The sequence below is a fragment of the Teleopsis dalmanni genome, chromosome X (assembly GCF_002237135.1).
Source record: "Teleopsis dalmanni isolate 2A chromosome X, ASM223713v2, whole genome shotgun sequence".
NCBI classification, from domain to species: domain Eukaryota; kingdom Metazoa; phylum Arthropoda; class Insecta; order Diptera; family Diopsidae; genus Teleopsis; species Teleopsis dalmanni.
Window position 1 is genome coordinate 69,700,368 of NC_051848.1, and position 72,089 is coordinate 69,772,456.

The 72,089-nt window shown below is 25.9% G+C and overlaps 2 protein-coding genes across 8 annotated transcripts; one reads left to right on the forward strand and one right to left on the reverse strand.

Annotated features, from left to right (window-relative positions):
• Positions 1-7,825: 7,825 nt before the first annotated feature.
• Positions 7,826-50,154, reverse strand: LOC119662781 (protein FAM102B). Of its 7 annotated transcripts, XM_038072539.1 has the most exons (10): positions 37,526-37,709; positions 30,635-31,156; positions 30,249-30,560; positions 29,968-30,194; positions 27,831-28,210; positions 27,590-27,672; positions 19,644-21,041; positions 14,277-14,819; positions 9,644-9,840; positions 7,826-7,983 (listed from the first exon to the last, which is right to left on the reverse strand). In XM_038072539.1, the coding sequence occupies exons 2-10, from the start codon at positions 30,808-30,810 to the stop codon at positions 7,865-7,867; spliced, it is 3,435 nt and encodes a 1,144-aa protein (XP_037928467.1). In that variant the 5' UTR covers positions 30,811-31,156; positions 37,526-37,709; the 3' UTR covers positions 7,826-7,864. The 7 variants fall into 7 exon arrangements, with proteins under 7 accessions (XP_037928467.1, XP_037928462.1, XP_037928461.1 ...); XM_038072534.1 differs by lacking the exons at positions 14,277-14,819; positions 37,526-37,709 and adding an exon at positions 50,112-50,154 and having other exon boundaries at positions 9,644-9,849; positions 19,644-21,044; positions 27,756-28,210; XM_038072533.1 differs by lacking the exon at positions 14,277-14,819 and having other exon boundaries at positions 9,644-9,849; positions 19,644-21,044; positions 27,756-28,210; positions 37,526-37,707.
• LOC119662783 lies at positions 39,725-41,299 on the forward strand. The gene is made up of 3 exons (XM_038072540.1): positions 39,725-40,003; positions 40,076-40,690; positions 40,751-41,299. Exons 1-3 carry the CDS (start codon positions 39,968-39,970, stop codon positions 41,249-41,251), a joined length of 1,152 nt encoding a protein of 383 aa, XP_037928468.1. The 5' UTR covers positions 39,725-39,967; the 3' UTR covers positions 41,252-41,299.
• Positions 50,155-72,089: the final 21,935 nt, after the last annotated feature.

Here is a 72,089-nt window from a genome sequence, read left to right on the forward strand (position 1 = left end):
AATCGCTGGACCATTTAAAAATGTTGGTTTTTAATAATGACAGTCTTGTGTAAACCATATTAGCACTTTATAAATTTTAATCGAGTATTTTGTAGAATACAATTCGAATCTTAATCTTAATTCTGTTCATTCGAAAATATGCCTGATACTCTAAAATGATCTTACGAGTATGTGAGGACTATTAAAAGAAAAACATATAGTAGATTTTGTAACGAATACCTAAGATTGACCATTAACCGAGTATTGCAGTTAGTGATCCATTTTTGTTGATTAATGGTATTAGAAAAAAATATTCGTTATTTCTACAATTCTTTTAACAAACTATAAAAAGAAATATATTAGAGCCTGCAGCACAAATTGAGTGATGATGATTTTGTCACAATTTATTCACTTAATGATTCAGAGTTTCATATATATGTAACAGAAATCTCTAGAATGTCCTCCAGTTCATAATGAATTTTCACATCGCAGATGATATCGATAAGTGATTAAAAGCAACAAAACAGCATTATTTACCAATCTAAAGAAATTCTGCAGTCAAAAGAGTTTTGTTTCTTGATTAACATATGATGTGAAGTTTCTATCAACCTCGATCATTAATAAAATTCAAATATTCAGGTATTACACATATATCTATATAAGTCTATATCAGTTAGTACGGATATGGTTGTAAGAACGAATGTCCATAAACATTTGTGGATCATAATTCTGCAACAAGTAATGAGTAAACAAATTATTAGATGAAAATAGAGTTAGATGGGGCACATATCAAGAAAGCTTATGAATGTGATTTCTAAAGAAAATAGAAAACGAGAACCGACACTTGACTGGATTCCTAATGAAAATAGACAACGAGAACCGACAAAAATCTTAATTAAACAATTAAGAAAAATGATCGGGTATTGAGAAATAAATCACACCTATGTTCAAGTCAATATAAAATTTTTCGGGTCTTAGGCTTAGCGGTATTGAAACAGCTGCTGAGAAATAAATTTTTAATGTGGCTTTTTTAAAAGAGAATGATTAGTTATTGTCTTCATTCTCTATTGTGTCTTCAACACAATATAAAATTTCTTTGTTCTTTGTCGAAATTAGTAAAAAATTGATTAGGAGCATAAGTTGATATACGTGAGAGAAATCTCTTTTATAAAAGAAAGAGCTTTTAATATATATTGAAGACATTTTAGCTTTACTTTGTATATATGATTCAGTTATTTTTGGATCAATAGAGAAACAAGAACGTCATTTAATGAACTGATAGCACATAAAAAGAATTATTGAAAATAAGCTGTGTTGCTTTCAATAATTTTTGAGCAGTAATTGTTGTATGTCATACTAATAAAAATAATAATAATAATAAAATAAGGCTCTATATTAAATGTAATCCTGTCACAATAATGACAACCTAATTTAGAGAAAATTTTATTATAGAGGTATTTTGTAGAGAGGTATTATAGAGGTAGGGTACAGAATACCCTATGATATATAGACATATTTAACCTCTTAAACAAGGTCATAATATTTTCTGAAATGATACATTTTTTTATTCTATAATTTACTATTAAGTGAAAATGATTGAGTATGAGGAAAATTCTTGATTTGAAATGCTTTAAAATATTCGTGTGATGTACTATTGTGGATATGATATTTGCATATTCAGCGCTAACTTCCATATTTTAGCACAGTTGCAACAATAAAATAATTACCCAAGAAGTTTAAACGAATAACAACTCCTCTGGTACAAATGTCTGCTCCAACCCCATTTTTGTTTGTACATCTAAATATTTATGAGGTGGCAGCAGAAAATTAAGTGCAAACAATATTCCAAGCTTATGTTCTGGTTACCGGTACATGTGTATCCCCCAACTTCCAGGTTGTTGAATAAACTTTTCTGCTTGTTTTGCAAAAAAATAATTATCAATAATATTCAGGAATCATTATTAATTAAGCAGAAACCGATGGTTTCATTTACACATGGGCATAATTATTGCAATTTAGTAATGAACATAGGCAGTCTAACTTCAGTATTACGCAAATAAATTTTTTTTTCATTTGATTATTTAAAAATAGTTTATAAAAATATGTTTATATGTTTATAAGTGGAACTGATGTTATATGTAAAAAATTTTAGTGAATATCCTAACTGAAATATTTAGTTTTTATTTTCATAAAAGTATTATCAATGTAATTTATGTCTCTTAGACTCCAGATAAAACTATTTTTACTTCCAATAATAAGGCAATAGTACTTATCATCAGTCACCTAATCAGAACCTTGTGATGAGACAATACTTAACACAGCTAGTAGAATTAATAAAAAAAGTTATATCTCACTTATGATAATTTTGCAGTTACTACACCCATTTAATTATATTTTGTTTCAGTACTAGTTCCAAGAATAATTTAAAGGATCAATTTCGCCGAACTTTGAACAATTGACCGCCACAGATCTAATGAAAGCAGAATAGTAATATCACGTGCTGATCCAATTTTTGAATTTAACGGCTTTAATACAATCCCCATCACGTTTTCGCTCAAGAGTTTTGCTGTATGAACAGTAATAACACAAATTGATTCTTTTCTGTATTGAGTTAAATTAATCTTCCTTATTAATATATATAGTTCTGATAGTGAAAAATATTAAATAAAAACAATCACCCACGCTTTAAATTTATTAGCCCCTTTTCAGAGGAACTCCACTCCCATATAACCTATTTGTTTAGTTACTACAATATTCGGAAAATAAAACATAATTTCATTAAAATATTTTCTTCTGATGACCCAACGATACTTACTTATAAACTCAAACACTTTGGAATTATATTCTGTACTAATCACAAATTTCTTCCTTATGTTAATCAAATTTGTAATATAATGTAGCGAACTTAACCTAAGTTAAGTTACCATTTATTTACGGATAGATATCCAATCTGGTTTGGTGTACGCTGAGCACATATAGAGCATTTTTATCTGCTAGAAAGGAAAATCGTTCGTAATTGCTTAAATTATAATTGTAATGGGTTATCAAAAACAACTTATCTCTTTTTAAATTAAAATTTAATGAAATAAAGTAAAATTTAACAAAAAATATTGTTTAAAAATTTATTTAAACATAATGTCACAATGAGTAACAATCAATGAGTAATTGGACAGTTTTCGTTGGAGAAAGTGCCATCCAATATTCGTATCTGCTTTTTAATATAAATATATATTTTGTAAATGGAAACATTAAGGCAGTTCAATCTTTCATCATTAAATCAAAACCAGTAAGAGAGTGTTAAGTAGAAATCAACAGACTAAATCAAGTCGCGACTCATATAGATGTCTGATCATAAAAACATTGAAGTGAATAAAAAAGCCAACAGCTTAGCCAGCTTTTACATTCCTATAAAAATCTCCCTAGGGGTACCGGTATCTGTTTCCCTAGACCCCGTTTAGAGAGCCACATATCTTCTCGTTTTGCAGCTTGTTAATAATAAGTGGCAGTAACTCACAGTATATAAAATCTCCGAATCGACTTAGCCTACATACAATAACATAAGGTTTATCAAACTTATTAATAGGGACCGAGCCAATATTGTCAGACTAATTGCAATCCTTTCAAATCGCTGGTCACTGTAGGATTCTACCCATAAAAACTGCAAAACTCACAGAAACTCGCATAAAAAATAGACAATTACACACTTTCTCTGTGATTAACTAGCTTCAGCTAACAGACAAATAGGTTCTTAAACAAGTATTTTCTAGACAGTCTGTCAAACTATTCAACAGTAAGAACAAAGGATCTCTTTAACTAAAAGACAAGAGTTTTTTGAGAGGAATATGATATTAAAATGGCAAATACTTTATAATTATGTGAGGCGGAAGGACATCAGCTGATTAGCCACTATAACCAACCAACCAGTGTTAAAAACAAAAGTTTTTACTCGCTGAGATGTACGCTTCTTTCTATTTTAAGGGAAATACATATAATAGAGATGCCCAAATTTCAAACATAGATTAAAAAACTATCAAATTGATGTATTAATAACAATAAGATTATTTTGAAATTAGCTTATACACAGGAATAATAAAATTAATTTGGATAGGGGTCTGTACATGTCACTATCATGAACAGAAACGATAACGAGTCAAAGTTGAAGTTAAATGAGGTTTATACCAAAAAAATGGGACAATAAAATGTCTTATTAGCAAAAATATATTTACACAAATATCAACACTTATCTGCAGAAGCAGTCAGGAGTAGTCTGTGCAAAAACCTCCGGTTCTATCCAGACAAAATGTTTACTCTTTGGAAGTTTCTACTTTCAAGACTTGACAGACCTTGGTAAATTTAATCTAATAAAAATGTTGAGTTTGGTAATGGAAACGAAGTGGTTTACTAGAAGTGGTTGTAATGATAAGGTGTTATTACTATTTTTAAAGGCCACAATACACTGCCACAAGAAAAGGTATATTCTTCATTGGTTTACAACTCTGTAATTAGACTTTATATAAATAAAACCAATTTTTAAATCAATTAATAACGAGTGTTTTGTACATGCATAAGTGTATTCTCGGTATTCTGTATGTATATAGAAACCAAAATATTATATTTATGGCAATCCTCGGAAAAGAATTAAGTATTTTGCAAAGGTTATTTTTACTTACTTAAGTATGAAATTCATACAAAGCCAAATTTTATTAAAGGGCGGAAAATTATATACATTATCATATAACTTGCTTTTAATTGTTATACACATTAATATCAGACATTTTTATTGGCATTTTATATTTTACACACTTAATTTAATATATTTATTTAATCATTTCATTGATGTATTTACTATCTCACAAGATTTTTAATTAATTATTTATGACCATAAATTCAGTTGTATTTAATTTTTAATTAATTGGTTATAGTTATTACAATATTGATTTACTCGTTTATGTTATTGTTTAAATCTATCTACGTATATAACTAATCTGCTTGACGCTCTCATATAACATATAAATTAATGCATTAAATATTTGTATAAATTAATTAAAATATTTGCGTTTTTATTTTAAATGCTTCGTGTTAACCGAATATATTTTGAAACAAATTATTTAAAATTTTTAAAACTAAATTTAACAAATGTACATTAAAAATAAATAATGAAAATAATTTTTTTTTATATATCTATTTTATATTTTTGACTCAATAAGCAAATGTTACATACTTAAAAAAATCCATTTCATTCAGTTTTGTATATATATATGTTTTCAATAACATTTTATTTTATTTCCATTTTTATTTGTGTAATTTTAAATTGGTTATATGCTAAAATACAAATACTTTTTATTTAGTTTTTATATATATTTACTTTCTTTTTAATATTTAACCATGGCGTTATGCATTGCGTTCAAAATAGCAAGCAAATTATAGTAATAGTCAACATGGAAGTTGCATAATAGTTGGAAAAAAAAAATGAAAATAAATAAAAAAAAAATAAAAAATAAAATAAAAAAAATAATAGAGAAAAAAAATAAAATAAAAAAATAAAATAAAAACTAAACAAAATAAAATAAAACCTAAACAAAATAAAATAAAACCTAAACAAAATAAAATAAAACCTAAAAAAATATAAAATAAAACCTAAAAAAAATAAAATGAAAAACAAAAATAAAATAAAAAAAAATAAAAGAAAAAAAAACCTAAATAAAAGAAAAACCTAAAAAAAATTAAAACTAAAAAAACCAATAAAATAAAAACTAAAAAAAAATTAAAAAAAGTACTAATTCAAAAAAAAAAATTATATAAAAAATTTATAAAATAAAAATTTATAAAATAAAAATTTAAAATAAAAATAGAATAGAAATTCAATAATAAAATAAAATAAAAATTAAATAAAAAAAATACAAAAAAAAAAAATAACAAAAATTATAAATTAAATAAAAATATAAATTAAATAAAAATATAAATTAAATAAAAATATAAATTAAATAAAAATATAAATTAAATAAAAATATAAATTAAGTAACAATATTAAAAAATAATTAGTAAAAAGTAATATATTGATAAAATTTTTATTTTATTTACTTATAGAATTTAAGCGGCAGCGAATGGAATTTATTATGAAATGTTTGTATATATATTTATATTTATTAATATTTAATGCCTAAATACTTCTTAGTGTAACATGACTGATTCTTAAGCAGCTAATCACATATATTAAGCCAATTTTTACAACAAGAATGTATACAATACCAATAAGCATTTACTAATATTGGGTTAGCGTTTTCTATAACAATATAATATATTAATATTTTTCATATATTATTTACTTATTTTAAATCAATGGTTTATATTCTACTTAATTCGAAAATAAACTCCAATAAAAACAGAACTTAAGGAAATTTACAAATATTGTTTTGGATTGTGAAACTAATTAAAGATAATTAACAAAATTAAAACAATTTGTAGTTTCAATGAAATGCATATTTACCAAAACATTATATAAAAATAAAAATTATATAGATAAAGAACTAATTTCATAATACACACTGAAGTTAAATAACCCTTAAGTGTTAAATATTGTGCACTAAAGTGTCACTTAAAATTTAGATAAATAGCACTTTAGTATCAAATTTGCACTTAGGTGGCATAATAAAGTTAGTCCCAAATAGTTCAAATAAATATACGATAACAGTAATTTCTAAATAATATTTAATTTGTTGTTTATATGGAATAAAATCTGTTAAAAAGCGTGCTAAAAATTTTGTACCGAAAAACTATAATAATATATAAAAAATCAGTAATAAAAACAATATCAAATTGTTTATTAAAAATTTAATACACGCATATAATTTAAATAGATTTCATTGATAAATAAAATAAATGACAATATAAAACAAAATTTTTTCGTTAATAAATGATTATTTTCCAAAGTATTATAATAAATATTTATAAATAGTTTTGAGCTACTTGTTGGTTTTATTTTTATCAAATGTGGTGTTATACTTATAACAACTACGAATAGTTATATTATTTCTTCTTAACGAACAGTTGACTATAACTTTTAGTCTTTTTTATCGATAATATTTGAATTGAATAAGAAGAAGTTGAAGTTGAAGCGTAGGACTTCAAAATTTATCAAGTATTAATAATACAAACTATACTGATAATTCAAAAATACGTATGTATTGTACAAAATTATTTTTTAAAAAAATGTATATTATTAGTTACAAAACAAACTTTATTTCCAATATTAAATTGATAATATGTTAGCAAAAAGTGCGAATAATAAAATTACTAACTCATAAAAGTAATAGGTTTTTATTTAAAAGTATTGTATTTTGATACTTATAATGTATGTACATAAATTAAGAAAAAAAAAAAAAAAACTAAATTAAATCACATTATGAACCCAATATTTTGTTATTATTACATGATTGGCATAGTATATAATATAAATAATTTTTACTTATCTAAAGTATCTATAAACGTTTAACGTTGATGTTTTTAACTGTATTCTAGTTGTATTGCAATGGCTTAATAACTTAGCGTTAGTAGTAGATTTTGTATATATACATCTACATATGTAATTTAAAAATTTTCTTTTATTTCATATATGTATATTTTAAAAAATTAGTTAATTGCAACAATTTTATTACTATGCACTTTCTGTATAATATATTTATAGCATAATACATATATAAATATATTTATATATATATACATATATATATAATTAACAAATATAAATATATATATATATAAATATATATATATACATAAATACATATATGTATAATTATTATATATATAAAAATATATATAAATATATTAAATAATTATTAGTCCATTTCTAATAGTCTTTTAGTGACCAACGTAATTTACGCTACTATCTTGGATTTTCCATGACGACCTGCTTGAAGGCGCCTGCAGATACACGGGATTTTACTTCATGACTACCCAAAGAAGCAGTACCGTCACGTGCTATATACAGTTGAAGCCCAGAAGCTGTAAAAATAAATAAAAAATTATTATTACATATAAAACCAACAAAGGCAAAAAAAAACATGCATACATTTTTTGGTCTATATTATGGAAACTATAGCTTTTTTCTAATAGAAAAAAGTTTAATAATGAAAAAATTGTTGAATTCAAATTTTTTAATTAAGTATATTTTTAAACTGACCAAATAGCGGTTTCGGGTATCTAGAAATATACACCATCAGTGGCAGATATAAACATCTATTGGTTTTATTGTCAATCTATAGTTTTTAGAGTTGATGTGTCAGGTATGGAACCCAGTATTATTGAAACTGTGAATGCGTGTATCAACGCATTCACAAAACCAACGTATTATAAGAGCTATATTGTAAGTTAGCTAAATCTTACAAATGCCCAACGCGATTTCTCACTATAATTTCACAAATAAAATAGATTTTTCGTGGCTTATGGTATTTCGTGGCTTCGCTGCTTGCCGGTAACGAAACAGTTTACTATTAACAAAATAATGTTTAAACCAAACTCCGCAATAAGTTTTTGAGCTTGTTAATATATATATATATATATATATATTACCCAATATATAGTAGGTAATTTTTTAATGATAGAGATGCAAGGGGCTGAAGTGTGTGCCTCAACGGGAGAGTGATGCGAATACACGGCTTAGCCTCCTCAATACCCCACCTCACCTATACGTGGTGTATCCTGTTCTCGCATACGAAGGTTTGACGACCAAGCACATGCGGTATAACCTGAAAACACCTAGCAGAGGGGAAACTGTCTAGCTACCAAAAACCAATTTTATTCCCAGATTGATCGCAAGGTCAGCAGACTCGCATCAGAAAAATGCACCCGCTACGTAACCTTCTTTTAAAAGGTGGCCAAGGTTCACACTGGACTGTAATGCCAAATAAGAAGAATTTGTCATTGATAATTGTTTTACAATATTTCATTTTCTGTTATGGTCTCTAGTAGCGAAGGTATGAGTTTAAATAAGTAGTACAAGTACATAGATTAAATATAATATGTTTTTCGTAATATTTTAAAGTAATTTATTGATATCAATATTCAGGCTTCTTAAAGGATGATAATGCCATCCCTGAGTACACACTCAGGGATGAGTTCCAACCATTTGTCTTAGCATTTCTTCCATTCCACTTAGGATACGTTCAAAACATGGTTTTTAAGGCATTAACGATTTCTTCAGCGAAAAAAACATCGTTGTTTATACATTTAAGTTTTATGTGAGGGAACAAAAAAAAAACTCATTGCGCTTATCATATCAGGACTAAATAGTAGATGATATTAATTCAATGTTTTAAAGCCTTAAAACCTCATTTGTTTGAGCCTATCTATAAGAGTTGTTGTAGAGAATTATCCTCTTTTACCAATTAGTTTTCTTCATTTCTCCAAACATAACTATTGTAACTTAAGAGTAAAAACGCCTTGATGCTCAGTGTCAATGTGTTTGTTTCTTTAAGTATACAAGAGAGGCTCAATTGAAAGATTATTTAAAATAGGGTTAGACTGAAGAATACTTAGTGGTGTTAATACTCAGAATATAAGTAACAACCTTTATACAAAGATTCGTATGATATGCTGAAAATACATACCATATTCCTAATTTGATTGAAAATATAACTTTAATGTATCGAAAAATAATACTTACTCTCTGCGGATTCTTCAAGTTGATCAAGTTTTGTATCTTTCAAGATTTCATCAATTAAAGAGTTAGGATTGACGCGAGTTTCTTCGACACGATCAGCTACACGTGGACCATCATCTAGCGGACCTTTTTTACGTTTTTCTGCAGAATTTTTCATGCGATCTAGAGATCCTGATTCACTTATAACTAATGAACCACAACTGGGGTTCCTGATGATCATATCGATTTCATTACAAGCGTTGATATTTGAGTTTGGAATTCAAATGAAATGATAAAAATAATTTGATGTTATTTATATTTTATTAATAATTTTTTAAATTAGTCATTTATATCGTGTAAAGAGTACAGACATACATATAAGGACAATTAATACAAAACAATGCAAAGACAATGAGATTACCATGAAATATTTTGTAAATGTTAAAAAATTTTGTGCTTAGAAAGAAATTTAGTGTTAAGAAGAGCAAATTAGTTCAGTTGTTACTTTGTATGTGTGAACATGAGTACTTAAATTAATTCAAAAGTTATACAGTAAATGCTATATCATGTGAATGCAATCCATAGTTAGTGAAAAACAATATTTTTTATACATGTAATATATATGCATAAATTAAATTATAAAAATAAAAACAACAAAAAAAAATGTTTAGTAAATATTTTTTGTTGTGCATTTTTATTTATTTTTTTGCAGTGCAGAACCTAGAGAACGTTAATATAGAAGCACATGAAATGGAACTTACTGAAATATTAAATATATACGAATCAAAAACATAGAAAACAGAAACATAGAAAAACATAGAAAACATAGAATGATACGAATGAAATCTACATTATGATTTGATGTTAGTTAAAATAAAAACAATTTTCCTTTTAGCAAATAATATTGTAAATTAAAATTTCTTTAAGTTAATTAAAAAATGGATTCGATCTTAAACAATTTTAATATTAGAACTGAATTATTTGAGACAACTAATGAAGTTTTCTATATATCATTTAATATAAAGAATATCATGAGTAAAAATACAACTTATCTTTGAAGTTGAAGCGGATTTGAATACTTTTTATAACGATTTGTTATCGATTTGGCATTCTGTATAAAGTTATCATCTTAACTAATTTAACTGATGATATTTGAAATTGATTCAATACTTTTATATCTATATATTTTAAAATTTTTAGATATCTAATAAACCATATTTTAATTCAATTCTCATTAAAAAAGCTAGTTTTTATTTTTATTTCTAGATATTAAAGCGAAATAAAAAAAAATCAGTGTTGCCTATTTTATTACTATTCTAGTACTTTTATTATAAAATTGTGCAAACTAAAGCTCCGTGGAAATGTAAAGGCATATAAATGTCCATCCATGTATAATATCCATCCATACATCTATTTTATGTATTTAATTGATCGATATTTCTACTTATTCGTATTCATATCTATTGACAAAAAAATTTGATTACTCTATTTTCGTCGATTGTAACACAGTTCTTCAAAAGTGTATTATGAAAAATGTTTTGAATTGTATTACCTCAAATGGTATCTTGAATATATTTATTGTTTATTTTAAAAACAAAAAAATTTTTTTTGCACCTATCATTCAAGATGTGAAGTCGAAATGAACACCATTTCTAAGATTGAAAATCAGAGTAATTGCCTTGACAACATATCTTAAATTTGCATTTATCAATGTTTCTTTTTTATTGGTTATATATGTCTATTGATATTTCTGTCGATTGACATTTATCAACAATATTTTTATTAATCGCTTTTTAATATATCGATATTTCTATTTATTATAATACATATTTAGGCTTCTGGTATCTATATTTCAATCTATTGACATTTTAATCAAACAATATTTCTAACTATCAATACATTTACATATTTCCAATAACTTGCACATGATTTACTCTATTGGTTTTTTTTTCATCAGGATTTATATCTATCATTGAATTGCTATATAGGTATTTCAAACTGTTGATAATTTCATCTAATCGCTATTTTTAGTTATGATATATATGGTCATATATCACCAATCATATTTATTAATATTTTTATCTATCAATATTTTTAATTGGCGTAATTTCTGTCAATATTTCTATCTATGCTAACATATATCTCATCCAGTGTTTTTATCTATTAATAGATCCAACTATCTACTGATATTTTTATTTACCATATTTTCTGACTACACTTATTATGTACTTATCATCAAAAATATATATCAGTGTTTTTATTAATTAATAGTTTTATTGACATTTTTATTTATTAAAATTTCTGCCTATCAACATTTATATCTAGTAATGTTTATTTTAGTTATTGATATTTCTAATTACTAACATTTATGTTAGCAAATCGACTACTCTGATCTTTTAGTAAAAGTATGTAAAAACAAAAACAATTTTTTTCCCTGCGCATTAACCTAAATATACTAATATTTATATTTATTAATATTATTGTTTATACCTTAAGCATAAATATTTTTATCTCAAAATTTTTCAATATATTGATATTTCTATGTAACGATATTTTTTTTCTCAATATTTTCATTTATTTTTACCTATATTAACTATATTTACCTCTGTTGTTATTTTTAATTAGTAAGGATTTTCATCTACTGATATTTTTATCCTTGATATATTTATTTAAGCATATTTCTTTATATTATCCAAAGTTTAGAATTAATTTTTATTGAACTTAAAGTGATTATCGTCAGAATAGAGATATGTTGTGAAGATATTTCGGTTAGGTATAAAGGCCATTAATGTTTGGACACAACTATTGGTTATTGTAACTGTCTTAAAATTGTCAATAAGAGGAGGACTATACTAACTATTGAAAAGGTATTTGCTAAAAAAAAAATATTATTCGGCTTTGGCGGGGTTGAGCAGTCATCTTGAAAACAATAGATGTCAACCAAAATATTATTACATATATGCAAAATTTTTTGATCCCAAATGCTTTTGGTATAGATAGTATAGAGCAAAAATTTGATTACTTGTATTTTTGTCGAGTGTAACAAAATTTTTTATTACAAGAAAAAGGTTTCAAATCTTTCAAATTGTATTATCTAAAATAGTGTCTGGAATATATTTATCTATAATATTAAGTTTTATTTACATATTTTGAAAAAAAATATAAAACCTTTCAATGTTAATTTTTTTTTTTTTTGCCGAAAGTGACTATTTAAAAGTTAGAAGGGTTCGAATAGAAATGAAAAGACAACAACAAAAATTTTAATTAATTTATTGAAGTTTGACTGACCATACAACGCTGTTTCGAGTATTGCCAAGTACTCATCATCAATGGTCTTAGGAAATATTCAACTTTTTCTAATGAGTTTATGGTCCGTATATAATCTGTTTGTACTGCAATCGGCTGTCAAATTAGAAGCAATGACTAATCGTGGCTTTTCACAAGTAGCCAAGGCTGAACAAACTTTCAATGCTCAAGTTCCAAGTATTTTGTGTATTTTTTTTTTTTTAAATGACAAAGCAGTTGGCGTGCTTTAAATTAGAACGAGCTTATAAACTACAGCTTCATTTGGAAACATAACTTCATGAAAGCTAATTCTTCAGGTTGCCTATTTTTATTTCAATACTATTCTTTTTGCAAAGACATCTGTTATGCGTATTTCTGTTTACTTTATATAAAGCGCCTTTCTTGGATACAATTCTACAAAGAAGAACAAAATTCTTTTGTTTTACACCTATCATTCAAGATGTGAAGTTGAAATACTCTTCAATAAGATCAAAAACTTGTATTTTTACCAGAATAATTACCTAGATAAAACATCTCAAATGCCTAGACTAAAAAAAATAAATACAGATTATAAGAAATTATGACTTATTTAGATTACTAAGATTACTAAAAGGGTGATGAATTTAATGGATTAACTTTTTTTAATATGAATATATCAATTTTAAAGATAAATACAGATAATTAATTATTTTTTTAAATTGCGAGCTTTGTAAATAAATAACGGGGTGCTGAGTTAGGTCAACTAATTGTAATATAAATGTTACTAAGGGAGTATTCAATAAATATTGACATTCAAAAATAGATGAAAGTATTCAATAAATATTTGTATTAAAAAATAGGTATTTATTATCTAAAATAATCAGATAAGCAACAGATAATCATTAAGTTTTTTGCTATATATTATAACATAATATCTATATGATAATTATGTGCCACTACTTGTAAAATTGGTTTTTTAGAATTTTATAGGTTTAATATGTGAAGTCTTGGACCGAATTGATGAAGACTATATACTATACATATAAATATGTGCTCATATAATTGATTAAGTTAAATATTTAAGATCGTATAATTATAAAATAATATCAAAATTATTTTATAAAAATAATACAAAAAAATTATATAAGAATAAAATAATTTCACTCAAATTTCATGCGAAATGCCATTAATACTACTAGGGAAATACTTAATAGGATGAAAAAAAAATCCAGTTGATACTACATCTAAGAACCTTTTTTCAATGCATAAATACTTAAAAAGGATATCTTGCATTTATATTCAATTGCATAGACTGAATATTTAATTAAAACTACGTAGTATAAGTGAAAAAAATCGAGTACGAAAATAAAGAATCATAGCAAAATCAACGCACATAGTTATACTGGGGCGCCGTATTATCTGTGTAGTTGCAAGCGGCGATAGAGTAGCACCTGGAATAGTTGCTTCAGTAGCAGCAGCCGCTGATGTCGATAACAATAAAGAAGCGGCTGAAGGATTAGAACGAATGCTACATGCATCTGTTGGACTGGCTGCTAGTGAACTTAAAGCATCTCCAGGTCGTGGACTATTACCACCGCTGCTGCTAACAATAAGAATATCAGTATTTCCATTGTTGCCATTACCATTATTTCCACCACATGGAGAACCAACTAATGAGTGCTGGTGTTGAAATTGTGGTGTAAAACCGTCAATAGTGTCGCTACCTGCACCCACAGTAGTACATTGAAATGTTATCACTGCACCACTACTACTGCTACCGCTTGACGATGATGCTGAATGTGTTGAATTAATGCTACCTAGCGTACCACATGGTGAGGATGAACCCGCTGTTGGTGAAGTTGTCGCTGCCAGTGCTATTGATGATATTTGACGATTACTACTGTCAAGTAAACGGCGCGGAACACCACTAAAACTCCTAATGACGTTTTTTGTTTTATTTTTCAATTATTCAATCATTTGTTTTTATTTAAAATAGTATATAGAACGAAAATTTATTATATAATTATACATAATACATAAAAGAAATTTCGAAAACTAATAATAATAAATAAATAACTTTTTTAAATTAATGACAAAGTATTTAAAATATAAGCTTCGAAAGCTTGAAAACAAACAAAAAATAAAATGATTCATCAAAGTATTTTATTTAATAATATATTTTATATAAAAGCAATGTTTTAGTAAAGAAATAGAAAAGCATGAAATTTTGATTTCGTTATTTCTTTTTAAGGGAGTTTCCCTATATCGTAGGTACGTGAAATTGTAGTGTTGTGATTTAAGTAAATATGTTAAATAAAAATAACCATAGCATATATATACAAATATATAACTATAATAAAAAGCCATTTTTAAGTGAAAACCACACATATATGAATAATTATTGAAAAAGCGTATAATAACAAATGATCACAAAAAAGCACATATGTTTGTACTTAACGCCTTTTAAACTCAGCAAAGTATTTTTGTCCTTAATTAACAAAAAAAGAAAAATTTAGTTGAATAAATTAAGCAAATATAATCTTATATTAAACATTGTCAACGTAGTTTATATTAACATAATTAAGCCTAAATTAAAAACCCGTGGATATAAAGTCAATCAACTAAATTCTCAATATTATTTATTGTGAACTTAATGTTTAATCTTTCTGCTTCTTAAATTAATCCAAACTCGAGAACATTTTCATATATCTAATATGAAGTATATTAGTGCTTCAAAGTATTGGAGCATTGCGATGGTACTCGAACAGTTCGAATTTGAATCGAATTCGGACATTTGAATTGACACTTAAAATGTTCGAAAGTGATTGAGCTGCTCCCATATTAAATTCGCTATTACGTTTCATTTAATTTTCGTTTTGTTTTATATAAATATGTATAACCACCAAGAATCGAGCACTATAAAATATTCGAATATTTCAAAACGGTTAGCATTTTACTCGAACATAAACAGAACCGAACATGAAAATGTTCGAAGCTTTGAACAATTTAAAATACATTAAGACTGAAAAGTTTTCGGAAATTCTCATTTAAAATTCGCGCGCTGTATATTTTTCGATATTTTAAGTTTATGTAGTTTGGCAGCACTGTCCTTAATTCCTATGCCAAAAATGAGCGCGATCTGTCAGACAGTTCGTTTACGGCAGCTGTTGAAACCAGTTCACCTCAGTAGTGCGTTGCGAAATGTCTTCGACGGTCGTACGACCGTCCTGAAAGGCTTTGTACCACTCATAAACTTGAGTTTTCGATAAAACTGATTCCCCATAAGCCTTTTGTAGCATTCGCAACGATTCTGCACACGAAATTTCGTTCGAAACACAAAATTTGATGCAAACTCTTTGTTCAATATTTTTTTCCATTGTTTTTTTCGCAACGCACTACTGAGGTGAACTGGTTTCAACAGCTGCCGTAAACGAACTGTCTGACAGATCGCGCTCATTTTTGGCATAGTAATTAAGGACAGTGCTGCCAAACTACATAAACTTAAAATATCGAAAAATATACAGCGCGCGAATTTTAAATGAGAATTTCCGAAAACTTTTCGGTCTTAATGTATATTTGTAGTACTATTACAAGCATCGTATAGTGTTCGAAAACTTTCGAGCAGCTCGCATTTGACTCAAACTTAAAGATACTCGCACATCAAAATGTTCGAAGCTTTGAACAGTTCGAAATATATTTGAGGTACTATTATAAGTATCGTATGGTGTTCGAATATTTTTGAGCAGCTTACATTTGGCTCAAACTTAAATATACTCGAACATCAAAATGTTTGAAACTTTGCTAGAAATATATATATAGTATATATATACTATTACAAATGAGTTATATCGAGTATTAGAGTTTAGTTCTAATAGTGTTACGACTTTATAATAATATGTGATTCCGATGATTCTTTCACTTACGTTTTCAATTGTAAAAGCAAAATAAAAATTACGAAAAAAAATTTAACATTGAATTTTACAAAAACAACACAAATATTTTATCAACCTATTTTTTATAATAGTATATATAACTAAACACTGTTCTTAGATACTGTTTAATAGCCTCTAACATCATTTATAATTTTGCAAAAATAACAGTAGCAGTTTGGTCGCAATATCGCCCAATATAAGTATAAATTTAATATCCCTTTTATGAATATATAAAATATTTATAATATAATATAAAAAATGTTTGTATAAATATATAAACACACATATATAAATATATATATATAACATAAGATATAATAATAATTTTATATATATGTAATAATTACAATATATTTAATCTAAATATATATATATACTTAAGTACATAGTATATACTTAGGAATATATAATATATACTTATATTAAGTATATATTATATATATTGTCTATATATTATATATATTTGGTATATAATGACAATAAATGGAAATTTTTTTTTACCAAAAATTTTTTTTTGGTATAAAAAAATAATATTTATAAATAATAGAAACTATTGTTTTAAATAATTAGTGCAGATTGGATTTTGATAAAAAGTGAATATATTACATACATAAAGACTGTTTTTTAGGAGATCTGACTTTTCAGTTGATAACGCTATATATATTGACAACCATTTTGATAGTTGACAATTTTTAGTGACTAGTGTGATCTCTCAGGCCTTTAAACTATTTTTTGTAAGAATAAGTGAAGTTGCAGGTCTACTCAGATGAGATCGATGACATGAGCCACATGAATACCAACATTCGTGGAATTATTACCGATATACGGTCTAATTTGCTTGAATATTGTACATCGAACATCGTTCGAACTAGCTGTATATTTGAACATTAAGAGTAAACAATTGTCTCTCTATAAATTCATGATGTATTTTATTTAAATTTAAAAATCAAATTGTATTAACTATAGTATATATAACGTAATACTAATAATATTAATGCTAATTTTTTTAGATATTATTTTTTTATAAATGAATCATAGTTTTCTTAATTAAACATGTTCCTGTCAAACGTCACATTTTCGAGATCGTACTTAAATCAGTAGTCGGCTTTGAAAAATTCTATTCATAGTATCTTCCCGTATATAGCATTTTGGCAATTTTCTTTGAACTTAATTAGAACTAAAAATTTTAACCAAGAGATATTATTGGGTTTATCTAATAAAAACCTCAAATAGTTGAGACGATCTTAGGAGGCTCTCTCTAGATATAGAACAGGGAGCTCATAGATCACAGTGTACCACTGTCTGTTTTAATAATAATAATAATAACAATGAAAACATATAGAAAGAAGCTTTAATGAATTATGAAAGACACCCTCATTAACAATATATTATATATTCATTATAATATTAACAAGGATTGCTTTAGTTCGCTTGTGCACTATTTTTTTTTTTTTGTTACCTAAATCAACATAAAAAGTTTGCAATATAAACTTCGATATTTCGAGAAGTAAGTCAATTGGGGTATAGTATAATGAAAAAAATTACTGAAAGTTTACTATATTTGTCTCGATATCTCGAGAAGTAAGTTATATTAGGATATATAGTGTAATGAAAAAGAATTACTGGAAGTTCATTATATTTGTCTCGATATCTCGTGAAGTAAGTTATATTGGGATATAATGTAATGAAAAAATGTTGCTGAAAGTTTGCAATATAAGCCTCGATATCTCGAGAAGTAAGTTAACATATATAGAGATACAGTGTAATGAAAAAATGTTGCTGACTCTACCAAATCCATAGTCAAATTAAAGTGCTCAGGAAATCGGAAATCGGAAAAGCTTAATTTTAGTTGTTATTGAATTGAATTATTTAATAGTTAAAAATACAATCTTATCTCAAAGACTTTATTCATTATATTTAAGGTGAGGATTACAGCAAAGATACGTTTAATCCCCTTATGCTTATTTGTATAAAACTCAAACCTAAAACAGTGCTTAGAACATTACATAATTATAGACCTTCTAGCTGACTTAGATTCTTAGATATTGAGCAATATTAATAATCAAATTAAATTAATAGATTTTATAGATAATAAATCTATAAGTAATACATATTTGCATTTTGTGTTAATAAATTAGTAATTCAAAATGAACGAAAAAAGTGAAAATTTATTAATAATAAATAAATTAATAAATAAATATAATTTGTTAAAACTAAACGAAAAATAAAATTATAAACTTTGAATATATATATTTATTAAAATAATTCAAAAATTTGTCTTAATGAAATACAATCTACTTATGTTAATCAGTTTGTCCATTATTTTTTTCACTAATAGTTTTATTTTTGTACATTTTTGATTTAAAAATGTACGTACTTAATTAAATAATTTTAATATAACAGTTCAACTAAAATTAATTTAACATTGTCTACTAATTTTATTTTTTTTATGTAAGCATTTAATTTAAATAATTAGTGAAATATGAGGTGTACATAAGTTTTTTAATCAGAAACACTTTAAATATTAAAAAAAAATTAAGCAAGACGATTACGAGAAATGAAAGAGACAGATGCAATGGTGTATATTTGTGTGCTGTTCTATAGTGAAAGTTAGAATGAGTGTTTAATAGACAAGTAGAGAAAAAGAGAGCGCTTTAATGAGAAAATTGCATATTGGCAATAGTAGATAATATTGGTGTTGTTGTTGTGATTATGTTGGCAACTGTGAAAATTTGTGAATGGCGGAACACATTTTCTTAAATTAACGCGACTAACTGAGTGAAAACAGCTTCTATTATTTTTATTTGTTTATGAGACTGACTACGAACCTCATTAATTCATACGCTGCATTTGTGGAATGCGGACGTATTATATATCCATCCTGTTGTGGTACAAACTGTTGACGTTGGTGTTGATGTTGCTGCTGTTGTTCTAATTCGGTTGTTGTATATTGTACTAGAGATTGTCGCAATGGTGTTGAACTTTTCATGACGCTACGTCGATATGCTCTCTCAAATGGTGAACGTGACATAAACATAACTGTATTAGCAGCTGCAGGATCCGAAAGCAACTTACTTAATCGATCATGAGAATAAAGCTCTGTTAATGAACTATGAGACATTTGGTGTTGTATTTGTTGGTGTTGGTGTTGTTGTTGATGAATGTTATTTTTTTGCTGTTGTTGGAAGTGTGTTAAGGACGGTGAATCAACAGTATCATATGTGAGTAATCTCGACACAGCTACAGCTGCATATGTTGGTGGTGTAGCTTTTTCGGCTGATTGTGTTTCAAGTGGGAATTGTTTTTTTCGACCAGATGTTGGTGTTAGAAATGGATCCGGTTCAATGCGTTCAGTTACTACATCAGGTATAGTACCCATTGAACGCATCTTTTGTATAGGATAGTGCAGCTGAGTTTGTGTATGTGTAATTATGTTATTGTGTAAAGGATATTGTTGTTGTTGTAGTAAAATTTGCGGGCTATCATCATTTCCAATAAATTTTGCATTACCGACTTTATTTTTAATAAACAGTTTGCCAGAATTCGTTGATGAAGTAGAATTTTTTCGTTGTTGAAAATTAAAGCGATGTTTTTCTTCTAAAGATTGTTCCCTAATGCGCATAAATTCCTCACGAACTTGTTGTTCTGAATAATCATCAAAGCACAGATTACTTAATGACTTCATTTTTGGTATTTGAGCTCGCTCTGCTAAAAGCTTGAGGCGACGCGGTGAATTTCGATCCAATTCTTGTGATGCCCTATGAAATTCCATTTCAAGTATTGAAAGATTTTCCATTGATTTAATTTTCGGAACGCGTGGCGTATGATAATTTTCATCTAAGCCAGAATCATCCGCTGTTTCAGAATCACTACCACTTGGGTAAATCTCTGAACCACCTCCAGAACCACCAGAACCAATACTACGTCTAGTGCTGACTGCATTGTGAAATGTTGGTGAAAGTGTATGCACTTGCAATTTTTCACTATAAACAGAATGAGTCGAAAGATTTGGAGGTGGCATTTCATTAAGCGGTGTCCGAAACTCATCATCGCGTAGCGTGGAGTTTGGTGTTTGAAACACCAGTTCATCGCTGTCGTACTCATTAATACTGCCGTCCGTGGCGATTTGGTACGTATTTGTATGCAATGTTGAAGGTATATTAAGCCTCATAGCATTAATGGTTCTCTGATTAAGTCTATTGAGGAGAGAAACAGATTTGCTAAATCTGCTGTGTTGATTTTTAAATTTTTTATTTTAAGGTGGATATAAGGATGAAAAATATAATAATTTTTGAGGCACAAGCATTGCGGTTATATTTCAAAATTTGACCAAAATACGTAATATTTTTTTTAGTTTAATGGCAACAATTTTTACAATTGTCGTAGAATTGTTAAATTTCAACCAACAAGTTAAAGCATAAAAATACAAAAATAAAAACAAAATTAATTAATAGAAAATAAAAACAAAAGGATATCAAATATTTTATAGAGTAAAATTTAATATAATTTTCTTACGATATTTTTCTACTAAAAATATTGCAAAATGAATCACAATACAAATTTTATAAACGTAGCTAGATACTAAAAATTAACTTTAAGTTAAGCTAGATGTTATTGTTAATATGTTAACCCCGATTAACCAGAGATTTTAATAATAATAAGTATACATATTGTTCTCATACCCGCGTTAACTTATATTAAATAAACCAAAGTTAATAAAAGATATAAATTAGGTCTACAGTAAATAGTAATTTATTGATTTAAAAATAGCAAATAGTATTTGGATTATTCAAAGCTTTAAAAAGTTGAAGAAATTGTTTAGTAACAATTTAAGGTGTTAACAGAGATTGAGTAAACGATTTTTTTTATATGCTACATAAGTACAAATATTTTTTTGGACTATTTTAATTTAACGCTTTTTAGATTTAAGTTTGAAAAATGTAAATCACAAACTTTCAGATAATAAATTTAACTAAAATTAATAAGCGGTACTAACTAATATTTTATATTTTAATTTTAGCTCATATATACTATTTGTGCTATACTCATATATATGCTATACTTAGCAAAAGTAGCAATGTAGATAACAGTGGTGGCGCAAGGCTTAGCATGAGATCGGACATAGTTCTCAAAGAATGCCAAGAAGTTAAACATATAACAAAATATATACCGAGTATTTTGTACTATCATGTTTTGATTTTGGGAGGTCAAAGAGATCAAAGAGATAAAAAAATCGTATGGCTGGAAGTTTCAACAGAAAATGAGATATAGAATTTTAGTTGAAAATTTTTGAACCTATTTAAATATAATGTGGTATATTTTAAGTGGAATATTAAAAGATTTAAAATTATAGATATTACAAATTTTAACTAATAATTACTTTCAGATATAAAAGCTTTTGGCACCCTGCCTCTCAGTTGATATTAAATGCGGACTCTAGAAATTTCCTCGCGAAGTTAAAGCGTGTATTTTTTTTTAAACTGATTCAAAAATATATTCAAGATTTGAAAAACATCGCCAGTAACATCGCCATGTTTTGCCATTGCCGTTACTGGTAGATTTTATAAATAACTCATTGGTTATGAAAACTATAGCCGAACTTCTTTAAAACAAAGCTCTATAAAATGAAGCTCTATCTATTATGAATTGCTTTTAAGATACAACTTTTTCGTTATGGTTCTGTCTCCTAAAATCATAATTTCTCTGAAATCACAGTCAATCTAACAAACCAAATTAGGGAATCCGTTCGTTGTAGGAAAGTTAGAGTATATATATTTTTTTAGACTTATTTGTTTTATCACAAATAACAAAAGAACACTTCAAATAATCTGAGGTGTTTGCTTGTTCAAAACAAAAACATTTTTTAAACGTATTATGAAATTATTAAATAAAATATTAGCTTTTTCAAACTCTACTACCAAATTTAGTGAAATAATAGCGCTTTTATATTTACCACGATCAAAACTAAAAAAACAAAAAGGTGGCAATAATATAGCACATAATCCATATGTGTAAAAAAAACTAAATAATAATAGTTTGTACTGTAGTCGACGATATAAACTATTTTGGTAATCAATCTTATATTAACCTTAAAATTTTAATTAATAAATGTAGTAATAACAAATAATTAATTTAATTATTAATGATTAGCTACTTTTTTGTATTTTAATTCAGATATGATCTACTACACAATATACTATATAGTTACCCAAAATTGCTCTTGATCTGATCTGCCACGTCTTGAGCTGATTTTGTGGCCGAATTGGATATGTTTATGGTAATCTTAATATTTTGCAACTACTTAACATAAAAACCTAGCTTATATACAAAAGAATAAACGCGTTTATGAACGATAAAAATATTGTATAATTCACAACTATATTAAATAGCGATTTTTTTAACATATAAGTACAATATTTCAAATACTGCAATGGACAAATGTATTGTAATACAACTGTTAAACAAAATAAACCACCGGTTATTAAAAGAGTAATTTATATAATCGGGAAAAATGTCTGTAGTGTTATAAACTAATTTTAAGGTTTATACATTTCACTGGAAATTCACCTATTGAAAATGAAATTTCACTAAAAATAAATTTCGAATTAAAACGTTACTCTAGATTTTTCAATCGAAAACTCTATAAATAGTAATATTTACAGGACCAAAAATTTTTATTTAAACTTCTTTTTAACGTATACATATAAGATATAAAATGAAATTGTGATAGATTAATAATAAAATAAGAAATGTATTTCAATAAAGAATATTAATAATATAATATTAACAGATCTAAATATTTTCTATTATAAACTATTAAAATTATTTGATATTTTTTTAAATATATTACGACCAATATTTTTCTTACAGATATATATTAGAACGTACTTGCATAGTTATATTACAATTCTTTAAACTAAAATAAAACCAATTAATAATTGTAAAATAAGTTATCAATGATATGTTAATTCTATGATTTCAATTTAAAACAATGTAAATAATAGAAAATAAATATAGGGTTTAATTTAGATTTTCGGAATTATTAATACCCATCAAACAAAATTTCTGAGAATTTATTTACAAAAATGTTTTACATAATGTAATATGACAATTATTTTTAAATCTAAAACAATGGATAATACGTATATCTTCTATAAAGATATATGGTATTACTTAAGCTTCCCAGCGACCTAATTTGCCGCAAATTTGTTAATAAAAACGGAAAAGTCGTTTATAAGACTGCCACATCAAAATTCATATCTATCCATTTTTGTTATTAATAGAAATGTAATAACTATGTTCGGGTAGAGAATATTAACCTAAGTATAACAATAATTCAGAGAAACATGATTTCTTAAAACACAGCGGTTAAACAACATATATGTAATATAATATATAACATTATTATTAATATATAAACTATATTAATAATATTTTCATTATTAAAAAAGATAAATATGAAGATATTGATATCAAATATTTTGTTTTAGAATATTTCAAATAAAATCCTATATTTTTTTTAAATGTTAGCTAAGTGGTTATTTAACTTAGTACACAAAAAGAAATAAATGGTATTAAATTTATGTTTTTAATAAATTTAAAATTATTTGTAACATAATTTGAATATTAAAGACTTAATATCCATAAAGATATTATTAAAAAATATATTATTTTATAGTAAACCAAAAAGTAATTAAAAAATTGTAATTAAAGTAAAAAGGGCGAACTTAAAAAATAATTGAAAAGGTTTATTTTCTTTAAATAGTTCATATGTAAAATTTTTATTGTGTATGGTGGTTTTCATCCAAAATTATAAAAAATAAATAAGTAAAAAACTTTTAAGGGCAAAGAAAATGTAAATGTTTTCCATTTAGATAGGAACTTATTAAAAGTGATAACCTTGTTTAAATTTAACTTCAAATTTTCAAATAAATTTTGAAACAAGAAAAATACTTCACACTATTCGAATTTTCATAGTTTTGTCTTGTTAACAATAATAATAATAAAAAAGTATTCAAAAAATAAAATTTTAAAAATTAATCATAGTATTTATATATAAAAATAAGTCAATTAAAAATATAAATAATTATTAATATAAAAATTTAATCTAGACAAATAGTAATAAAAATATGAATAAAATATTAATATAAAAAATAAATATTCATATATATATTTATATTTTATTTATATAAAAAATAAATACTTATATATATATTTATTTTTTATATTAATATTTTATGTAAATTATGTTTTATGCCTTTTATATATTTATAAAACAATGATTTCAATATAAATTTGTTCACTTCTCTAATACATTAACTATACAAAACGAATGTTTTAATAGTTATATTTTTAGATATATATTATAAAATCTGAATCATTGTAATTCTTTGTATAGAATATTTTAATTAATATTTAATCGCAATATTAATATTTGGAATAAATAGCACAGATATTGTTTATAGGAAACAAGGAAAGCATACTCTGTAGTGTACATCCGTAAATGGAAAAAAGTTAGATAAGGTTAGGTTATACCGGCGATCCCAAGAAATTCACTTAGGCGTATAGGATCCAATTTAATTAAAAACTTAAGAGTTAGAATCACTTAGAACCTTTGGCGAAGCTTATAATGCTATTTAGAAGGAGATCTTGCAGTTCGCCAAAATTCTTAAAAAAGAAAACTCCTAAAGTGATAAGGTAGCGCCGCGCATGTGCTGGAAAGAAATACAGCAGATGGAAGGCACTTTCACAACTGCGGCAGATATGATTAAAAGTGAAATTCAATCTTCTAGCATGGTTACCTAAAATGCAGTGACCTGTGAGTCAATTTACCACAAGACTGATATTTCTACGGAGTATCTCAATGAGAGATATGGATTTTCTTTTATTAGAACGTGGTTAATTTTATACAGATAACTGCATATCGTTAAGTCCTCCCATCTTTTATTAAAAAATTCGGCGAATAAATAGATAAAATAAACATATTAATTATTGCTATATAATATACTACAAACCTACTACAAGACTGATAAAAAAAATTACGAAAGTAATTAAAAATACAATTTTAAAATTTTTAAATAAATAAAAATTAAACAGTATATAGAATTAAAAACAAGTTAAACGATTACTTTCAAATTTATCTTGTATAATAAAAATATCTAAATTTGAATGAAATATATATCAGACATAAAATCAACCATATTGTCACAAATAAGTGGAAAACTACAATGAATATATAAAAGAAAACTTTGCTTTTTTGATTTTTAATATAGTCTATATCAGAGCCATCCTATCGTTAGAGCAAAAACAACAATAGTCTTAGCGCGCAAGACTTTTTGGGCTATAATTTTTATTGTGTGAAAAAATATTATTTGAATTCTATAAAGTTTTTTTAATTGTATTAGTTGCCCACCAGAAGCGAAATTCTTAGAACAGCTCTGGTCTGCATGTAGGTTTTTAAAATCCTATACACAATAACAATTTTATTATGTATAGCTTTAAGGACTAGTGTATAATCATTAAAATCTCCAGTTATTGAATGCCGCTATACATCATTTTTTTTTTAATTCAGTTAATTAACTGATGACTAACAAAAATCAGAGCAGTTATGGTAGCGTTTCTGTTAAAATGGTTGACAGATTAACTTTAAAGACCGACAATATAATGTTTTAATGTATAATCATAAAAAAATGCAAATGCAAAAAAATTATTAATATTCTAACGAATGAAAAATCAGTCCGATAAAAATCAGTCATTTAATAAAATCTCCATTTAGTTAATCTAACTAGAACTACACCAGTTAAAATTTAGATAATTGTGAGCAATCTCCGGGTTCATTGCTAGCTTAGCCAGAGATTGAAACGTACTGGAGATTAAAAAGACTACCATAAGTTTAAACTAAAATTAAAAAAAAAATAATAATATTAAACTACCTTCGAAAAGATCTAGTTTCCTATCTACTCCTAGTACACACTAGCGGCAAGTAACAGTTGTCATCACAATGCCGTTTAAACGGTTTTGAAATACATTAGATCATATTAAGCAGTCCACATTTGAATCGCTTAATCGGCAGAATGGCGGTGCCGAGACTATTATAAATGTCGCTAGTATGTACCTAGCCTTAACCTATATAAATCAGTAATCTACTTCTAATTAACGAATATTTTATAATTCAATTAAAAAATTTTGTTGCTAAAATTGCATTATACATGTCTAAATGGAAAACAGTTTTCTTATTAGTTTTATTAAGAAGAAAATAAAAATTAGAAATAGCAATTAGTATAAATATTTGAAAATAACAGGTTAACTAATTATGTACAGGCAACCCAAAAGTATTAGATTATTACTTAACAAAAAATGATTATAAAGGATTTATGATTGTGTTAAATCATTACGCAAAATAGTTAAGAGAAAAATTATAAAAAATTATAGAAAATTACATAGCAAGGAATAAGTTATACAATAAAATATTTTTCAGTATAATCAAAGCAAATAAACAATTAATTAAATGTTTTAAATTAATTATATGTTAAATATTGATATATATAAAAATTAAAAAGTGATTTAGTAAAGTGTAGTTGCTGTTAGTATTTTCATATTTTAGATAATTAATTGTAAGTGGTATAGCGTTATTAGAACTGAAAAATATAACTTTGGTTTTTTATATATATTTTAGGAGTCAATTAGTTTTAAAAAATAAAATATACTTTACATAAAAAGTAAATATATTAGCAATTCAAAAAAAAAAATCGTTGGTAGGAACTTGTAATCTTACCTTGCATGTCCCGAGTCTCCTTCAGAACTTTGCCTCGAATGTTGACTGTGTGAAAAACTGCTATAGCCTGAACCTTTCGACATCTAGATTCATAAGGAATAACTTATTAAATTATACTACTTTTCACAAAGTTAAAACTAATTCATTTATAAAATGTTGTATTTACTTTGTAAAAATTATCTTGAAAACTTGCAAATGTAGATGTTAATAATCTACAATACTTTTTGCACAATTCACTCACTTGACTAGTATTACTCGAATTCCTTGAATGACCCATTTCTATTATCGAAGACGTTCCAGATGTGCCTCCTAAACCAACTCCAACCACACCACTTGTTGTCGTACCACAATTACTGCTTCCAATTATACTTAAACCCACTCCATTGCCTGCTCCACTAGTGACAATACCAAGTGTTCCATGCTGCAAAGCTTGTTGCTGTATATTTGTAAGTGCTGTAATTGGTATCAAACTTGAGGGTGGTGTATAATTTGAATGCTGCAGCTGTAACTGCTGTTGTAATAAAATAGGATCGCTTGTAATTGTAGTGATTGCTGATTCAGATGATTCCGAAAGACCCGAGTCAGTAACAATTGAAGCAATTAACGTTTGCGGATCTAATTCTATAAGGCGAAAATAAAATTAAATATATATTAATATAAACACAAGAACAATAAAACAAATATTGTAAATTTTATCAAACATAACAGATTTAAAATTAACATTAACGTTTACAAAAATTTATTTAATGTTTGGATATAGCAATGTGCTGAACTATTGCTTGTCAAGCATAAATGGGTTAATTCTCCCTTTGTACCACTCTACACATCATGATGTGGCCTATTTGTTTTCCTGCGCCAATCCACACATAAATCTAAGTCTAATTTAGCGTTAACTTTAATTTAGCGTTCCGTCCCTTAGCGTTAACTAGGTTTATTCGTCCTGATCCTAGTTGACATCAATTTAAATCCCACCCATCTCCTAATACAATCTCACTTTCTAATAATTCCTATCCCTCTCACATAATCCATTTAAAATTACAGATACCTTTACAACAACAAATATTTTAAAAACAAACTTTATCTGAGTTGAATTTAAGTTTTGAATCTCATCAAAAAGAATGTAATTAACAATATTTATACGATAATATAGATAAGTTGAATTCAAATTTTGAATAAAATCCTTCAGGTACAAATGACCTTGCGGACAAATGATTGCGGATTTCATTGCAATAAATTTAAGCAACGCAGAAGTGCGGGATTCGAGGTTAAAATTTCTCAGAACCTCCCTATCAAAGGTTGATCCAGAAAAATTTAAAGAAATCCATGAAATCATTCTGAATGACAATAAAAGAAAGTTAAGAGAGATTGCTGAATCCTTTCAGATATCAGAATAAAATGTAAACTCCAACTAAGACGAGCATTTGATGAACAGAAAAGTGATTCGATATGATAAGCGAGTTCGCTAGTTTAAAATTATTTCAATTAAAAACATTGTAGTGAATAAGACATGAGTCACTACATAGTTAAATCGACAGCCTTTATATTTCATAATGCGTACTGTTTTTTATTTATTAAATCTTTAAGAAGGAAAAGTTTTTGCCAAAACTGAAACCTATTTTGAACACTAATAAATCATTTTTCAATAATATATTTAAATATTAGAGAACTATTAAAAAAAATGATGCGTCACTCTAGAAAAAGATTGCTCTGTTTTTTCACCAAATCAATGCATCAAATCACAAACCATCACAATAATGACAAAATCGTAAGAATTGAACATTGAGTTGAAGTCGCTGGAAGATGGAAAACTCCAAGCTCTTCCAATAGTTAGTGGAAAGAAATTTGGTCTTAATGAAGAATTGATTGCCAAAACTAAAGCTTTCAATAAATACATCGAAACATTAAAGAAGTATTACAATGAATATATCATATCAGTCTTCATTCCCAACGAAAACTACATTGCTGAATAAAAAAGAATTGTGGGTGAAAATGTATGTTTTATTCGTGATCCTGCGATTCTGTGCTAGAGGCACTATTTATATAAAATAAAATATATTATATATATGAAATATATTTAAACCACATTCATCTAAATAAGATTTTTGCATTTAAAGACCTTGCATATAGTACCTTGACTTAGTTAAGATATTGAAATTAAAGGCTTTTCAATAATAATTTTTTTAGAATATAAATATTTGTTTAAATTACAAATAAATGGACTGTAAAACCTTACATGTACATTAAAATTTGTAATAATAAAATTTTTTTGCATCGATTGCAGATTATTTAAAATATTGATAATTATATAAAATAGTACTCTATACGGAATTTTTAACTAAATTAATAATCATCTTTAAAAAAACGTGCTTTGTACTTACCGTCATCTCTTATCGTTGAAACTGGGCGTGTAGTTAAAGTTGTTGCGCTTCCTATACCACTACCAACTAACGTAGAACTGCTCACAGCCAATGACGCACTACTACCAACACCAGAACCAAGTGTAGGTATCGCAGTTGCTGTTGGTGTTTCTAATCCAACCCCAGTAGCAGCTGTTTCTAGGTCATCTGTCGAAGGTTTTTGTTTACTTTTCAGACTTGGTGTTGGTCTAAATAATATATTTGTTATAATAGATTTATAAATTAAAATATTGAATACTTACGCCTTAAATAGTATATCACCACTTAACATGTGCATTTTTATTGACACTTTAAGCATAGAGTTATCTAAGCGATGTCTGGAATCATAACCTTCCAATAGAAATCGTCTTGATGTTAATCCTGCACCAGCGAATTCGGCAAGATTTAAGTCAATAAAACCTAATTTGTAGTAACTACGTCCACCCTTCATCTCTTTTCTTATTGAAATTCGCAAATGGCAGGGATCCAATACACCAGTTGAGGCGTTTGCAGACATTTTGCATGGAAACTCGAAATTCCGATTCCATTCCACGCGATGATTTTTCACTTCTTCTCTATTAATTGCAAATAATAATTAATTTAAAGTAATAAGTACTCATTAAAAAAAAATTATTTGTGTTTTACATACCTGCTACTATATTCTTGAAACGATCCACCGTCTAAAAGACGTACTTTGGCAAATAACACCTCATTGACTAGTGCTACTTCAACTAAATCGTGCAATTGTACTTCTACATTAAACTTATACTTTTTCTTTTTCATCATAAATGCCATACCAGGGGCGCTAGGCCCAATCAATGTCATACAATAACCAATATATTTCAATAAAAATTTTTTAAACTTTTTTCCAAGAAAATACAAACGAATCAATTATAAAATAAAATTTAGGAATTTTATGAGGATTTATATCTTCGCGTCTTTCTTGTAAAACTGAATGGTTCTTTATTTTAAGTTTGCACGTCCTTTGCTTTAGATTAAATACCATAAGTTTTGCTTAGTATATATGAAATAAAATTTCTATATATTACTTCAATTCTATATAAAATATTTTGTAGAACATTTCTTAATATCCGTTTGCACAACAGGAAAATTAAAGTAGACGTGAAAAGGTGTATTATTTTTTTTAGACTGCGACGGCATCATTTTCCACCTGAAAGATATATAAAATATTTTATATTATTAATTTTTTAATTTCTTTTTTAATTTTTAATATATCAATATAAAATCGCAAAAGGTATAGCAAAAAATAATAAATGAAATTATAACTACAGCTAAACATTTAAAACACAGATATACTGATGACCTTATCTTTACTCTGATGCCCACTCTATCTAACACGTCTATATCAGAAGCTTATCGAAGGTAGGAAAAACTATGAAAAGGTATTATCAATCTTTAAAAGTTGAAAAGTTGGTACTATGAAGAAGCGAGACACAACGTTACTGAAAAGATATTAAACACAGGAAAGAGTAGTGTAGGCACGAAGAAAATGTTATTAAAAGCCTAATTGGTTTATATCGTCAAAATTTATTGATAAAACATATTTTTAAATTTTAACAACTGTCTTCTCATTATTAATCTAAATTGCACTTGGTGCCTGTTTAATATTTTTTTTAATTAGAAATTTTTTAATTATTACTTTTCTTTAATTATTATTTTTTCAAATCATTATTTTTTTCATTATTATTTTTTTTCATTAATATTTTTTTTTTTATTTTATTTTCTATTTTTTTAATTATTTCTTTTTTATTTTTTTTAATTTTTTTTTATTATTTTTTTTTTGCTTTATTATCTTTTTTCATTATTATTTTTTTTATTTTATTTTCTATTCTTTTAGTTATTATTATTTTTTTATTTTTTTAATTATTATTTTTTTCTTTATTATCTTTTTTCATTATTATTTTTTCAATTGTTTTTTTTTTTTTCATTATTATTTTTTCAATTGTTTTTTTTTTAATTATTATTTTTTTAATTATTAATTTTTTAATTATTATTTTTTTTTGCTTTATTATCTTTTTTCATTATTATTTTTTGTTATTTTATTTTCTATTCTTTTAGTTATTATTATTTTTTTATTTTTTTAATTATTATTTTTTTCTTTATTATCTTTTTTCATTGTTATTTTTTCAATTGTTGTTTTTTTTCATTATTATTTTTTTTTTCATTATTATTTTTTCAATTGTTATTTTTTTTATTATTATCTTTTCAATTGTTATTTTTTTATGATATTTTCAATTGTTATTTATTATAATTATTATTTTTATTATTTTTTTTACTATTTTTCCTCTTTCCTTTGCTTCTTAACAATTATTCTTTCTTGATAAAATGCAAATTTGAAGACGTATCTTCAGCAGTTACATCGTTTATAAAATATTTAATAATCCAGTTAAGAGTTGGATATGCTGTATTCGAATAATATAGCAAAAAAAACGGAATTGAAGTGCAAAAAAACAGATTTATATACTTGTGGAAATAAAAACCCAACAAAGATCTATATGAGAATTTATATAATTTCTATACAATAGTTAGATTGTATGTGTGTATTCAGTTAAATAAAGTTCAACTAATTGCTACAAATGATCTGTAGATCCATGAAAAAGAATATTTATGTTTAATATTTGGTGTTTTTTATTATAAAATCTATTGCGATAATTTTTTTTTTTATTTGAATCTTATATATTGTTCTGATATAGTAATTTTTTTATCTACAATATATAGCAGTGCTGTATCATTGGGAACCCGAAGGTTTATTCATAACAACTTGACACTAACCAGAGTTTTGGTTTCTATATTTCTGAATATTCAATGCGTTCTGATATACTAATCTCCTATATGGTATATAATATATATTTGAGATAGCTATTATTTTAATTTTTTTATCTATATATATGGAAGTTTATTACAGATAATATCGTTAGTAAAAATATTATAAAAATTCTAATATTGCACTTATGTACTTTTTTCGAGATTTCGAAAATCATTCACTGTTGAACAACTTATCTCTATTGTGAGCTGATCACATCCGGTAAGTCAAGTCTTACCATCCAATATTAATATAACGTCTACGTTTCACTTACACAAAACCGAATTTTAAGTTCGAGTTTATGTCATCTGCATTCCAATTCGAACACATAAGAGTGTTTTTAATAGCATTGTTTGGTTTCACAATAATCCTTCATCATGTCCTGCATTGTATTAATGAATTTATTCATATTTTGAGCGAATTGTTGAGTTTTTTTGGAATGCTTTCTTGTGTATAATGTTTGAGGATATTGATTCGTGCTAGATTTTAGGTTAGGGTGCTACTTTGTTTTGATGGGTTTTTATTCGTAAAGATTGGGTGCCTCGACATACCTTGAAAATTAAAAATTACAATGGGCAAGTACTATTAGTAAAAAAACGAAAACTAAAAAAACAAAATGCCTTCAAAAGGCATAAAATTAACACTCATTTTTTATTTTGTTTTTCTTAGAAAAGAAATAAACATAGGAACAAAGTATATAATAGCAAGTCCTATTGTTTTAGTATATTAAAACTTTTATGAGGTTAAGTTTGTTCTTATAAAAACTAATTTAACCTTTGCGTGTTGAAATCACTTAAAAACAAACTACTCAACACACAAATTATTTGTGACTTTAATTTTGACACAAAAACTAGTAAAGGGTCACTTTTATTCGTCGAAAAACGCATTTTTATGGTCATAGGAAAGTTGGAAATGAGCGAACAAATTGGACTATTGGGCTTTTTCCATAATTGGACTGTTGTATAATTTAGTATAATAAACTTACAAATATCAAGTAAAATTGTGTAATAAAAATTTGTATTTGATTTAGCAAACAAAAAAAATCTATATACGGAACGGCAAATGCTAGTTAGAAAAAAAAAGTTTTATATATCTAATGATGACTATTTTTAATTATATTTTAAGAGAAATACTAATAAAAACGTAAGAATAGATTTTAAGATTTCTTATTAATTTTTACATTATATATAATACATATTTTAAACCACGCAATGCACGAAGTCCCTTAGCCCATAAACGTAATTTCTAATAAAAAAATAGGTTAAAACGCCATTTTTTTAAGGTGTATTGATAATTACAATTTCATAACGCAATGTAATTTTAGAAAAATAAAAATGACATCAGTGTTTTTATTCAGGGTACAGAATGTATACACAAAGGATTTGTATGTCCTACTAAATTGAATACAAACAATAAAAGAAATACTCCCTCTTGTGCCGAGACTTAAATGTAATTCACACAAAAATATTCGCTAATAAAACCGCCTGTTTGTTTATATGGTACTGACCTTTTTTAATAGAAAAACTTCATAATTTCTTTAAAATTAATGTTTTAGATAATGTTATCATTAAAGTAATAACTAGTAACTTAACTAGACAGTTAAATGATGACACCATTGATGAAACTTTATATCATCTAAACTCTTATTGCATTTAAAGTACTTTCTGTCAACAAACAAAACTTCTCAGCGTCGAAGACCCACGCCATAATTAAAACCTGTCAGTTAGAATTTGCAAAAGTCTTTATTTATCTAGGAATTCGTGTAAACAACAAAAATGTTGTCAGTCTAGAAGCTCAACAAATACTCACTCTTGTCAATGGACGCTATCTCGAGCTTAGTAGTGAATTGAGAAATAAAACTTTCTCTCGACAAACAAAAATTACGTTCAATAAGTCTTTTATCATGTACATATGTTCTACTATATAGTATAGAAGCTTGGACAATAACGAACACTGATGCAAAGCTATAACTACTGGATATTTTAAAAGATCTATCAAAGGAACACAAATAAAAAATGAAAGTTGACAAATTCTTTGCACTGTTTTTAACCACTTTAATTAATATCTAAACATTTAAATTTGAATGGATAAAGTATTTAACGTAAGACTGCAATCAATAACGTGTAATGAACTGTTTTCAACCACTTTAATAAATATCTAAAAATTCAAATTTGAACGGATAAATTATTTATCTTGAGACTGCAATCAATATACTTTAAACTTAAAATATAAGCAACATAACAAATAAATATATTACATATATATATATATTTACTTACATATAACAGATAGAGACTACTAATATATTTCATACGACGAAATGAAATAATTCATACGGAAGTATTAAAATTAAATTAAAGAGCTTAAATATTTTTATATATAAGTGAATACTACCCAAAATTAAAATGATTACGACATTTTACACAGAACATACATGAAAACCCTAGAAGTAAAGTACGATACATGTTAAGATAACGAAATATGCACTTAGTTCTATTGTAAACCCAATGTATTTAAAAAGTGAACTTAAAAATAAACCAAATATGAACTACAAATGATATCAAGATTTATTATAACTATTTGACTTTTTTTTTCTGATAACATGGAGTGTAAAGATTTCCATAAGAATTACACGACATGCTTTCGGTAAGACAATAACACATTATTATAATGCATTGAGCCTATTCACACTAACGGAGGATTGACACTTGAAATTGGTTTCTGATAGAAGAAATCAGGAGAATATGACTCTACCTGTACAATTTCGCAATATAAAAAATGCTGCTTATTTTGAGATTGATATAATATATACATACATATGCATTATTATTTTTTAAGCACTTTAAACTTAAATAAAAAAATGTCAAGCCTTAAGTTAGGATAGTGTAAACGCATCTTTAAAACATTTTCAAATGAGATGTTGCCGTTAGTGTGATTTGGTTCAAAAAATGTTGCAAATTGCAAATTTTTAATAGAAGAGACTGTAGCAAGTATGACTGTAATAGAATAATAAATGAAGGAATACCAACATATCACATGTGCGTTTAAAATTGAAATTAATAAAATATATATCTTGTTGCACATTTAAAAAAGATTCATAAAAATGCTATAGAGTTATTCAGAGTGTATAGATCTGAAATGTAGTTGACTTTATTGGGAAAGCATAGGAAGAGAGAGGGATTTTAACCTTTAAATACATACCTCCTTTAAAGAAGCTTATTGTAAAATAATAAATTGCTGTTACTCTTCACACATCGCCGAGTTGAAACTTGAAGAAATGTATCGTCGTTAAAGTTATTGTTTTGACAAAGTTCAAATATTTTTACACTGAGTGACTAAAGTTGTCATTTTTGGGGTAAGATATATTATTACACATATGTATATATATATATTTATTCAAATTATACTAACTATTGGTTTAATTTTAATGTGCGCATTAAGCAGATATATTGAAAAATATTTAAAAAAAATGACTTTTTTCTAATAAGAATAGTGTTGAGATTGTTTAGGAGATATATCTAGAAACAATATATTTTATATAAAAAATATCTAATTTAAATATGAAAAATTTATTGAAATTGCACTCATCTGCTTTGCAATAAGCTTATACTTAAAACAACAAACTTAATAAAATATTCATTTATAATTAAATAACATGAAAAACAAAATTAATTGTTAGTTGTAACTAGTATTTGCAAAACTTACGAGCTTCAAAGTCAAATGATAGATAAACGCCGAATAGTTTTTCGCTAACAAATAAATTACGAAGGCAAAGCAATAAAAAAATATGTTAAAAAACATAGTGTAGTAAAACAGAGTTTTTTTTTTACTAATTTATTTTATTTTTTAACAGTATATTTTCAAGTCTATCTAAAAGTTTGAAACGATTGAGCTTTCCATATACAATGATTTGCCAACGTTACAAAAAAAGCCTATGTTGCAAATTAGCTGCTCTTTGGAGGTGATGTTCTTATTTTTTTTTTAGTTTTGGAAATATGGAATTACGGGTATGATAGTGAAATAAATGTTACGATTATACTAGATGAAGAAATAATTTGTGACGAAAATGATTCATTTTTTTTAATAGCCTCTGAATGAACTTATGGCAAAACGCAAATCTTATTAATTGTATTTTTAAAATAATATTTATTTGGCGCAAAACAGCGTTCCGATATTACATTTTTTTTTGACTTAAAATCGTCAGTCGTCTTTTTATACGTATTACGTATTGTTCTCAATACAGGTAACAAGAACAACGGAAAGTCTGGTCGGTCTTTCTGGCCGATTACACGATTTTTGTCTTCTCCAAAACTAATTCATCTTATGAACCCATTATTAATAAAGCAAGGGATTCGTATTTTCTCTAATGCAACAAATCAATTTTATCTCCAAAAATTTTTTTTAATATTTTTACATGATCGCGCTTATGGTACACAATGGGCATATGCGGCGCCTGCATTGTCTATAGCTTTTTGACTTGTTTATGTAAAACTGAAATTATTCTGTCATGTCATATGCCTAATGATTTTTACAAATAGTTGTATCATTGATTAGTTAAATCAATATTGTGGGTTTTATCGAAGACTTCTGGATCAACAGCTTTAAATGCAAAATGTTTTTACGACAAAATTGATGCAAATATCATATAAACATTATTAAACTCAAGTTAATTTATTTTACATTTACACATTTCATATGTAAATATTTGACACTCACCAAACTGATTTGTTTTTTTTGTTGATATAGTAAAAAATAAATCCTTAGCTAATTGTTTATAGATATGAAACTACGCAAAAACTTCTCTCATTACTGATATTCATCAGTTAGAAGTTGCTATAAATAAAAAAAAACGGTAAAATATAAAATAGCGCCATTCGAGAGAAGTGCCGTTAGATGACGTAATATATAAAAATACATGGTTGCCAAGTCTTTTAAAACAATTTATTAAATTTTTGTTTATTGTTTTATACAATTTCATATTTACTTTAATAATGAATTTTAAAATTATATTTTGACAAATTGCAGTCTATTATTTCTATAAAATAATTGCAGATTGAGTTTAAGTAATTTACTTATCACAAATTTGATAAAAATAATGGAGCTGTAGATATATTCATTACTTTTACGCGAGTCTTAAAATCACTTTTAAAACTGATTTTAAAATCAGTTTTTAGGCGTTTACACTCTAAGAATTAAAAGCACTTTTAAGTTACTTGCAAATATATCAGCTGTTAAGTAGTAAACAGAAATGTTTATTTTAAAAATTTTAAATTGTAACCAAACTAGTAGAAGAAAATAATAAAACAACAATGAAAATTTAAGGAATATCCTTTATAAAATTTATAAAATTGCGAAAAATATGATTACAATTCTTTGATAAAATTACAATACTTTTGATTAGTTCGCCATTTCTCGGCGAACTATTTCATATATATAGTGCCCTCCTTTTCTACATTTTTGCCGTCTAACAATTTTACTATTTCTTTTTCCGCAAATATATAATTTTTTTTTTAATACTTATACATTTATTTATTGTATCTTCTCTTACAAGGAGACTAACAATAAGTTTTAAAATATTATCACTAATCACAATATTAAATAATATTACATTTTTTATTTAAACTACACATTGTATAATATTATATAAAATAAGTAAACCTTATAGCACAAACCTAACTTAAACCAATGCGTTAAATTTCATTGGATTGAATGTTAGGTGGTTCATTGAGAAAACAATTGAGCTTAATCAGAGCACTAACAAAAGAGTAAGGTTTATACTTGTACTTATTGAGTTTTAATGAATGACTGGGCGGTCAGTTCTGTTTAGGCAAGATTTAATGGTTAGAAGTACGAGATATATTGCCAAATTCAGTTTTAATTAAGAGAATTTGTAGATCTCGGTGGATATTTTTATTCCTAATATACTATGGGACATCAGTGATTGTTCTATTTTAGTATTTTATATGAACTCTTTGGATAATTTCAATATTTGAAGGACTAACATTACCAAATAGCTGGATACCATAAGTCCATATTAGTTTTATGATGCTGTTATACAAGAGTACTTTATACTCTAGGCACAGGGTAATATTTTAATTAAATACTTTTCTCTTTCTTCTTTCATCCAATTTTTTCTTTTTATTTCCTATTGACAGTTAACAGCTGAGCATTCAAATCTTAAACTTCTTTTAAGGTGTTTATGCAATTTTAAGCATTTAAGTGATGTTTCTTACTAAAAGTGATGTTAAAATGCTTTTAGTAAGCTAAAAGTGCTTTTAAGCAAAATTTTTTAAGTGCCTTAATATAACTTTTAAGGCTCGCGTAAATGGGGTGATTATTATCATTATAAACAAATTTTAACTTCTATATATTTGAATGATTTTTACAACATTTTTTATCATTTAAAAGTATAAACTGTGGTGCAGGTCCGAAAAAGAAAATTGATAAATATATTTATAACCCGACGTTATAAATGATTTTACTAATAGATGAAAGGCCATATGAAGAAATTTTCTATTTTGTCATTCTTACAGAGAATGCAAGAAGTAATACACAAACAATAACATAACTTATTGATTTGCTTATATATAAATAATAATAATAGCTGTCTCTCCAAATAATTTTGTAAATAAATTATTTATTAAGAAATTAATAATATGGAGTTTATAAAATATATTGTTTGGGTACAAAAATTAATAAAAAAAAGCTTTATTTATTTATTAAATTTAAACTGCTATTCTTTTTTTTTTCAACCATTCACGCGTTTTTAGTATACTATAATAGCAAAACCTGTAACTCTTGGTACAAAATGCATCTATGTACAGAAACGCATCTACTATATAATATACAATATATGAAAAAGTGTGGTTATGTTAAATAATGAAAGAGTTAGAATTTATTTGATTCTTTTGTCTTTTGTAAACCCTTCGCGACTGTCAAAATAGTGTTCTACGTTGTGTGTGTAGTTGGGGTTTAAAAATTGTTTTAAAGTGTTTTGTTCAAAAAATTAATATACGCATTTGTTTTTATTAATATAAACCCAATTATATTATTAATTAAATATTTTATATCAGACTAACAGTATAATACATATCTGAGACAAATTTCCTATTGCACAGCAAAATACATACAGAAATTGCATATTGCGGTATTCACGTCATGCCGAGGCGCGTAAAAGTTTTAAAGGCCAAAAACGTAATTTTAAAATAATAATAATATATTGATTCTTTTGTTTAAATTTTTGAATTTAAATTAATTGTCTTACAGCGGCCAGTTTTTGAGCCGGTAATTTCGCTAGAGAATCCTATAACGGATTACAAACGGCTAATGAATACAATTATGGCAACGGATGTTGAAGAAGAAATACTTAAAGAAAATTATATGAAAATTGCTGAAGTTGCCCAAAAATGTATTTGGGACTTGTTATTTGCAGAATCTGATACAAAAACTGAGAATGAAGCAAAGGCTACTGAATTATTAAAAGCGCATAAATATGACTCTGCTTTTTACTGTCCTTGGGACTACAATGAATGGATCGTTATTGTACGTGACGAATTGTTAAGCAGAGAAATGTTTCAGTTTTGGCGTAATGTAATAGTTAAATGTGAATTAGGACCTTGTTGGTCAAGAGATTCAGATTGTTTTACAGGTGATAATGCACCTGAGGAATTTTATAAATTCGCTGGGTGTGTAGCACCATTTAGCAGAGAAGCAGCAGCAAAATTGGATGACTCAAACTGTGCAGAAACTGTGTTGGAAACAGGCTCTATCGAAACGCAAACAAGTGCAGGAGCCAAAAACGATTCATCAACCGACACGTATATAGATTCTAACACCATGAGCGTTGAAGATAATGAAAGTTTAGCACCACCGGATGAAGTTGTAAGACACGTAAAGAAATATATAATTTTTAACAAAAGTTATATGATTTTTTTTTTACAGGAAAATGATGATTTTGGCTTAATTATCTCATTAGAAACTCCCTTAAAAGATTTCACGTCGCTTATATTAAATGAAATACAACTAAATGATACTGCCTCTGAAGAAGAATTGGAGCAAAAATATAAAACAATTGCTGAAAAGGCACGTGAAATTATATGGGAGCTCATATTCATTATAACACCATTAACAGAAGAAAACCAATGCAAAGCAATTGAGTTACTGAAAGAAGTGAAAAGTAATGCTTGCTCTTATGGACCTGCTGAATACAACAATTGGATTATTTCTCTACGCGATGAATTACTTAGATTAAATATGATTGAAATTTGGAGTGAACAAATCGTAAAACTTGAGTTGGGCCCATGTTGGGCTCGAGACTGCGATTGGTTTGATGATGCGGAAGATTATGAAGTATTAGACTTTTATAATCATGCTGGTTGTGAAGCACCATTTAAAAACGATATGTTAAACGCAATTAAAAATAATTCGAATCTTTCGTTTTAAATTGAACGAAGAGCTAAAGCTATAAATTGAAAAAAAAATTATTTATTCTTTAGTAATTTTAAATTTTATCTTTTTTCAAATATTTTAAACTTATTTAACAATAATTCTTTTAATTTTTTAACAATAACAACTAATTTTTATACAGCTAGATATGCATTATATACGCTTACAAATATACTTAAGACTAATATACACACATTTTTAAAATTGTGGAAAAGCATATGATATGTAATACAGTCTGTTTTTGTGTTTCATTAAACAAATAAAGTAAAAGTAAGTTAAGGACAATGTAATATTACATTTTTATTTATTTCAAATGTAATAGATTGATTTTCAGAAAAAGGACTTGTGAAACATACATATGTAAAAATTAATAGAAATAAATTAAATTAAAATTAAATTTTTATTTTAAATTTAAAACAAAAAATAATTTAAAAAAAAATTTTAAATTTTAAAAAAAAATTAAATTTTAAATTTAAAAAAAAAATAAATTTTAAATTTTAAAAAAAAAATTAAATTTTTAAAAATTAAATAAAAATTTAAAAAAAAATATCATTACAAATTTGTTCATATATCTATAATTTAAAATGTTTTTTTTTTTTCATACAAATTTTTAGCAGGATTTAATTTGAAGGAATGAAATTTAAAAACATATACATATTTAAAATATTAACTTATAGGATAGAAATATTCTTATAGGACTCTTAATTCATATTCAATGCGAAATTAGGTTAGAAGGTAACTATTTGAAAAACAATTATTTTAAAGACTATCTTAAAATCTCCAACGTTATATTCTACTTATATTCAATTTAACAATTACTACATTTTCCATACGAAATTAGATAAGATTACAAATCACGGATTATTAGAAACCGACTTGTTATGTTTCCATATAGTGCTGTAAAAAAAAATTTGGATTTTTCTCGATTTTACCCAATTGTGTACTCCGAAAAATTGTATTCATGCATAAAAAGTTATATATTTTTATGGGTGGGAGTTGACAAAATGATCTAACAATCATACATCATAGTCTTAATGCTTTAACTTACCGCAAAAATTAAAATTATTTAGTTTAAGACAGATTATCAGGAAAGAAATATAAAAATGATCAAAATCTAATTCTAAAAATCACACGACTGGGTCAAGAAAGTAGCTAAATTTCAGCAAGTTCACTGTATAAAACACGTTTGGACAATATTTCATTTGTATTTACATATGTACTATATATTCACGTTTTAAAAATAAATAATATCCTAAAATACTACTATTTTTATTTTTAATGCTGTATGAGTATCAGGCATAACTTCTTTCTGCTACTAATTCCGCTTAATTATATTATATGTATCTCTTTAATCTATTATAAACCTAGTAAGAGGAATAATTAAAAGCATTTTAGATATACATATGTATGTATTTGCTTCAATCAAACTGAACTGCATTAAAAATGTCACAAAAGCTGAGTACACAGAAATTTATTATAAACACGCATTTTTACCTATGTTCGAATCTGTTATCGCTCACTAAACTTTTCAATAATCTTATTATCTTTATGATTGTTAGCTGGATTACTCATTCGAATTATATTTTACAGAGTTTATTTAAAAAATCAAGTTAATACGTCAAACCTTTTTTTTTCAAAATATAAAATATGAATATCTAAATTAATGTATTTGTATATGGATATACGTATATATACAGATGAACATCTGAATATTTTCAGGTATTTAAAAATACAAATATGTGCATATGCTTGACGAATGTTTATATGGAAACCTGTTTTGCAAATTAACGAAATAATAATTTTTCAATGTCAAGACCGATATAAATAATACTCACATTATATATAGTATAATATATCCCATAAGATTGGGTGAAAAACCTTTTGCTTGTTGTATCAGTAATAAATCTTAATGAATGAACTATATTGTTTACTGGCAGTTTTGTTCCATGACCATAAACTGCAGTTTCCAATTTAACAAAAACAACATCAAATTAAAATTTTATTATTAACATAATTTAAGAAATAATTTATTTATAAATTTATAAATTATATTTACATTAGAGGACATAATTAAATACATATGTGTCAGTTATGTGCTGCCCTTTGATATTACACTTGCTTTAAAAGGTTTTATTAAGAAACAGAAAAATTTATATTTTGAAGTAGAAGAGGCGTACGGCTCTTGGTCATCGAAGTAGAAGAGTGACTCCGGTACATGAACTTTCTGACACTGCAAAATGGCAATTCTATCACATCTTTTCAAAAATTTTTATTTATATTTAATGATTATCATTTAAAAAAATAAAAATGCATATCGTACAGTAATCAAATTCATTGTTCTGAATGATTAAGTGCTAAAGAAAATTTATCTGAGAATTTAACAAATAATTAGTTTTTGCTAAAAAAAATTGGTGTTTCTTTTTATGTATTGTCCTATACCTGCTTTGGAGGATATGATATACAAATGTTTCAATCCATAATATGATATTTGATAAAGAATGAATTCAGATATGTGGAATACATAAGTCAATAGATATTTGAAAAAAATTACAGATAAAATGTTTATTGTTTGTAAATAAATATTTTACATAAAATTGTTTGCATTTACTGCATATTTTATAATAATTGGTTATTTCTCTAATTGGTTATATATTTCTGCTAACAATAAGAAACTCACAGGGCAATTTTTTCAACTAATATTCCAGCTCACCACAAACAAAAATCTTTCGAAAGATATTTTGAAAGATCTTTTGCATCCTGATAGCTGTTTTAAAAGCTCTTTCCTGTCTTCTAAAAGATGAAATGAAAGATTGTCAGCTAATGTTTTATTAATTAAAATAAAAATTATTAATAAGTTAATAATTTACTTCAATTCTCTATTAAGCTAGTTAAGTTTGTTGTATAATACACAAATGTGTTGACGTATTTTTATTTAATTTTCAAGCCGTTGCAAAAGCTATGATTAAACATTTTAAAAAGTAAGATGAACTATTAATATAAGGGTGGTCTAAGCACAGTTATGTGAAAATTACTCAGACTCAAAACAAAAATAATTTATAATATAACAGTATAAAAAATACAATATACTCTTTATACTGTTATATTATAAATTATTTTTGATTTGTGTCGGAATAATTTTCATATAACTGTGCTTAGACCACCCTTATATTAATAGTTCATCTTTCTTTTTAAAACGTTTAATTATAGTTTTTTAGAATCGGTTTGAAAACCTAAAAACCATCATGAAAGATGTGACTGTACAATTTTAAAAGTAAGCAATATTTATAAATCTAAAGGTTTTATGCGGAACACACCTACATATACGACTATATACTGTATACTAGATGTAAACTGTCATCTTATAATTATAAATATAATCATTATTAAAAATGAAACAGCTTTATAAGTCTACCAATAATAAGTTTAATCCTAAGACCTCAGCAGTTATATTAATACGGACATGATCGCCATATATGTATTTACGTCAATAACTTTTACAGTGTATGAAAAATATTTGGTTAAGCATATTTAGTTTTTAATACAGTATTCTCAAGATAGGACCTCTATTTTATTGTATGTTAATGATAAAATGAGAACCAAGCGTAGTCAGCACTTTTTTAAACGGGCACTGACAGAACTAGAACCATTTAACCATACTATGCGAGTAAGAGGACTAAAATATATTGTACATCAAAAATAATAACTGGGGATTAAAATGTCCATATATAGTATATAAAATTGTCCGTTTAAATCTTAATAATATACAAATGCCCAACTGTTATTATATTGTGAAAGTAATTTTAATTTTTGATTGACAAATTTCTAGAGAGTAATAACTCAATTGACTTTGACCGTATAAATTTAATATTAATGTAATTAAATAAAAATTTACTTAAATCATTTTATATTCACGAATGAATGCTTCGAACATTTTACTTTTATTTACCCTATAAACAAATTCAATAAAATCAAGTTTTAATGCAACATAGCTACGTTTTAAAAGAAAATTGTTATAATTTTGTCATAGTTAACCTCGTTTAACATTTTTTTATTAAATGTTTTGTTACGACTACTCGCATATATGCAAATTACCTAAAAAATTCAATTTGCATAAATATAAAAAAATATTTTACTTTACGAATTTCACGTTGTTAGTTGACATCATGCGGCATTTGATTTTGATTAACGACATTTTAATGAACACAATTTTAGTAGCACTTCGAAAATTGATAAGGTTGTATGAAAATCAAACAAAAACACTAATACTTTTTAATCAGAAACGCATGAATTTTTAGTACATTTGCACTGACACACCAAAATAATTTTAAAGTATATTTAATAATAGCCATGTACCGATATTGACTTTATAGTACTAGTAATTGTACATCGAACATACACTTCTAAGCAATGCCAATTTGTATGATTCTATTAAGATAACTTATATTTTTTGAAATCAACAATTTTAAAAAAAATTAAATATTAATAACATATATTTGATAGAGGGGAAAAAAATGGTTCACGATATGGCTAAAATTGGCGCCAAACTTAGAAACGAGGTACTAAGGTCTCCCCACAATTTATGCACACAACTGGACACATATTAATGGAGGCAGATATCGTAACTAAAATACTTGCAAAATAACCAGGTATTCGATGATAAATGCGTTAAATGTATTTTATGGTTTGATCGAAAGAACTTCAAAATGTAAGTTGTTATTTTAACCAAGCACTATCTGCTTGTAACACATGGGTATAAGCTAAATATTACTAACACTGACGAAATAAGAAAATGCAAGGCACTGAATGGTAAAAAAAAACGGTGGAACATTACCTCTACTTCTTTAAAATTTTTTGAAGCTACCACTTTTGAGGAACTGAACTAGATCTTCAACATTGGAATGAACAATCTCTAGAAATTTGATAACAATACACATACATCTGAAATAATCTGTGTACTCATTAATTGCCTTTAAAGATTCTAACTTGGAATCGCTATACAATATTACTAGTTTCCAGATTTCAATTTTTGGTGTCCGCTTAAGAGAGTTTTTACTACACATATTTATTTATTTGTTATGTCAATATGAGTAGTGTTAAAACTTAAGTTGTACTCCAGTAAATGATAAATAAGACAAAAGAAAGAATTTTAGACACTCGTTCAAATACAAGCTAGCTTGCATAGTGAAATATAAAAATTTCTTTTTATTATTCTAAGTTACAATCCACCAAATAGTCTACAAGAAACCAGAAAGAAGGACCTAGAAGATATATAGTCTCCAAATAGATAGATCAATTGTTAACTGAGATATTAAATGACAAAATTATGACGTTTCTAAAGCTTATTGACGTACTTATTTGGAAAATAATTATTTTAAAAAAATTAAATAATGATGTTACTCAAAGTTATATACCAAAATCAAAGGAAAGCAATGGCATAATAATATCATCTAGATGGTATTCTATAAAGAGCAGTTCTATGATTACTGAAAACGTTGACTTAAAACCAGTGTTTTAAAGCTAAGGACTTAATATTTATGACTTAAAGCGAACGTAGTTACTAACATAAAAAACTACGGACTAAAGTATGGAATATATATTGCAACATTATATATAACTGCTCTTACGTTATAATAATTTCTGATCTCTTCTAAGCTATTACATGGCATAAAAATATTAACTATACCTAAGAGCATCACAAGAGTTTAGGCAAAAAATTCATCATAAAAATTAAATTTTTAATAACAAATATTTATATTATTATATACCATAAATAAAAAGCGACATATTCCTTTTATTTGATGTAATGAAAAGTATATGAAACATATATTTTATTTCTATTTCGTTTTAGAGAAAAATTGTTACAAGTAAGTTTAAAAATTTTAATTTAATTTATCAAAGTCTATTAGGAAATAATATAATAAATAATATTAATATCATGGTAATATTATCAAGAACAATATATGTATATCGTCACATAAGACAATGTTCTCAAACTAATTTCAAACATAAATTAATATTTCATTTATTGGATTTAGTAGAGATACGAGTCTAATTAAAAAACCTATTACGATTCTTATCAGTTCATTAATATAACCATAAATAATTATTTTACTATAAAACAATAAACAAAAAAAGCAATGAGTTGTAGCGTATATTTATACAAAAAGTAAATATACGAGGGGTGTTAGAAAACCATACAATTGAACATATTAGAAAGAAATAATTTGATATTATCTCTAAGTCTATATTTATACTTATTTCTATAAAATTTATAATAATCTATGTATATTTAATTCTATATACTTTTTTCAAACGATTTTTTAATCTATTTAACCATTTTTGAAAGCATTACATAAAGGCCTTCAAAATAACAATTTCATTGAAGAAATAAACGTCTTCATTTTCATTTCAACTTCTAAGATAAGTATAAGGGACTAGAGGATAGAACTCTTGAAGAAGCGAAAAGATGAAAAATTAGAGTTGTGAATCAGAGTAGCAATCTCTTGCTGAACAAAAAAATAGTTCCTTTGCAAATGGGAATGTTTCCCAGAATATATTACACTCAACTTATACTGTTAATGTTGCATTATGTTTTACGTATTCATTTCGAGATAGTCATTCAGTTACATATAGGCGTTTATCATCGCTAAAAATAGTAGCATAGTAGTAAAAAATTCTTGATTAACAGCAAAATCTTCTACTTTTTCTCAGCTCGTTCACGTTTTTCAATCGATTGTTTTATTACTCCTAAGTTTCTAGAGTGTAGTGATGGGCTAACATTTTACCAAGACTCATTTATTTAAATCTACGTTGTTTTGCCTAAACCGTTCTAAAAAAGAAACTTTAAAAATGTTTAAGAGTGTACATATTTAGTCTGTCAGTAAATATGAAAGCCAATACGTGTGAATTTTCCGATTCATAAATCTCTATGCATTACTTGTACTTTGCAAATATAGACAAACAATGCAACTTCAACAAATTTTTTCAATTTTATTCGACATTTTCAGATGATACCTTTCGATGCCCTTTTTTAATTTTTTTTTCAGTGAAAATTGTTGTCTATTCTAAAAGCTCTTCATTATTTAAACTGATATCAACGTTTTAAATCGAATATAATGGCAAATATCCTCTATAAAATGTATCTAATCTGAAATTAAATTAAAACGGCGTATATATTTTTAAATTAAAGAACTCAATTATAGTCATATATTTGTTTAACTGTATTTTAATAAATTCTTGAGGTCGAAAGATGAAAGAAAGTTTCAAAAATAATTTTAGCAGTAAAAACAGTTTATATTTTCAGCATTAATAGTCTAAAGCAGGGCTGTCTAGACCAGATGCAATCACGGGCCAATACAAATCACATATTGAAGGACCACGAAAACAAATACATATGTACGTTCAAAGTTGTTTTCGGCAAAAATAAAAGTTCAATTAAATATTAAATTTAGTTTTAATAATTTATTAATTTAACTTCTTTATTTGGTATATCATAAAAATAAAATATGTAATATAGTTTTACCAGTATATCAAAAGAAAATTTGAGTAATTGTGATAGATTCAAAACATGTCGCGGGACGCATGTGGCCCGCGGGCCGTGCTTTGTTTGGACAGCCCTAGCCTAAGCATTGTATATAAAATTAGAACTATATTTTCGCCATTGAACTTCTGATTCGTATTCAAAATCAGGTGGAAATTTTTATGATCACAACGCATTAAAACTGTATGATCACATACTCAATATTGTAGAAGTAAAAACTTTAATTTACAAGATTGTTAATATCTTAATTACAAGTAATTAAATTAAGAATTAAAGCGTTAATACAACCAATATACGATTTTGACATTATAAAGATATTCCATAAAAATTTCATTGAATAAAAAATAATTAAAATTTTTTTGGAAAACTAATGTTTTGTTATATCGTATTATGAAAGAAAAAAACTCTATATATTATATGTACAATTTACGAAAATATATTTTATATCCAACATGTATGATTTCCTAGAAAAACATTCTTTTACGAGTTATAAACCAGAATATTAAAATCGGAGAAACAGAAATTGTTGGCATTACGTAAATTATATATTTTTTTTCGGTCATTAAGAAAACAATTTTGATTTTTACAACAAATTAAATTAGTGTTGCCAGAATATAAAAGTTTCCTTTTAAACAACTTTTTGTATTAATAATTATTTTTCCTACGTAAATAAAAATCCATTTAATTTTAAAAATTAAAAACAATTAAAAACCGATACTTCGGAAAACAGTAGCGAATAATGAATATTAATTATAAGTAAGCAAATAACAAGAGCCGAATGCAAAGTATATAATTATTTTACTGAAGGCAATCGCAGTGAGATAAATTTATAATATTAAAATAGCTATTAAAAACGTATGTACGCCTGGTGGCGAGAATAAAATAATAGGATACATACATACTTGTTATTTATAGTATATACATATGTATTTGTATGTATTTACTTGTATATCTCAATGTTTATTTCGAAAAGTAATAAATACTTAAAAAGTAGTCATGCAGTTAAACCAAAAATGTGCACTTTAAATACTTTTTATGCATGTTAATTACACAATTAATGAAACTGCCAAATATTATTCGAATTATGCAATTTAGTATATTTCTTTTCGAAATAATTTAGGTATCCCAAATATCGAGTGATTAGATCGAAGAAATTATAATGGATAATAGGAATTTTTATTTTTATATCAAATTTAAAAATTAATTTTCAACATAAGTAACTTATTAATAAGTTCAATAAAAAAAAATTAATACATCCAATAATGGCTTTTAAATTCATGTATGATTTCTTAAAGATTAATAAATTTTTAAACTTACTTGTCTCAAAAGTAGTGGCTGCCGTCGCGTCATTAAAAATCCTGAAAATAAAAATTAATAAAGTTATATATAACTTCGAACATACACAAAAATATTTAAAAATTATTATTATTTACAAGTACTATATATAAATAATTTTGATCAAATAATTATATATACACATTTTTTTGTTGAATCAATCAGATCATGTATGTGTACTTTAATAAGTACTTAGTGTAAACAGGATGAGAACGGCCCGCCCCGTAAACTGCGAAGATGATTCTTTGGTTCAACAAACGAAAAAAATAATATATGGGAGGGGTGAGGTCAAAATTCATTAAGATACATAGTATCAAAGAAAAAATTTTTGGAAAAAAAGTTTAGTCAAAAAGTTCCCAATATCTTAAGCTTTATTTAAATAGTTTAGTAATGTTTAGTCCACTTATTGTGCAAATCTACATTTTTTTACTAAAAAAAAAACTGAAAAAAAAAATAAATAAACGAAAAATCAAACATAAAAGATAAATAATAACAAAAAAGGAAAAAATTAGAAATAAAATAAAATAAGAAAAATATTGTATAAAAAATACAAATAATAATATAAAAAATACATAGTATTATATGTATTTGTATTAAAAAATACATATAATAAACCTAAAAATACATATGATACTTTAAAAAATACATATAATATTATAAAAAAAACATAAAAAACACGAATCCAAATACGCATTTAAAAACCGAATACAAAAATAAAATAAAAAAATAAAATAAAAAAATAAAATAAAACAAAAAAATAAAATATAAAAATATAATATAATAAAAAAAAATGAAAAAAAATATAATTAAAAAATTATATAAAAAAATAATATAATAAAAAATAAAATGATAAAAAAATATTATAATACAAAATAAAAAAAATAATATAATAAAACATTAAAAAATAATATAATAAAACATTAAAAAATAATATAATAAAAAATAAATAAATAAAAGATTTAAGTAAAAAAAAAATAAAAAAATATAAATTTTTATGAAATTTATATTTATAAATAAAAATAATTTTAGAAATACTTTCAGTTCTAAAGTACCCACAGTTGCAGTCCTCAGTAGGACTGTTATATATATCATAAAAGATTCTTTAAACTATCGATGTAAACAAATTGCTGACTTTCAATATATTGGCACTCTAAAAATGTCAAGCACGCTATATTAGATAAGATTATAGTATGATATTGAACTAGGAGTTTCATTCGAAACGAATTTAATTAAATTAAAAAAATATAATAAGATATATTACAGTAGTACTAAATGTGTTGGCTGACACAATGTTCACAAAGATGAAAAAATCAGATACAAAAATATAGGTGAGTTCGTTCAAGAACTATCAAAAAGAAATATCAATATACAAAATGAGAGCATGGTAGTACTTAATAAATATTGTTATAGAAGCAATAGTAGTAATGTGAACTAACTTAAACAGACGACGTTCATATTTGAGAAGGAACATAATTCTTGAGATACGTTGTGTGCATTGACTATGGTTTTTCTTCAATTCAAAAACATAAATATAGAAATACACTTAATACTATAATAATTTAGAAATTATAAATTTATAAATTTAACAGAAAATATAAATAAGAATAAATTTAAAATTAATAAATGAAATTTGACACTATTCAATTCCTGACTTTTAGCGTCCAAAAATAATATACGAGTACAAACAATTAAGCCAATAAATGTTTCCTTTGATAATAGATATTTGACAATATTTTGCACAAGAATCTAGTAAATTCAAAATTTAATAATTTTGAATTTGAAAACATTCTCACTTTTACTTGCTTTTCTATATGAAGACAAAATTAATTAAATTATAACAAATAAATTTTTATTATATATATAATACATTACATGTTATATATAATACATATAAGTCGGATAACCAATTAAAAAATGATTAAAACGATAAACTGTATCTTTCATTTTATATTCGTTTCAGAATTATATTGGGATTACATATAATAGCACGTTTAGTGTAGATTAGAACTGCACTACACAGTATCTAAATTCAAAACAAAGTATAAAAAAATAATATATTTCTAATCCTGAATTCACATGAGAGTTTTGTTGTAATTTTAGTTGTCAAAACATTTAATTTTGCATTGAAAGCAACAACAATTGACAGCTAAAATTACAAACAAAACTCCCGTGTGAGTCCAGTATAAGAATAAATAGGTGTGTTCGTGAGTTAAAGGTAACCTAACCTGTATTGCGTATTATGATATTCTTTAAAATGAAGGGATTTCGCAATATAAGCACAAAGTTAAGAAATTAAATTTGAATTAAAAATTGTAAATTATTTCTAAAAAATTTTGAATATTAATATTTTTATCACCGTTTTAAATTACTTAATTAAAAATATTAATTTAAAAATACTTAAAACAGTTGAAATAAAATCAATGTTTAAACGAATTACATTTAAATTTTGGCAAGCGTTAAGCAAACAACTCAGTTGGGCTGTGTCCGTCGTAGAGACTTTATGTCACCTGGCCAAAAGCCAAGCGTAAAACATTGAAAGTAAGCCATAAACAAAAATTGCAAAAAAAAGCATCTAAAATCCATTAAAAATAATTATTTTTTTTAAGTTTTAAAAAGCTTTAAAAATAACCATATACGGAAACATGGCAAGATGACTATCCTGTCGTTGCAGTTTTTCACTTGAAATCATTTTAATTATAATAAAGTAACGATAAAAATTATAAAGAAATGACGTACTATAGCAAATCTTATATTGAAAAGCAACTTTAAATCAATTATCACGCCATGTGCTGCAATATAAAAATTTACCTTTAGAAAATTCAACATTCGTTAGACTTATGCAAAATTTAAATGGTTTAATGTATAACATTTTGAACTAAACAAGGAAATAATTTAGATTAGACTTTACTAAAGTTTAAATGCGAAACCTATCCAAACCGTAATTAAGTACTTTAGTTGCAGAATATTTTTAAAGTAGAATAGAGTAATGAAATCTTATACTTCTCTGGAAAATTTTATTTTTTATGGATTCATTCCTCGTATATTGTATTTTGTTATAAAAATTTTTCCTTCTATCATGCATCGTTTTACTCTAATCATTTTTGGAAGCAAATAACCTACTACTTTATATAACTAATCTAAAGATAAACTATACCATATAGAAGTCGAATTCAAAGAAATCATATTTATTATGATTAAGACAAATGAACTTTTAACCTTCGTAAATATGGATTTATTATAATTTATTAAACTTATTAAATTAAACAAGGTAAACAGTTGTCTTTTAATAAGTATTATATTATTAATGGTTTGTGCATTAATGTTTTAAAAGATTAAAAGCATTCTAAGCATAGGTATAGAATTGTTTTTGTTTTATTGTAGATACTTAGGCACTAAAATATACGACACAATCTACTAGTAATGTGTGTTTCATGTTCTTTCCATCGAATACAATACCCAACCCTCTCTTTATTGAGTTGGTGATTGTCCCGGCATACTATGAAATATTCTTTATTAAAATGTTATCTTAACATGTTTTTTGATACCAGCACTTTAGTCTATGGATTGAGTTTGGTTTGATAAAATTAGAACATATAATAAATGTACTTTCTGTGTTGAAAATATTAACCGATATCAAAACAAAAATATTGAAATCTATCAAGTCATTTTATACAAATAAAAGCAACGAATAATTTTACTTCTTAACATCTTTTGAAATTCTAGACATAAGTAGGGACATATGTAGGGAAAAATAATAAAAACATAAATTTGAAATTTACCTATACAAATCTTACATAGTTACCTTCTGCTTTTTTTTAAACTATAATAATATATATCGATACGGATATATAAATAATTTACATTCTAATTAAAAGTTGATGTAATTTTAAGTTGATATAGTAATAATATTTAATCAAACATGAATAACTTTCATCTAATTCGAAAAATGTATCTTTTGAGCACTTTATGGTATGTCTCTACTTACCAAATGCTTTAGAAAATGTATGATTCAGTGCTATTGAATGATGATAGGTTTTACCGAAATTACTAGAAACACGAATTAGAGTGACAAAAGGCGGGACAATACTTTAAATTTGAGGTCCTAAATATGTACACAAAATGCACCTAAAACAAATGGCAAAACAAGCATTTAGAAGAACACCACTGTGGTCGTAATAGAGACATGAAATGGATCGAAAATAAAAGTATAAGTGATTAAAAAGCTGACCTAAAGGATTGGGACAAATTGAATGATTTTATTCAACAGTTCGTGTTTCGTAATGCTACAAAATAAGAAGCATTTAAGATCGAAAATAAAGGTATATGCGATGAGAGCGCAAACGCATAAAATACAATCTACAATAATAAAGAAGTAGAATATAGTTGCTAATTATAGTGAGATTGTTCTACTTAAAACACCATTAACTATTATCGAATTAAAATATAAGATATAAGATTTATATAAGATTTACAATTATTTATCATTTTATTTTATATTTTTTGTATAATATTTATTAGGTAGTATTGCGATTGTGTATTTACAATTTTTTAAATTATATTACATTTATCAGAAAATGTCTATTTCATTACGTTTATTCTTATCTTATCAACTAACGATGTAAAATTAAAAAAAAAGTAATGAATATAAAATTAAAGTTCAAGTTCAAATACAAAAAGTTATTCAACTTAAATATATATGTGAAGACATGTATATATAAATACTTATTTTAAATATTTAATATTAAATTAAAAGCAAGCTAACATTTCAAAAAAAAATTGATACATAATAAAATCCTTGAATATGTTTATTCATCTAGGTATATAAAAGAAAATATTTAATGAAACGAAAGTTTTTTTCAGAAGTTGATCGGAATAATCTTAATTCGAAAAAATTTTTAAATTCGTCTTCTCTTCTTACCCAGTTTTCCTAACATTACTTTGCTTTTTAAATGAAAATTTATGAATATATGAGATCCGCAAATATTTTTTGAAATAAAATATTTTACATTTTTAGCGATAATATACATGGGTAAACATTTTTTAAATTTTTATTCCTCTTATTTCAAAATGCTATATTTACAATATTTGTAAAGCAGTGAAGAGAACTTTGCACATTACATATACAATATATGTATATTCTTTATCATTTCAACAGGTTAAATCAATCTAGCCATGATTGGCACTCTGTTCATTTCCCTTTCAACGCAAATGAAATCTTCAGTTTTTGATACGGACGGTTACCGTTCAGTACGGTAATGGCATTAATCAGTAGACTATAGTATATTTCATCGCTCTCATAAATAATTTAATAAATTAATAATATTCTGTTCATATGGCGTAAGGTTATGTTTGTGAATGCTACTCAACTTTCTTAAGATGTTTCTACTGTATATATGTTAATTCAAACATACTTACAATATTCTTACTCCAAAAATATAGAGAAACCATCTTACGTTTGACTTAAAAATTTTTTGTTTTTCTCCCTTGTGTTTACTCACACAATAGGCAGTTCAGAGAGCTCAGAGAGCAATAATGCAGTATGAATGCAAACTTAAGACTTCTTAAGGCAATAGTCTTAAGCTTCAAGTTGCGCTCTCTCTTGCTCAAATTTATTCTAGCGACCGAACTTAAACATGCTCACATTTAAGAGTTGTCATTCAAGCGAAATTTTTGAAGAATAAGGGTGTTTACGAACGGTGTAAGTGTGTTTCGCACGCTGTGAATTGTGTTAGTGTAACCATGCAAAAATATGCTCTTGAATGACGAATAAAAGTTTTTGAATGGCAGACTGTCATTCACAACATGTTGGCGAAATGCTGATTGATGCACTCACCAAAATTTTGGTGGGCATGCCAACATATTGGTTGCGTGGCATTCAAAGGAGCAGACTGTCATTTTTGAGCGTCATTCTTAGATTTTGTCTCTCTTTCTCTTGAATGACACTCAAAAATGATAGTCTGCACTGCGCTTTAAGGTAATAAGTCTTAAGTCTGTCATATCAAGAGCGAATTAGTTAAAATCAGACACATAATGCATATAAATAATATATACATATATTTGTATGGAAGATTGAGTCAAGTGTTGATATTGTTTCGTTCCAGTTGATGGGGACTATTCCAAAGAAAAAAAAATCTTTAAAAATTTTAAATATCTTGTATAGAAGGTAACGGCTCAGATAAAAATTCTTGAATCAGATTATATTGTTATCTTGTTACTCAGATTTATATTGTAGTGCACTCTTAAAAAAAGAGATATTCAATAAACTAGACATCATTGTGTCTAGGTTTTGCAATCTGTATAATCCATAAACAAGACTAACAGTTAATCCGGACATATTTAATTTTTTTTTTATTTATTTTATATGTGCACAAACCATTTCATTACATGTACATGTATGTATGTTTTATAAGTTCGTTTGCAAAATTATAGATAAAAATTATGTTTTTACTATGTACTCATACGAGATAACTCAAATAATCCGATGGGTTAGGTTAATTTATAACGGCGATCCTAAGGGATCCACTTAGACCTATATACCCAATGTGTTACCGTATGTAGAAAAACTAGGAATTTTAGAGCCACTTAAAACTTTTGGTAAAGCTAATAATGCTATTCAAAGGGGAAGTCTTGCAGTTGATAAAGATCGTTAAAAAAGAAAACCCCTAAAGCGATAAGGTGGCGCCACGCATATGCCGTATAGAAACAAAACAGATGGGAGGCACTTTCATCGTTCTCTCCAAATAGCGGCAGGTATAATTGAAAGAGAAATTCAATTTTCTAGCATGGTTACCTAAAATACAGTGATATGGATAGATTTCATAAGAGATATCAATAAGAGATATAGATTTTCTTTTATTGGAACGTGTACAAATTGCGTGTAAGAATTTCTTTGAATCTTCCCATCTTATATAAAGAAGTTCGGCGAATACACAGATAAAATAAATATATTAATTATTGCTATATAATACACAAATGGCAGTGTTTATTATATGATTACTAAAAATAAAAATCACGATAATTCGGTGATTTCAGTATGCCGGATAGACCTTGGAACATAATTTTCAGGATTATTGACAGTTTGTTGTGCTGACAAATATAAAATTAATAAAAAGAAACGGTCGATTTAATTTTGTTGTACAAGTTAAAAGGTTAAGTTATAAGGTTCAGTAACTTCTAACAAAGAGATTTAAATTCTATTAGAAAGTGACAAGTATCTTAGGTGTCAGTTTAAAATGAAGGGAATATATATTTATGCTTAGGATTGGCTGCATTTTTAAATTTTAAATTGAAAAATATCTGCTGAACAAAAACTACAGAATTTTCATTTCAAAGTAGTCTTTAATTGAATAGCCTTCTTTTAAAAACTGAATAATATAGATTTCTACTTTTTTAAACTTAATTTATTGTTTAAATGTAACTTTTTAAAAAGTTTTTTCTCATTTCCTGTATGATTAGTTAAAGTGTTTGTTTATGGTTAGGAAAAGTAACAGATATCAGTTTATGTTGTCTGCACAAAGTCATATTAAAATTTTTGAATTAAATGTTTTTTTAAAACTTTTGCTATCTAATTTACACTATTTGGTACTAATGTAGTTAGTTGTGCAAATATATATATAATTAATATAACACTTATTTATATACATAAAGGTGTATTCATTACAGTATTTTATAAAATAAAGTATCTAAACTAACTTGTTTTGTTTCACTTTTCCAAAGTTTGAAAAAACCATTATCATAATAAACTTTTCCAAAAAGTAGATAAGAGTTTCAAAACAATGTTCGAAGCACAAGCGATTTATAGATCCCGTACATGTCAACGAAATTGATAACAAAAATATACAATTTATCTTATAACACAAATTGCAACAATTAATATAAAAGTTAAATAACAATATAAATAAAGTAAATACAAATAGAACCAAAAAAAAGATACATAATGGACTAAAAATATACAGTGTAAATAATTACTCATGCATAGTTAGCACTGCTGATTAAAATGAGTTATAGTGAAGAATTGCTGCTGAAACTTCAATGAAAAAAAAATATTATAATTAATAACATTAGCAGTGAACGCACGCAAGTAAATATGTAAGTGAAAACAAATCGTAAAAAGTTAATTACTTTAACTAAAAATGCTTCAATCGTTAAGTAAAAAGTAATGTCAAAATGACTCGAAATAAAATAAAGTACATTTCCATTTTAAGAAAAAAAAAAAGCATTAAATCTGTTTGTTTACATTTTTTACTTTTCATTGTACTTTCATTGTTTAAAAATGTATCTTTCTGTAATCATTTCAACTAGAAATATTTACTTTCATTTATTTTAAACAAGCTTTCAAATGATCTTTGTGCTTTTTTTCTTTCAGCATCGTAAACCGAGTATCTTACATGTTCAAATTAAAATAAATTATTATTGTAAAATAACTCAAACTAGTGACAAAAAACGCTTACACGGTACGGTACTTGTGTAAGAATATCACGACAACGTTTCTTCCAATTAACAAAAAACAATAACTGTAATGTGATGAACTCTACACATTTACCATCGATTAAAAGATAGCCAAGCTCTTGCTTTGGTAATAAATTCAAAATTGTCATTCGTTCAAAGATTGCTGTTTCACTTCTCTATAGACTTATTCACGATCTCGGTTACCGTATAGCATAGTAACAGTGCAAAATACATATTATTTCTTATTTGCAACATCTATAAATAAATGGAAATAAAAATTATTAAAAGAATTATTTATTTCTTAAAATTTTAACCCGAAAATTAAATTGCATTATATGTATATTTATATGGTGGCCTAGAACGACTTCAAATGAAGAGTTATGGAGAATAACGTAAACAAAGGGATAAGGAGAAAGAAGTATGGTTAGATTGGACATACACTGATTAAGCCTTATAAGGATATCGCGCATACTGCACTTATTTGGAACCCCCAGCAGACTAGGCGCAGAGGCAGACCAGCAATGACCTGGAGAGTAGTTATACTCTAATATAATCATGTAGTCGAACACCATTTGTCAAAATTCTTGGAATCTAGTGTAAAAATCACTGTATCCCCAGATCGTTATTTAATGATTCTCTGTAGGCTTGGTTGTGCAAATTTATGGTTTGCATAAGCAAGTAAAATGACAAATTTCTGACAGTTGAAACTGTAAGAAGTTTGAGCATTTACAATAATATTATATTAAAATAACAGAAGCAGGAAAACGTGTTAAAATAAAATTACTTGATGAATAATCATATCATCAACGCTAACAAAGATGGAACAACTGAACAACTGGCAAATGTTTTCTCTTATGTTAAGGCTATGCTGGCGATTCTAAGGATCCACTTAAAACTATTGGCCCATTTTGTTACCATATAAAAAACTCAGAGGTTAAAAAATGACTTTGAAACTTTGGCAAAAATTAAAATGGTTTTTAAGGGGAGATCCTGAAGTTGGACCTCAAAAATTCTCAAAAAAAGAAACTCTTAATATAGTAAAACGGCATCACGCATATGCTGAGCAGTAACAAAGCAGATGTAAGGCATCTTCATCGTAATCTTCACAACTGTGATTGACAACTCTTCACAACTGGAGTAATTGATTAAAACGCCGATCCAATCTTCTAGCATGGTTCCCTAATTGGCTGTGACCCGTGAACAAACCTGCCATAAAACTGATATTTTTACGGGGCATCTCGATGAGAGTACTGGATTTAAAAAAGAACTTGGCATACAAAAATCTATATAACGTCACCAGAGTCACCAAAGAACTCAGCAAATGTTTGCATAAAGTCAACGATATATTCAGATTTTTAAGTGGTCCAAGTGATTACCTGAAGCACCTCACCACACTAAAAATGAATATTATATCCACAAACGTAATAGGGCGATTATTACGTGATACTAAACCATATAATTGTATGTATTATATTAGACTAGGTATTAACTAGGTTAATATGGTTACAGCAGATTTTATGGTCAAAGGTTATTTACGAAGTGCCAAATGTTTGGATTAAAACATTATCTTTAAATTAAAAAAAAAATTGTTTGAAGTTACATCCTTTCGTATTGTAGACAAGTTTTATTTATAGTAAATTTTTAAAAAATTGTATAATTAAGTATGCTAAAAAGACTTCACAAAAAAACCTTCAATTAGTGTATTTTATAAATTATCTAAATAATATAAAAAGTATATATGACTTCTAATCATAATGTCTATAAAACAATAGCTTAGATAATTTTATTATTAATAACTATAGCATTAATTATTTTATTAATTTGTTCTGTTGTTATATTTTTAACATCAATTTCATCAAAAAAATAATACATTATTTTAAGAAAGTAGGATCAACACAGTGATATAGAAAAAATCTTTTCTATTTTGACTTAAAATATATTTTGCTTAACCTAATATAATCAAGCATATAATAGGGTTTGTATGAAAATAGTAAATGTATCTAAAAATAATAATATTTTTTATTTCCTCTAAGTATTTTTACTATTAAAAGTGTAGGTTTTATGTCATACGTTTTTATTTACTGTAAATATAAGAAGACTTCAATAAAGGAGTAATTATTTTAACTAACAGATAGGTTTAAAATGTCATCCCTTATTTACATACATTACCTATTATGTATAATGTACTAATAAATAAGTTTTGTATTTTCTTGTGAAAATGATTGGTTGGTCTATATTGTAAGCGGGTTTTTGAAGACCTAAAGGTAAAGCGTTTTCCCATTGGAAACCCATTGGAAATGTGAATAAAGCATTCGTCAAACTCATTTCTCTGTGCAAAATATAATGGAATTTAGTTTGTAGCGCAATTACTTTTAATGCTTTTTTGATTTCACAATTATAATTCATTTGTTATTCTATTTACTAACAATCAGCAGGACAGCTCAAATAAATCAATCAAAGAAGATTTATTTTATAAAGGACTATATTTTGCCGTGGTGCTTTAAAAAAAAAAACAAACTGCTTTGTACTATTTACTCGCAATTTTATTATAGAACACAGTCTCCCACTTATAAAAGAAATTAATCGCTTGTGCGTCATCCAGGGAGCATTTTTTTATATTCATTATTGTAAAAGCTTGAAAAAAATTAGTCAGAGAAAAACATTTTCGTTGAATAAAAGGTTGATTAAGTAATTTTTTTCAGCGCTTCTAGTTAATTTATATTTACGCGATTACTTCCTCTAACTGTGCACAAATCTTCGAAACTACAGGCGTTATCTAATCTTGCATAAATAACGTATAACATAGAGATAAATAAATAAAAGAAAAAACTAAGCGGAGAAAATATCTGTGTTTACAAATAACTTATTTTGATTGTGTGCTTCACATGTGGAAAAGGCCTTGAACGACCTCGAACGATTGTGGTTTTTCATCATCATGCAAAATTATAAGTAAAAATACAACGACCCAGCCAGCACTTTACTGAGTATATATTTTTAATTTTCCAGATAATTGGATGAGTTTTACATTGGTAATAGCCACTCCTTTTTTGCTTCAATAACAATTTTGAAATCAAGATTTTTTTTAATATATAAAATTCGCAAAATATAAGTCAATATTACTCACTTGTTTTATTTTATTTAATTATTTATATACATAAATAAAAAAACAAATATTTATTTATTTAATTCAAGCTAATTGCAAAAGAAAATATAGGAGTAATTGACTGCCCGCAACATTGACCACAACGGCCTCTAGCTTATTTCTTCTTTATTTATTTATTGATTTTTATAGAATTTAGTGGATATTTTTTTATATACACCAATACGAATAAAAACTAGTATGGGAATGCCTTTAACTTTTAAAAGACCTTGCTGAAAAGAACAGGGTTCACTTAATTTGGATCCCAGGACACAGCGCGAGCCTGGCGAGACTATCACATAGACACAGAATGTATTCTGCTGTTTTCTTTTGTTCTCAACAAAGTCTGCAGCTTTCGTCTCTTGTAATACCTAGGTTCGATAGATGCTTTTTTACTCCCCAATGTCCAGTGAGAACCTTGTGACAAGTCGTATGCTTTTTCTGTTCAGCATTAGTACCTCCATAGCTTTGGCTTTTGATCGATTTGGCAAGAATTCTTTAGTTTGTCTGCAGGTAACTACATCAGATGGTACTACTAATACGGTTGAATTGTCATAACATCAAAAAGGAAATATTTAATTGCTTTTAATAGCCCTATTATTAGACATTAGATTAGTCACTTAAAAAGCCTTTCGTTACTGTATGTTAAAAATAAATTATAATTTCTAAAATTGTGCTCTAAAAGCATAGACATTAAATAAAAGTGTCGAAAACATGGTAATTTAATTCGTAATTCGTGAAAAAATAAAATGAAAAGAAAATATATTTAAACGGTACAAAAAAGAAAAACTATTAAATAAAACATATTAATAAAAACAAAACCTTAATAATAACAATAATAAAATACAAAAAAAATTGCTGAATTTTAGATTGAAGAGAAATATGTTTAAAGAAACCCGTTAATCCTCAATTTAAATAATGATCTCTGCATACTACACAGTTTCACTAAATTTCAAGTACATTAAAGCTTAAGAACTCTTCTTAGATATTTATATAATAACTAGATTCAATAATTATTATCTTTGGTTCCAGGAACAGCCACATATACGTCCTGGAACCACTCGTCTGCACAGACGCGCAAATGCCACTTATCTCTCTCAACAGAAACAATACCAGTAGATCTATTCAGAAACCGACTATAACAATATTATTATTATTATGTAGGTATAACAGCCACGTATACGTCCTGGAGCCACTTGTCTGCACAGACGCGAAAATGCCACTTATCCTTTCCAATAGAAATAATACCAGTATGACTATAACAACATTATTATTATTATGTGGGTATAACTATATTGGTAACTCTTTTTTAAAAATTGCAGTTAAACCTTTTGTTATCTACGTCTTTTAGCCTTGATTTTCGCATACACAAAATACGTACTTGTGTGTGTTAATAATATCGTAAACCAACATAACCAGTAGACAAAAAAGTCTTTGATCTGACAAAAAACAGACCACTATCGTTCACTTTAAAGTACGAACAATATTTGATGACATATCACCCATTTGTTGAAGTAAGTTTAACCATTAAAAAAAAAAATTAAAAAGGAATTTTTGAAGACAAAAGCAAAGTTTAATAAGTTTGAAATTGTTCCATTAAAATCAGTTATCATTTATTTGTATATAAAATTTGATCGCAAACATATTGTATATTCCGGTTCCAAATGCTCTTATTTGCCCAAAAGTTGTTCCATAACATATAAAAATAAAGAAAAACTTTTGTATGACTCTAAATTGATGTTGCAAAAGATAACTAATATCGTAAACACATCAAAAAACATCTGGGCTATATTTTATTGTATATACACATATAGCCATGAGAAATCTGTTAGAAAAATGAGTACCGGATTGGGTTACAGTCGATCAACGTACATTAACGTATTAATGATTTTGAGTGCTGTTTAGACATATTTCGGTACAACTAGAAAGTTTTGTTAGTGCGATATTAATTTGAACTTTTAAAAAGTTGAATCAATATTTACTATAGAATGGAAGAATCTAGATTAAGTTAATGTTTCGTATCAACCGCATTAAATTTTAATATTTTTTTTTTATATAAAAGTTTCAACAATATAATACATGATCATAAACACTTTAGATAACCTGCTATAATCAGATTATAATTACAATGTAACTACAGTACGGTTTTAGTGCTGTAGAGCTGACGTCAAAATAATTTTTACCAAAAATGCTTATTATACAAAAATTATATACGATAGCAATTATCTGATAAATTTTGTATTAAATTCAGTTTACGATGTTTTCTTACATATTTTGAGAAAAATATAAACTTTTTTGTATTATATGATATAATAACTAAAATTATTATAATAATTTTTTAATACGTTATTGAGTGCTTTAAATCTATGAAAAGTTGACGTTTATCAAACCATTTCAGTTAAATAACATATGATATTAATTTCATATTTATTTTTTTTTGAAAACATGAGTAATAAGAAAAATTAATTAAAATAAAATAGTATTTTAATTAAATAGTGGGAGTATTCTAGTTATTTTTTTTAACAGCTATATACTTGCATAGCATGTAGTCAAATAATACTTGGCATCGCTGCGTTAAGATACGTTTATGGTTAATATACTATGTACCACAAAATTTAGACAACAGGGTTTGCTTACGCATCACCATTCCTAATATCTACTATCCACAGATTCTCTATAGGATTAAAGTTAGAGGTTTGAGCTGGCCACGGTAAAATCTGAAACCCATTAATTATAAATCTTTTTTTTGCCAGTTTATTTGTTTGTAGTCAATATTCAATGCTAACTAGTATCAACACTACTATAAAAATAATAATCTCAAAACGTACATTACTTGAACGTCTCCAAGTTTAATTGCAATGTGTCAAAGCCTAAATTCAGTATAATTAGGACGATACACTGTCTGAACCAAATTCCATTAAATTATAATACTTTTACTTTAGCTTACCGCAAAATATTTTTTCATTAACCGATACCGAACGTTTTTATCAAAATTTAGGCATGTAAGAACTACTAGCTAATCGTTCATGATCTTATAAACTTCTAAATTCGATTATTGAAATAACAGTAAAATATAGCTGAGTAAATTATTTCTTAGAATAATTCTGAGAATAATTTCTGAGATGACATTTTCTGTAATAAATGATTTATAGTTCTTCAAGATACGATATTTTGAGCTTTGAGTTTTAATTTTTTTTTTGTGTTATAAAAGCATTGGAAATCATGCATTTAGAGCATTCATCAGTATCTTTAATCAACCCATAATATAGTTCTGATTAATGAATGCATTGATAATTTAGTGTTTTCTTTCATTCACTATTTCCCTCGGTCCACTACAATAGTACTGAATTTGTTTTTGATACATATGTATATAAATTAATGCTTGAAAATATATTGGAAAAACTTTGTTATTTTTACTTTTTATTAATTTACGTAGTCTTTTTTGTTGATTGAAAGAAATTGATCGAATCTCCTCTGGTTTTGAACGCTGAATTTAGAAAGTATTTTTAATTTTTTTTTTATTTCTAAAATATGTTTTTAAAAGATTGAAATATACAAATAATTATTGTAAAATTGATAATATACTTTAATAAAATAAATTCTTTTAAATAAATTGAATTTTTCTCAAAAATAATTCTTTAATTTTAAACACAGCTGTATATATTATTAGTAATTATTTCTAAAACAAGAAATTAGTTTTTTCTTTCAAAAGTACTAAAACTAGAAACCCAATTACAATTATAATTGAAAAAAAAAAAACATCAGTCATATTATAAGCGGTATAAAATATATTTAATTAAAAAAACGCATTTTTTTTTAAATCAATAATTTTATCTATTCTCTCCGTAATATAGAATTTTTGAGTTGAAATAGAAAATAATAACATCGGTTTTTTTTATCATATTTTTCTTATCGCAAATTATTTTAAACATTTTCGTTACATGCAACGATAAAATTTTAAATTTAAAAATAATTTTAATTATTTAATAAAATTTTAATTTTTGTATACCTTTTAAACGGCATTTTAAATAGTAAGTAATGTACCGAAGTAGTTGGGTAGTTCATTATTCACGATCGGAAGTGGCAACCAATTATTATAAATGTTGGTAAATATTAAAAATACATTATTTGTAATTCTAATTTTAGTAAATTGATTAATTGATGAAATAATTGAAAGGAAAAATATACAAATCATGGTCGCGTAAAAGTAAAAACGTTTTATTACTTCATCAATTAATTTGAAATTAATTTAAAAAAACTAAAAAACTCAAGTCTCTATTGGGGATTTTTATATTTAGTAAATTTTTTGACTATATAACATATATTATTTTGCCTGCAAATGCATTCATTATTGTAATTTTCATTCTCTATTGAATTTAATTGCGAAAAACAATTTACACAAAATGTCATGTATTACAATAATAAAAAAAAATAAAAAAAATAAAAAACGCCTAAGTAGACATGTACACTGGAATAAGTGATGTAATACTTAATATTACATAGCATGATTTCAAATAATTAATGCTGCAATTTTTTAGATAATCACTACAATAACTACGTATTAAAATAATTTTTAAATCTATCATCAAAATAGTAAATACAGAATTAGGTACATTTTTTATACATGAAAATCAGTAACTTTTGAAATAATATTATTTAGAAAATCTAAACATGTTTAACACCAAAAAGGAGTAACGTAAGGGTAATTTTGTGATAATCACAAAACAAACAACCAAAGTTAAATAATTGCTTTAGTGTGTATTTAGGAAGCAATACTTCAACTAACAAGGATATGTTTACTTAACAAGGATGTCCACAAGAATCATTTCATACTACAAAGCTGCACAGCATTTATATCGCGGTTCTATATGTCTAGATGTATGTAGACGATATTGCAATTTTATCATCGCCAACCAAAGCTCCGATATATTGTACGATCTACAAAATGCTCTTATGTTAAATGGTCTTATACATTATTTTCAGAAATGGAAAGTTATGGCAACAAATTGTTTCAAAATTAAAATTGTTTTCTAAAAAAGTATTGTTTGAATTTTGATACATATTTGTTGAAATAATCATTAGGTAGTTCCCTTCAAAGGACAGTAACATTGATTAATTAACGAAAAATGCAAAAGATATTAAGTCTGAGTCTTTGACTCCCTATACCTTGGCAAATATTGAAAATTGACTAACATCTACAAAGTTATTTTCGTAGACAGCAGCTTGAATTGAAATTATATCATATGCAAAAAATAACATTGATATTATTTTTTATACAAATATTATATAGATTCTCCCTTGTTAAAAAAATGAAATTTTTAATATCTGAAACTTCATTCGATACAAATAAAAAAGTTCGATAATCAAAGATCACGACTCGTTGTAATCATGCTAATTTCAACACATTGTAATGCTGGAGAAATTAAATGTATAAATCAATAAATGCCAATATTAAACTTTGTATGCTTACCATTGTCATCAACTAACTATATAAGTTGAGAATTATAATTTTGAAAGTATCCATATAATATATATACCTATAATTTACAATTTAAATTTAATCAAAATATTGTTAATCATGATAATTCTAGCAGATATAGATTCTGAAGAATTAAAATGTGTAAGTCTATAAATACCAATATCAAACTAGTATATACCTAAAAAAGCTTATATACAATATTATTTCTATAGCTTGGGAACGCTATGTAAAATACTTGAGAGTAATGCTAAACTCATTAATATAAATTTATATAAGATATAAGTCTATATCTTCATTATAGCCTTAAACGCTGTCTTTTTAAAAAACTTAATAATAGGGCATTTAACTGCAATTAAATGCGGCAATAGTTATGAATATAAACAATTACATATTCGGAGATTTCACACTTTTTCAAAACTCAGACGATGGAGACCATAATAATTTTTGTTGTTTATTTAATCTTTGGAATATTAATTTGTTTTGCTGTAATAACAAATTTGTTTTACCAGCTTAACTTAAAAACAATTACACAAAATCGTGAACAACTATACTATATTTATTTGTGAAGAATGAGTTATTCCACAATCAATAAATAATATTATTAACAAATTATAATAACATAATGCAGCTGTTTTTTCAAAACGGCGTAGTTTTTTTAAAAAAAAATACCTCTTTAAAAAAATATATATATAAATAAAATAAACTTAATAATATATAATTGTTATTATTTTTATAAGAATTATACACAAAATTTTACTGTACTTTTATATTCGGTTATTGTTTCGTAAAACACCGCAGCTATGTAATACTGATACTAATTTAAATGTTCCAAAAACTTTTTACAAGTTATACTCTTTGAAATAACCAATTTAATGTGTTAAATTTGATATACATGCTGAAATAACGTAATAAATGCAGTGTAACTAACACTAACTAATTTTGTGGTCTGAACATTAAAGGTTAATTTTTTTTAGTTTGCGAACAAAATGGAACATTACAGTTAACAACAGTTCTAAAAACAATTTCAAAAGTTGACAAAATAAAATAGTTGTGTACACCTCTAATAATATATAAAACCAAACTTAACAGACCCTTCCCAATAGACAAATTTTCACTTAATTGGTCTGTAACATATATGCATTAAATATGATGATGAGGGCTGCATCCGTTATCCGTTGTTGGTTGCTTCTGTGTCTCTCGCGCTAATGCCAGATAGAAATATAAAATATAGATAATTCTATACAAAAAAATTTCATTAAATTAAACATATTGTATTAAAACAAAACAACGAAAAACAATTTTTTTAAAGTTTACGTACATCAACTATCATATCCTTCTTCTTCACTTGGACTCTACTCCAGTAGGAAACACTTAGTGGTTTGTAAGATCATTTTATTGCAAAACATTTTCAGGTTATATTAAGTAGTATTTGTATGATATATACAATATTCTATATAATATTTGTATAGAATTTTTGATAACTAGGCGATGAGCAGTGGGTCAATTTAATCACTTGGCGCAGTTTGTTCTAAGCATATATACTATATAACTACTCTAACACTACGGTGCACGATGTTTAAGAATTTTTTGTATATTTCTTCCTGAATAATCATTGATTTTTCACAATTCCATATTAAGATACATTAAATACGAGGATGCATTTAAAAAATTATTAGTATGGGTATGAGAAAAAGACTATGATAGACAGCATACACACATCAATTACAAGAAATTGCACAAATGATGTACTCGTATTATTTAATGAATTTTTATTGTGATAAAGCTAAGTTTGAATCTGTTCTTTTGCTTTTTTGTTAGATTGTCTACCGCTAACGTAAGTGACTTTCAAAATATTGATATTTTAATGAAGTTCTTTTAATTAAAAATTGACGCCTTTTCCTATAATACATATTTTAATTTTTTTAACAAAAGAACCACCTTTATTAATAATGCCACCTCTGTATAGTAGGAATTAATTGTAATATTTTATAATTAATTAATAATAAATGAATTAATGAAAAAATTAAAGAATAATTAATTTGAATAGTAAAATAACAGTATGTAAATTACTGACAGCATTTCCACTTGCCATCACATGAATTCAATTTTTAATGTAATGATGTTACAATAATTAAAATACAGATATCTGGATCAGATATCTATAAATGTAATTTTTTTATTTACTTTAAAGTATAATTAAGTTTTTAAGTGAACACTTTATTGCGAAATTATTCATGCAATTGTCCGCAGCTTTGCTTGCAAATTTTGATTCTCATAGGCTTAACTATTTTATAAATGTATCGAAAATACTGATTTATAAACGTATATATTTATTATAGATAATTTTATTTATATCTATTAATAATCTTAAAAGTATTATAATATATCTCATCTATATGAACCAACCGCATGGACGGATAGACGGTGTAACAAACAGACGTTACACGCAACCAATTTTTACTGTCATTTTACTAAAAAAGGTCAAACTCAATAGTAAAATTAAATATAAATGTATAACTCATTAATAATTTGTTTCATATAATTTTCAAGGAATTACTTACTAAGACATTCGATACCCAACTTCTATTACATCTATTAGTTTTATATGCATATTATACACATTTTTATATACATAATATAAGTAATCATTGTTGTTTGTATATATGTATATATTATATTTCATAATATAAAAAAAAAGTTACTTTAAAACAATTTTTTGGGTGAACTGACAAGGTACTTTACATTTGAATTGTACGCAATTTTTAACACCAACATTAAGTTTAATGGGTATTAATTAGAAATTAGATAAAGTTCTAGGTAAATTTTACAATGATATCCAACGTACTATGAGCACTAGGCAATTAAAATTAAATAACAACTTTGATTTGTCAGATTTGATTAAATGGAATTTTTATACAAGTTTAACAACATTTCGAAATATGCAATTGCAATTCACTTGAAATCTATTAAAAATAAAATAAAAGTACAAAAAATGTTAGCTTGTCTCGAATATGAAAAAATATAAAAATTACTTACATTAGCTGTTGATAAGTCAATAATATTGACAGTTTGAGTTTAATGAAATATTAATACAAAAAAAAACAGTTTATTTTTTCGTGTAAGCATGATTGGGGAATCATGCTTTCAACATACCTATGTTTTAGGCGTATTGTAATTAATGTGTCAAAATTAAAAACAAGGCAAACTTCTTAGGTAAATATGTTTTCAGCTCTCTGACAGGAGTGTCCATCGCATTAAAAACATCCTGTTCTTTATTAGAACCTTACAAAAGTATTATTAGTAAAACAGTCAAGGTTTGGCGAGAAGTAGTGGTATCATAATGGATCATTAGGGTCCAAGAACGTTTAACAACTAGGTCGTATGTAACTCTATCTTACTCTAAGGCCGAGTGCGAGTTCGAAATTTATGGTAAATTGAGGGAAATAGTAAATTATGTCGGTATAGCAGCGAATGTTGGTATTTATCAGAATTTCAAGTAGGCCAAATTAGATAAAAATTAGGTAAATTAGGTGTTATCGTTTGAAAACTTTTAATTAAAAATTATAAATATGTCCAAATATACAAGCGTTTTTATTTTTGAAATTACTTTATACGTAAATTAATTTTTATGTTATAGAAATAAATTAAATAAATTAACCTAAACGATGAAGATTTCAAATTTTTACGATTGATATCTACATATATATCAAATTCTATCTATCTTATATAGATATTAAACCATATTTTAATATAGTTTAATCAGCGCTTAAGTTAGATCGGGCACGTCATGAGAATACCGGATGATAGACCCCAAAAGCGAATACTCCATGTCACGCCACACAACGACCACAGCAGAGATAGACTACGTATTAGATAACCCGACAATATGATCGACGATATCAGAAAAATGGGTATCCAAAATTGGAGATCTAAAACAACATGCAAAGCAGAAGCTGGTTGATGCAGCTGAAACTCACCCCGAGCTGCAACGATGATGATAATGTAGATATTAGATATATATATAAGAACGGTTTACTTTATATTTTAAGAGGGTCAATAAATTATTTGTATTATCAATATGTTATATTGTATATAATACAGCATTTTCTAAACTTATTAGATGAAAACGATAAAAAATATGATAACCCAATTTGATACTTGAGGCTTTAACTGACGAAAGACGGAAAGATCAGAAAATTTCAAAGAGTTAAGCAAAAACAAAAATTAAGAAAAATACATGAGCGATATTAGCTCTGTTAAGATAATGATGCCAGGAAGATATTAATATATGAAAAGATAAAAATATAATTTTACAAAAATTTTTAAAAAATGAGGTATACACCACGTATGAAATTCTAGTTAAAAATCCAAAAATTTTATTTTTTTAAGGAAGAAAATTTATTTCGAATAATAATAATATATTATCAATATTCGAAATCATAGTTCAGACTAAAAGATATATCTTATAATAAAAAAATCGTTATACTTTATAGACCATAAATAGCACAAGCTATAATTATGACCAAATATAAGCTTAAATATAGATTTACTATATATTTTAATGTTAAAAGCTTCATTTAAGATATTTATCACACCATTAAAATCGTAAATGTATAAAACAATGGATTTCGTAATAATTTTTTGATGGATATCCTTAGAAGTATATTCATGTCAGTATTAACCTTTTCATTACGTGCTGAACAACACTACTTTGACTGAAGAAAATATCTGGTGTTAATTGTTTCGTAGTATGAACTACTTTCATTTATCATGTTCAAACTAAGCACATCGATTATTTTAACACTGTATATAAGGGACGTCAGAAATAGATTAAAAAGTATACGTATTAACTGAATATCGTCAATAAAAAATGTTAGAGAATAAATTTTTGCAA

Bases quoted from the DNA above. Each gene is read 5' to 3' on its own strand.
- LOC119662781 (XM_038072539.1), bottom strand. From the start codon at position 30,810: ATGACATTGATTGGGCCTAGCGCCCCTGGTATGGCATTTATGATGAAA. The intron at 30,561-30,634 runs GTATGTAAAACA...TGCAATTAATAG, and splicing joins TTTCAAGAATATAGTAGCAG to AGAAGAAGTGAAAAATCATC. The intron at 9,841-14,276 runs GTGCGTTGATTT...CAGGAACCCCAG, and splicing joins CGGCGCCCCAGTATAACTAT to TTGTGGTTCATTAGTTATAA.
- LOC119662783 (XM_038072540.1), top strand. From the start codon at position 39,968: ATGCCGAGGCGCGTAAAAGTTTTAAAGGCCAAAAAC. The intron at 40,004-40,075 runs GTAATTTTAAAA...ATTGTCTTACAG, and splicing joins AAGTTTTAAAGGCCAAAAAC to CGGCCAGTTTTTGAGCCGGT. The intron at 40,691-40,750 runs GTAAGACACGTA...TTTTTTTTACAG, and splicing joins TAGCACCACCGGATGAAGTT to GAAAATGATGATTTTGGCTT.